We start from the raw sequence: 72,089 nt of genomic DNA, 5'->3' as shown, positions 1-72,089 counted from the left end.
TTTTCAAATGACTATGTATATTACACTAGTAGTCATCCCCGTCATATATTTAAGAATATAGTGAAAGGGCAGTGTATTAGGGGAGCTAGAATGTCTTCAATAAAATCTGAGATGGAAAAGGAAAAGCAGTTCATATTTAATTTATTTATTGATAGAGGCTACCCCAAAAAGTTGCTGGATGACACAATTAAATATGTTATTTCACAATGGGATCTTAAATATATCCCCTTACTTGGTAGGCAAACTATTATCAACAATAATAAAGCCTCAAATGGGTTTAGAGCGGGAAGAGTTTGTGTATTAACTTATACTCCACATGTGAATTGTATTAAAGACATAATAACTAGACATTGGGATATAGTGACAGTTTCAGATGTATGCAGAAACAAATTGGGACAGTTCCCGAGGGTGGTTTACAAGACAGCACCCAATTTAAAGAGATTATTAGAGAAAGTGGGGACTGTAGAATGTAAAAGTAAAAGGAAAGACGAGTGGGTATCTACTAAGAGATGTGGGAGATGCAGACAATGTAAGTACATTAATGATCAATCTTACACAGTATTAGGAGATGTAAATCATACAAGAATAAGAAGTAGGGGTGGCAATTGTAACACAAAACAGGTGGTATACCTTGCTACATGCAAAGTATGTACAGCATTCTATATAGGCAAAACAGAGAGACAATTGAGGAAGCGTATATATGAACATTATTACAAGATACAAACGAAAGACCTCAAAAATGCACTATATAGACATATAAGTGAAGTAGGTGAGCAGCATACATTCTTGTTTTCCATTATTGATCAGGAACATTATCTACCCTTTGGTGGTGATTGGAAAACAAGATTGGCATGTAGGGAAAGTAAATGGCAAATATTAGTAGATGCTACCAGAAGTCCCGGAATTAATGATTTTATAAGCATAAAACCTTTTCTTAGCATGTAATAGATAATACAATAATTTTAGTTATGACTATTTATATATTAGAATTTTTTAGTAATATAGTATTTATGGATTTTAGGACAATTTTATAACATATATTGTACATATTATATTTATTCTTATTAATTTTTAAGGTTTTTTAGAATTGTTTATGAATTATGATCACACAATCTCTCACTAGTTTGTTTTATTATTATTCAGTGGTATATAGCATGTAATAGTGTTTTATCTGGAGAAGTTAAATTAAATATATTAGAAAGAGCGCTACACCTTTAACAATATTTGTATGTTTTAAAGTTTTGGCGCCAAAATTTGTTTAAATTAAATTGTTTGTGCTGGTTTTAAGTGTTCTGATGAAGTCTGTAATCGACAGATGAAAGCGCTTAACACTTGGGATTTGTATTCAGTGGATGTCAGTGTTTCGTGGTGTTCGTTGTACATTGTGGAATAAAAGGATTTGCTGTTACTAGCTGCATTTACCTTCATTGCCATTTCTCTGCCTATTGTTGGGAATTTGTGTGAGTTGTGCTTCTACTTTGTTGAACTACTTTAAAGCAGATGTAAGCAGATTTGCACAGGTTTGCGCAGAGCTAAGCACTGCCAACTGCCAGTTACAGTTTCTTACACTCAGTTAGCTTCTAAATTGCTTAACCTGTGTAGGCATAGCTTACATCTGTGCAAACAGGCTGAAACCCACTTACTGCTGCTTAAAAGTGCCTACTTCCACTTACCCCTGTGCTAATTTCTTTAAAAGAATAGAAAAAGGGGTGAGGGAAAGTGGTGAAAAAGGGGCACAAAGAGAGAAAGACAGTAGGCAAGATAGCTAGGTATGTGCAGGAAGGGTGTAGGGAAGGTCCATAGCTGCCCATTTCTTCTACAGCAACAGCTGTGCATATGTAATGAATTTGGAGGTACATTTGAACACTCCAACCCATGGGAGAGGGGCGAGGACAACAATAATATGTTGTGATGCCAATTAGACCAAGATTATATGTGTGCAGTGGACGTGTGCAAAATGGACAGCTATGTATGGGGTGTGGTTTTTTTTGGGGGGGAACAGATTGCCCTTTTTTTTTTTTAAGGTGAGAGTGGGATGTTGGGGAAGGAGAGTAGGTATGCTCGGGGAGGATAATTTGGGTAGGATGACAGACAAGACAGACAAGACAGCATACAGGGGCAGTATATGACACATGTGGGGGGGACACCTTGGATGGGGAGAGGTGTTTGGAAGTCACAAGCCCATAAGCCCCCAAATGGAAACAGTGGGACTGAGGTCCACACCTATGGGCAGTCACCACTGCACCTTCACGGTCCCAAAGCTGGCTGTGCTGGGGGCTGTGTAGGAGGGGCAGGCTCACCCTCTAATTGCACCACTCAGACCTCAAGCTGGTGTAGCCAGTCTCGAAACTCCATATCAAGCTCCCTATGCACCATGGCCCGAACCTGACAGCGGGTGACATGTTCCTCTCCACGCCCGCTCCAAGGGGGGGCGAGTCCCATCCCCTGCGGCAGTTCCACCCGAAGGTGGAGCAGGGCCATAGGAGGAGGAGGTCCCAGGCTGGACCCCAGATGTGCTGGTGCCTGGTGCCATGGCCAGCTGAGGTGGGACAGGTGGGTCCATTGGGACCGGCCTTCCCATATGAGCTATGTTATAGCAGGTTTATGACAGATATGGATTAGTAACAGTCAACAGCATTTGGGATTAGTTATAACAGCATGCATAGGTATACCCATTAACCCAAAACACCAGATTTAAAACAGTTGCAGAACACATGCATATATGGAACAACAGTGACCATTACAACAGCATGCAGGTTTCATTGATGGAAGCAGGCCACCAATATGGGTGCATTTTAACATGGCACATGCATAGAAACAAATGTGAATATTTATAAACCATTAGGACATATGTCCCAACATAAGTTTGGAGTGTACACATACTGACTGAGGTGTGTCATTGGGTTATTTTTTGCACATATGGTAGGGGTGAGAGAGTTCAATTAACAACTAAAATATCCTTGTAGTTTTCACAACATTCTTAGTCACTGCTGTGATCTGTCCCTTACATGTATTATTACACTACCCAATGGCCTTATATTGTACACTTGCATGTTTATAGATTATTATATACATGACCTGTGTCTTACATACAGGTGTGACAAGATGCAGGTGTTAATGCCACATATGTTGAGAATTGCTCTTATACACTTTGGGTGAGGTGCCAGAATGACAGGTTTGTTTACATATACATTCTCTGAGTATGTACACGTCTTTCCATCAGTTATTTGTCATTAATGGCTGCCTACATTTCTTGGATCATCACACTGATTTTTTAGGGGAACAGTTACCAGGCTGGTGATGTGGGCCATTTATCTGGACATGCTGGACAGATTGGAACAGTTGTAGGGTATGAATATGCATACAACTTTCTATTTGAACATTCTAGCAAATTCTGTACAGCTGTTGGGTGTAATTATGCATACAGCTTTCTTTCTGAACATTGTAACAAAATCTTTACAGTTGTGGTGTATGATTATGCATACAACTTAAAAGCACTCCTGGGATTCAAACCCCTGCTGTGTGAGACAAAAAAATTACAGTTAACATCACAGTACACTGTGCTATCAGGGAATTGATGTGAAGCTTTCTACTGTTTTCTGTTAGTCTCCCTCACTTGTACAATATGACTGACCTCTTGGCACTTCCAACATTGTTATACAGAACTTCATACACATTTTATCTGCATACCACAGTGTGGATAACACTGCTTAATACAACAGTACTATTTATAGTATGCAGCAGTTCAACAACATATGAAAGAAGAGTAAACAGATGCATTCCAGGGGTTATAACTTTATTCACAGAATATTACACATTTATTTCTACTGGTATGACACTTTCTAAGGCTCTTCTATTTATTTGTTATGACAGTACATGCAGAATAATTACTAACCTGCCTCGTGTTGCAACCTTTGCAACCTAGCATCATGGGCTTGCTGGTTCGCAGCCCGCTCATCTGCAGCTGTCAGAGAAATACAGTGATAGTTAGCCATACCTATCCATAGTATACACAAGCTAGGCAATTATTAACTACTTAGTAGAATGAGTACTTAGTACTGGGGCATTAGTCATCTGCTGAGACTCCTGGTTCCACTGTTCCAGTACATCCCCCCTCTGCCGCTTCAGGTCAGCATGACCTGTTCACCAGTCCGGGGGATAGCTGTGGCACTGGTGAGGTCACGGGCAAGACTGTCCCAGGCCTCCATTTTATACTGTGAGCCCTAGTACTGGCCCTGCAGTAGTCTCTGCTCATGGTGTTTTACCAGGAGCCATACCATGATTTTTGACTCCTGGATGCCCCAGCGCTGTGCTCTAAATTGAGTGCCTTCACCCACACCAGCCATTCTGCCTGCAATAGGAAGCTACAACCAGTTATGGGAAGTATTCCCACCTGTGGGGTTTAAATATGGCCAAATTCCCACTCTTTCTGTGATTGGCCAGTTTTGAAAATGCTAAGCTATGGGCACACCTGCTTACCTAAGGTTGGCAGTGTTTAAGGAGTTATACCAATAGACAGATTGAATCGGCTGCCCTACACATTACTTACACTTAACAAGCAAAGCTGTGCAGCAGTTAGCATTGCTTAACAGTTACTTAGCATTATATTTGCTTTTTGGCAGTGATTTATTATTCATTACAGGTTATATATGTGTGTGGTAGCCAAGATTCATGTGTGCATACACTGTATGGGGTCCTGGGGACTTCTACACTTTATTACAATAACATCTCACATCTGTGCTTACTGCAGTACTCCAGTTCACATATTTATGTGATGTAGCTAGGTATACAACATAAGACTGTATCGAAAGTCCTTTCGCATGTTCAGCTTGTTTTCTTATGGAGAGGTTTGTTTCTTAAAACCTCACTCTTATGTACTGTTGTGTTGACTTAGTGGTTAAGTACTGTGACTGCAGAGTGCAGGGTCCATGGTTCACAGCCTGCAAAGGTTGGTTATTTTTTCCTGCCCAAAATGTCGGCTGATGCATATTGACTGGTCAAGGCAGTTTTGAGCACTTGTAAGCAGGTTTGCATGGCTTTGCGCAAGGGTAAGCAATGCTAACTTATGATTATATATGCTTACAGAGAGTTAGCTTCAATCTTGCTTCACCTTTGTGTGCATTGCTTACACCCACGCAAATGGCTTTAAACCCATTTACTAGTGTTTAGGTGTGCTTACTACTGCTTACTAGTGCTTAAGAGTGCTTACTACAGCTTACTAGTGCTTACTAGTCCTACATTTTTAATGGTTCTTAGGGAGTTGGGAAATTTGAAGACATGTATAGACTTGTCATTCATTACGCAGTTTACCTTCCATTTGTATCTGTCATACTGTATGGGTCACGTGATTATCTGTGGTCTTTGCAACATTATGACACTGACTCCTCACATCTGCATTAAATGCAGTATTGCAGTTCAGAGATACATGTTATTTATTAGGTTATGCAATAAAAATATTTATCATAGACAGTGATTTGGAAGGGTAAATGGAATGTACTGCAGGGGGACTTGAACTGGGAATGACTGCTTGTAAGGCGAATGCTCTGCCCACTACACTATTGCTGTACTGCTTCGTTTGCATATATCTTACTTTTTATCCTCTTTCTGCTATTTCACCTGTATTAACCGTAGCTAAGCAATGGGCAAACCACACACCTATGGTTAAACCTCATCTGTTTTATTAAAAAAAAATTACTTTTTATTTTTCATCTTCAGTATTGCTTTTATACATGTGGGGGGATATTACTGGGGATATACATATATCTATGAGCAATCTCGCTCATTGTTTATGATTCTGCAGTCCTTCATTGCAGGGGCATGTATATTGTGAGAGCTCTGCTCTCAGACACACCCCCTGCACTCGTCCATGCTCTGTGTAGGATTTGGAGCTCAGGAAGCGTGCCTTCATTAGTAGTCGTGGTGTGCTGCCGTCCTCCTCCTAAGCAGCCGTTACATGCAGGACTAGACTAGTCCTGCACGGAAGATTAGTGAATCCGGGGGTATGTTTACATTGTCAAGAAGAATAATAAACTACGGAACATGTATATAAAAATGGTTAAAATAAACTTGGATATAATTAAATATGGATATCATAAGAACAGAAGTAAAGAATATGTTAAAAATAGATAAAAAGCTATTTATGTTATATGGGTTACTTGAAGTGAAAGAATAAATTAAATTATGGTAATGGTAAGTGGATGTTAGTAACAATATAAAGTAAAATGAGATGGTGGTTTTGGAAAAAGGAGTGCTGGTCTAATAGGTTGAAATTTTTGTATGACTGTAAAGGAAATTGTGAATATGTGTAAATAGATTTGTATAGCTGCATATTTGTAAATATTTGTAAATATGTTGTAAATAAGAGTTCTTTTTGTATATAAATGAAGGATCCCTAGTCTTTTCTATTGGTGCCATATGATCTTTTACAGCCACTTGAGCAACCACCAGCTCAGGCAGATGGGGCCTTGGTTTATTGTCACATCCTAAGAATGATGAACGCGGGAGTGCAGCACCTCCTTATGCTACACTGCAGTGTCAGCAATCGATCTACTTGGTGTGGGAGTAGAACTTACAGGCTTGTGCACCAAATGTGAGTGTACTTGTTGTTCCTCTGACATTGCAGTATTAAATGAACTTTAGAGGCCTGTATTGTTCATATGATTAGGATATCCAAAATGTGAACAATATTTTAATTTTTTTTAAGTTCAAGGCACCATTAAGGCATTTTGCCTGAAAATTAGTACTGAATGTATTCATTATTAATATATTTGTTTCATTATATTAATGTGACATTGTAAAAAATCGAGTTCTGGAAGGGAATTACTTCACAAGTAACTAAGAATGGTCTCCCCACACCCCAAACTTATAATAGAAAACAATTAATCAAAGTAAATGAATAAGAAATTAAGGCTGTAAACAAATATTCAAGTTATGTGAGTCCATGAGATGTGAAGTATGTCTGCATTCCATTCCCATTTGGAAAGATCACCTGACAAGGCCGTAAAAATAAGGATGAAGCTGAAGGCCTTTTGGCAGCTAGAGATAAGAGAAGGATGGATGCAGACAGAAATGTGATGCTTTAGACCAATGAAGATGCAGAAGAGCTTGATGGGATTACAAGCACAGCACTGAATGAAATGAGAGCATTTCAGACTACCACCATCTTAAAAGTAGAGCACCAATCAATGGCTTCATTATGTTAAAAAGTCACCATACTACCTTAATTTGCTGCTGTTTCTGAAATCAGCATGAGATCCACTAAAAATATATGCCACTTTGTAGGGAGTGATCTGAGAACCTTGATTTGGGTAAGAGACATGTTCAAAATCTTACAATAAGAAGATGGAGATCTAAGGAATCAAACCTAGTTCTACAGGATGAAGATTATCAGCAATTTTAGCTCTGCTCGCTATGCTATACAACCAAACAGTTCATTTCTTATTTAGACACTTCTTCATATGCACAGTGGACCACTATGTATGTACAAAATGTTTTCCAGACTCAGAAAAGTACAAGAATTAGGCTCACTTAGTACGGAAAGTGCTGAGGTTGCAACCTCCTTCCTTACGTTTGTCTGGCAAAGTCATTAGAATCACTCCTGGCTGGACTGCCAGAAAGATGGTGTCACCAAATCTTTGAAGGACATTGTACCCATGTGATCCTGCTGCTAGTCCAGCAAGCAAGGCATGGCACTGTACAGAGTAATTACTGCTGTTAACAAACACTCTGGGAATAATGGCACTGTATAGGCATTACTTAGTGGGGGGTCCAGGAATTTGCAGAAGGGGGGGGGTGCAGTCTGGTTAGTTGACTACCGGGGTGGAAGCAAGAAAGTGGGGCACTTGGTTTGGTGGTTGTGCTAAAATCACCTTAAGAAGCTCTGAAATCACGTCTGGAAAGACATCACTTTACATTCAGTTACACATGATTTTACTGTAGATGTGGTAGCAGAAAAAAGTAATTCCTGCACAGCACATCTACTTTCAATGCATGCCTGGAAAAAATTTGACCATACCATCTCACATTCTCCTTCCATGGCATAGTGGGCATATGGACTGTTATAAACTTGTAAAGAATCCCACTGAAGGTGGAAATAACCACAGTGAAATCTACTTTGTTGTTATGAAACATAAAATATATACCACAGACATGTTTGGATAAATTAGTAAAAGCTTCATTTAATTGATGTACCAAATAACAAACTAAACTCATAAAACTTTCCTTAGCTGACCATTATGTTTTTGGATTGTTTATTGTTCTTTCTCTGGGTTTAAGCACAACTAATTTTCTTTAACAAAAGTCCTACTATACCTTTTCTCCCCTTTCAACAAATTCTGGAGTGAGTGAAGGAGAGGGAGGCAATGCTGGTCTCCAGGAGTTCAAAAATGCCGGTTGTCTTCTTTCTCAAGTCAAAGTTCAATGAAACTTGAATTGTTTTTAGTTCAATGTTTTCCAAGTTCATGGCCATCTGAATTTGACAGTGACTTCTGTCTTGTTGAACTTTCACTGAGCATGGATTGCAGTCACTACAACTTCAGCACTGGGGAAATCGTTCTAATTTGGAGAATTAAGTACTTTCTACAACTGTGTTTTATAATTGGAATAGTCTCTGGAGCAATTACTATTTTTGGGACTTGAATATAAGCTGACAATTTCCGATACAATTGCTGCTACCTTGTTTTCCACAGCTGCTGGCAACTTAAATGCAGCAGTGTTACATTATCATTTTGTCAGATTTTAAACAATTCAACTGATGGTTCTGCCTTATTAAGACAGCTTTATGTGTCCATTTAGCTTCACTGTTCAGGAGGTTTGGCTGCAGTTAGAGAACACATCATTGTACATGTTAGTGATGTTGGTGTCCTGGTTAACTTAATATATTGTCTTTGGAGCAACTGAGTTCTGCAGTGGTACTACTCTGACTGAATTCTGTGATCTTTTCTATTCTGTTTGTCAGGTTTTCTCCATTTTTTCTTCAGTCATGTCCATTTCTATCTGGAAGTTTCCCTTAATACAACTCATGTTCCTAAACATCTGTTCATCTTTTGTTGTCTTCCATTTCTTTGCATTGCTCATTTATACATCCCTCCTGAACTTCTCTTGCTATCATCTATCAAACCCTGCATTAAAGATTTACATAATGTACCCTGCTTTCATTATCTGTAGAGATCCATCTTTCCTCAGTCACTTCTAAAGCCTTCACAGACGATCACAGACAGTCATTTTGCCTTCTCAGACAGTCATTTTGCCTTCTTAATCTTCTTTCTATTTAGAATTAATTTTTGCAACTTCCTGGATAATATTTCAAACTTCTGTCCATAGTTCATGTACTCTGTCCAGCATGCCTAATCCCTGACTACTGGTACTTCTCTTACTTTCTATGCTGCCTGTGGAGTACTCTGACTTCTCTGATGATACATCCATGAATTTCTGTGTTGCCTGTGGAGTGGATGACTTCTATGACGGTAGAGCTCTGACTGACTACTGGTACTTCTCTTACTTTCTATGCTGCCTGTGGAGTACAGGACTTCTGTGATGGCAGTACTCTGACTTCTCTGATGGTACTTCTATGAATTGCTATGTTGCCTGTGGAGTGGATGACTTATGATGGTAAGAACTCCTATGTTGACTGTGAAGTAGATTACTGGTATTTATCTTACTTTCTATGTTGCCGGGCGAGTAGATGACTTCTCTGATAGTAGTACTCCGACTTAATTAGTAGTCTGACTTAGTCAATATGTTATACCACCTAAAGATATGTAGAAAACTATACATGACAGGAGAGCAAGTCTAACAAATTTTTTGTGAGTATAACACTAAGCATTTCATGATGGCCTCTATGTTCCCATACCGTACTATAGTATATGTCACAAGCTTCATCATACTACTGTTCGATTCTTAATTAAGCGGATTAATAAGTAGCATTCTTCTCGGATGTCTTTCTGCAAATAAATTGTTTACTGAGGAATAGTCTATCAGGATGTCCCTATGCATGAACAGCAACACTAAACTGTTAAGGCGTTCTTGTCCCATGGTACTCCAGAGTTCAGACTTTATCAGTTTTAAGGGTGAATTAGCCCTCTCTACTCCAGCAGTTGTGACTGGAGTGAGCAAGAGTGTATTTAATACAAAGGAAATGTTTGGGAACATTTTGTTATTTGTTTGCGACTAGGTCTGCTTCAAATCATTTGGCAGTGCAGAATTGTGTGATAAAGCCTCCCATGTCCTTTTCCGCAGTCTGAGCTCTTGGTGGAATGTTGTCGGTGAAGGCAAGTCAAAAAAAGTTTTAAGTGAACTCTCTCTATCTAATGTTAAGCTGTTCAAGTTTTATGGAATTAGCGAGAGTCCTTGAATAGCTGTTGATGCCATTGTAGTGAATCGTCTGGACAGTTCATGAATGAAGTGATCCAGCAAGGGAATAAAAATTGCTAATCACCAGTACTCTTCTGAAGTCTCTCCAGCCACATTGTTCAGTATGGGAACATAGAGGCCATCATGTTTGCTACAGACACGTGAAAGGGGTAATTCAGTATTACTGCAGAAGCTCCCCATTTCTGACATATCTCTGAAGATATTCTTAAACTCATTCTCAATGTTTGCACGAACAGCCTGCAGCTCATTAAGCACACAGCTGACTTACTCATATGCATACAGTACGTCTTGTGATGATCCTTACAAAAGTTTGCTAAGGGGCTTAGTAAAGCCAAACAAGAACCTTGCTGACTGGAAGGAAACAATAAAGCAAGACTTAGTAATTGAACTGTAAAGTCCACCGGCATCTGTCAAAGTTTTTCCATCCCAATGTGGCCGTCTGTTATTCATAATATTATCTAAACAGTGAATGAGTGCTTCATACATATGATAGAAGTCATCAAAGGCTATATGTCTCTCCACCCATCTGGTCTTTTACAGCAACTTAAGCTTTTGTTTTTCTATAGGTTTTTTGCCACTTGCCTTTTGCTGTAAATGTATGTATTGCACTGATTCCTCTAGACATCTTTGCCTTTTTGGGGAGTATTTGAAAAACAAACCAACTTCCTTCACTATATTTAACATTATTCGTACTTCTGGAACTTGGCAAGCCTTTGAAAGTACAAGGTTCAACTGGTGGCTAGCACAATGGAAAAAAATAGCATGTGGTACTTTTTCTTGTAACAAAGCTGCACAGCCTTTCTGTGCTCCAGCCATGTTTCCAGCACCATTGTACTCTTGAGCTTTGCAGTGCTCAAGATTCAACATTAACTTTTTTAGGCATGTGACCAACGTATTGCAGATCTCCTCTCCAGTCACAGATTCACAGGCAATAAACTCTATGAATCTCTCCACAGGATAGCCATTCTTCACATATCGTAGTACTACTCCAAGTTGTTCCCAGTTGCTTATATCTGCAATTTCATCTGCTTGGATGGAATAAAAGGGTCCAAGAGGCTGTTGTTTAATATCCTTTATTATCTGCTGTTGAATGTATTCTTTAATGTTGTGTCTTTCGGCTTTTCCCAGTTAGGGGGTCACTACAGAGGAACTCCGGTCCGCTAATGATTGGCAGTGGATTTTTACATGCTGAGTTGCCAGCCCTGATGCACAACCTTCAACGAAGGTATGCCCATTCACGCATATCTCCTCACAGAAGACGCTCTAGCTGAGAATCGAATGGGACGTCTTGCTGTGAGGCGACAATGCTACTACAGCACCACCACCGCAGTTGAATGTATTCTTTAATACAGTCTAGCAATTCATTCTGTACTATTTTTGAAATATATGTTGCATTCTTTTGGCATGTCTGCAAGTGGGCTTCTAACTCACTGTCACCAGCATCAATTCGGAAATCAACTAGAGATCTGAAGTTTCCTTTGTTGGTTGTACAGTCAGATGTGCAGTCATCTCTATGTCCATGAAGTGCTATCCCTTGCCTTCCACAGTACTCCAGACACTTTATAATAGAGGTTAGTAGAGCTCTGATTTTGGCCACCTGCAGCTGTGATGCATTTGAAATTGCAAAGTCCACTCTTTGACTTGGATTGTCACTTGTGATTTGGAAAGCATGTAATTTTGCCTCAGATTTCTTGTGGTAATCTAATTCTGAATGTCACTGAATATCAGCATTGGCATGCTTCCAATTACAGTATGGCTGCTCAATAAATAACTTTGCATGTTCTGTCTGTGCTGGTGTTGGAAATAACACACAGGTTAAACAGTACAGCCCATCTTGTTTCACTGAATATGCCAGAAAATTAAACTGGTCTCGCCATGACAGCTGACATTGGCGAAGGGAACTTCCTGATTTTCTTCTTTTGTCTGTGAAGGCTTTCAGTGGGAAACAAAAACCGTCATGTGGTTTGCGATGATTTATGACAATGCCTTTCCATCTGCAGCATTAGTACATGTGATGTACTCACTAATATCTGTCAGTGAACACTTTGTGGCACTGACTTCATCTGAATGCTTCTTACTGACTTCACTAACCGTACTTCTCTCACTTTCTATGTTATCTGTTAAGCTGCTGACTTCTGTGACAGTACTATTTTCACTGACTTCTCCAATGGCACTACATTCATTTACCATGTCTTCTGTGTCAAACACACATGACTCTCTGACTGCTGGTTAAAAAACAAAAACAAAAACAAATATCAAAAGGAAGATAACTTCTTTAACAGTACAACAAATACTTCTTTAACAGTACAACAAATACAACTACATTTGCCTCCGCTGAATAACGTACTGTTACACACAAAAACAAGTTTCACTAACTAAAAAAAAAATAGGGAAAGACTCTGTACACTGGATGCCTGCAAACCTACAAAAGAAATGCAAAGTATACAACATGGATTATTAAGATGTTCTATCTCACTGATGAGCTCCTGCCTTCATATAAGACTTTTAGAGTACAGTACCTTTCAGTTCATTTTCCATTCCATATCTGACTTTCCTTTCAAGACTAAAATCAGTAAAACTTATGAATACCCTCATTCATAAAATCCTAGAGAAATACTTTAGCACAGGAAATAGTGTCACACACATCTGAACTATCTAACGATCATCCTGAGACTAGGACATAATTCTGTACTTTGGCACTACTCTCACCCACAAATGACTTACCCTCAGAGACTTAACCTTCTCCGTGTTTTATGACCTTTCTGAAAAATTTGAAATAAAAGACTGTCGATGTAGTTCTCGCTTGGCTCCTGAAGACATAGCAGCACTTTCTCCTGACATACTGCTTCTGTTATCTAATGTACAAAATAAAACTGTGTCAAGTACTAATGACTTAGCCAATGACCACAACAACATGTGTTCATTATGCTGAAGAAAGAACGCATATAAAACGCTTCACAAATGAGATTTCTGGACTTTAATGCAAGCATCCTGGACCAGATGGTCTGTATGCCATTAGGGGTGCTAATGTTCTCCACCTGGTTTTCACAAATATGCGGTAATGTTACCCCCTCCCAGTGTAATGTCCTCACTAGTCAGGTCAGACCATAAAGCTAAAATAAAAATTAGCCCCAGATATCTATAGACCTTCTAAGAATTGTTCTAAGGCTAACTTCCTACTATTAAGCAACACCCTAACAAAATTCCAAGTCCCCAAACCCTGAGAACAGTGCTTCCTAATCAGAACAGTTCATAGACACCCTGTGCGATCATGTAAATAGCTGCATAGAGACAGCTTAACTTCCCCAAAATAAGCATAGGTATCCTCAAACAGTAGGCCACCCTGGCTGAACCCCAACATGAGTAGGGTGTATAACAAAGTAGAAAAACATGGTCAAAAGCAGGAAGGGCTACACTCAACAAGGTAATAGTTCCCCCGTCAAACCAAACATGTGAATCAAAGTTCTAATCATGTCTACCAAAGCCAAAGTTGAGATAAAAATAACCTCCCAGGTAAAGGATAACCACAAGGCTCTCTTTACCTATGTCCACTACCTCATAGGCAACACACAGTTTTAAGTAGTGGAAACTTCAGAATACTTCCCCAGTATAGCTCTTGGCAAAGTTGATGCTCCGAACTTCTTTAATTTATTAATGGCAATCATCTGATACCTTTTGTAGTTAAACTTGTTGTTGACGTTGTTAATAGAAGAGCTGTGGTCACTTTTTTTGGTAATTTTAAGAAACACTTTTTGGTTCTGAACACCGTAGGGAGAGTCTATTTTCAGAGCTAAACAAATAGGAAACTCCAGAGGTAGCTTTGTTTGTAGGAGTGTGCTAAAGTGTTTTTTTTTCTCTTATTTTAAAAGCATTAGAAAGTTTCCCATTTTCATCAGTTATCCTTTGGCTGCTGTAGTGGCAGTTGGTTGTTCTTTGTTATTTGAGAACTGCATGTTAAATGGGGTTAAATGCACCCCAGTGAACACTACTACATATATTTTTTAACATTATCACGAAAAGGTAATACTCAACTGTACACAAAAACCAAAGTTCCGTGCAGACAGACAAAATACTTTCTTTAATCACAAAAAAGTTAACAGTTCCAACTGCATGAGCGCTTTCGTCTGCCCAAAGCAGACTTCATCAGAATACTAAATCAATGGTGCCTCTGATTTTTATACAGTTTTTTGTCAAACTAATTATTCAATAATTAATTAATTAGACCAATAAAGTTCAGCAATTAAAAAATTCAAGTAAATTAAAACACTTTTAAGGCATGAATTAACCCTTTATACCATATAAACTCTTCTTTAAAACAACCATGTTAAAGTGCAACTGTGCTGTGTAATTGTACATAAAAGTCATGTAATAAATATATTGTTTTTAACAAGAATTAATAGGAATGAATATGGTGGGTAGGGGAGTAATTATAAAAATTATAAAATGTATATATATAAAAAATTGATAAAATATTTAATGTTCGATGAAACAACAACAGTGTAAACAGTGTCCTATCCATAGTGCTGTTTGTAATAAACAGTCACAAGTAACCTGCACATACTGTAATATTTTGAATATATGTTTAATCACTAGTGAAGATCATAAATAATGGTAGTCATGGAACAATGCTAATCTAAATAAGATGAATCAAGAAATCCTATAAAGGTCTGCAGGATGTGGCCAATTACAACTCCGGGTGTAAAAAAGACTTGCAATATTAAAACAATTAAACTGAAGTGGCTTTGTCAATTAATATTGCTTTGATGTTAATGTATTCATTAAGACCCGGAAAAAAGTTTGACCTTAGTCTCAACTGCCACTTAATCTCCCTCTGTAGTAAAAGATTTTTAATGTCACCTCCCCTGGGGTCTAATTTAATCAAGTCTAAAATACCAAACTTGAAATCCGTAAAACCATCACAATCTACAGAGTGTTTATAGAGTGCACTAGTCTCTTTTTTCACTTTGATGTCATTCACGTGTTCATAAATTCTCTCTCTAAGTGCCCTCTCGGTTTTACCCACATAGAAGGAGGGGCATTTGGTACATGTGGCTAAATAGACCAACATCCTGCTACGACAATTACCTTTACAAAATAAAACTTTGCTGTTCAATCCATTTTCAAGTTTTATTTCTTCCATTTGATTAATATATGTACATTGTCTACAACTACCACACTTAGTAGATCCTTTCTTTTTATCAATTGTTGTGTTCCCTTTTACAAATAGTCTTTTAAAATTTGTGGCAGTATTGTATGAAAATAAGGGTTTATTTCCAACTGTCTCATACATTTCCTTGTTGGTCTTAAAAATAGACCAATTACTTTCCAAAATGTTGGTGAAACAGTCTGAAAATCCATTGTATTCTACAATACAAGCACCCATAAAATCTTTAAAATTATTCAACCTGTTGTCTTTGGGTGTAAAACTCTGACCTAACAGGGGTATATACTTAGTCCCCCACCCCTTGTAGACTTCTTCCAAAATCTCACCAATCAGATGCTTGGGATATCCCCTTTCCAAAAATTTTTCCATCAAAAATGAAAATTCAAACAGTAAATCCTTGTGTTCTGAGGTCATCCTCGCAATTCTAACCGTCTGTCCCTTAATGATGCTTCTCTTTTGATAAAAGGGATGCTGGCTGTTGAATTGCAGGTAACTGTTACACCATGTGTTTTTTCGAAAAATGTTGGACTTGAAGCCCTTAACCTTTTTACTAAGGGTAATGTCCAAATAACTTATACTTTTATTGTGTGTTTCATGTGTGAAAGACAAAAAAGAGGTTGTTTCATTTATATATCTCATAAATTCCTCCAGGTCACCCTGCTGGTCTTCCTCCCAAACTAGAAAAATATCGTCCAGAAATCTGAGATAAATTTTTATATTTTCCATATAGTGACTAGAAAAAATATATTGCTCTTCCCAACCCAGAAGGACAAGATTTGCATATATGGGAGCGCAAGCCGCTCCCATAGCCACCCCAGTCACCTGTTTATAGTATTCTCCTTGGAATATAATAAAGTTGTTGTCGAGGACAACTTCAGTTAGTTCTAATATTAATTTTTTACTATCCAAGGATAACTCAAGATGTTTATAGACACTGTTCTCAAAGTATTCAAAACCTGCTTCTCTGGGTACACAGGTAAAAAGGTCCTTGACATCTATGGTGACAAGTTTACAAGTTTCTGACCACAAATTATCATTTATTTTACCCAGAAAGTCCCAAGAGTCCTGAACCAGGTGTTTTTGCATCCTGACAATTTCTTTCAATTTCTGATCAATAAACACTGCTAATGGGTGAGTCTTAGACTTCTTGGCAGAAACTATGGGGCGAAAGGGAGGCTCCAATATGTTTTTGTGTATCTTAGGTATTCCAAAGAATTGGGGTACACTAGGATACATTTGTTTCAAAAAATTGTACGTATCATTCCCAATTCTATTTTCTATAAAATATTCCTCCAGCAAACAGTCTATTCTTCTGTAAGCTATTTGAACTTCATTGTATGAAACAGTGGTGTAAGTTTTTTCATCCATCAGTAAAGTGGTTAAAACGTCATTGTAAGCTTCCTGATAGTAAATAACCACTCCACCTCCTTTATCAGGTTGCATAAATCTTAAATTTGCCTCTTTCCTTAATTTTTCTAGTAGTGTTGACTCTCCTTCCTTTAAGTTGTTAGCTTTATTCAGCCCCTTTAACCTACCAAATGTTTCGTATATATCATTAGTAACTATAGCTTCAAAAGTGTTAATGACTGGATGTAATGGAGGATTAAAAATGCTCCTCCTGGTGAGAATTTGGGATTTGTCAAATACTTCTCCTTCAGCAATATCACCTAGTGTGTTGTTGTTAAGTTTTTTATGTTTGTACATTATTCTCAAATTTAATTTTCGGAGATATAACTTTAACTCTAATAATATGATGGCTAAATCACCATAAGTTGATCTAACAAATTTAAAGCCCCTAGAAAACAATTCAAAATGTTGTTTTTCTAGTTTCAAACTTGTGTAATTATGTATTTTGAAGCCAAAGAGTTGTGGTCACTTTTTTGGTAATTTTAAGAAACACTTTTGGTTCTGAACACCGTAGGGAGAGTCTATTTTCAGAGCTAAACAAATTTTTTTTTTCTCATATTTTAAAAGCATTAGAAAGTTTCCCATTTTCATCAGTTATCCTTTGGCTGCTGTAGTGGCAGTTGGTTGTTCTTTGTTATTTGAGAACTGCATGTCAAATGGGGTTAAATGCACCCCAGTGAACACTACTACATATATTTTTTAACATTATTTGAGGTTGGGGTAGGACAGGAAAACATCTGACAATGCACTATTGATGGGAGCACAGTGCTAGGGTAGGTGCCTAAAGAAAGAGCAGTGTAATGGTAGAATATTTGAAAGATGACTCTACCCTGGAATCATTAAAACACATGTAATTAATATGGTAGATCGGAGTTTCTCCGAAAAAATATATATTTTATTTTCAATATGAGCTCCTTTTTAACAGGAGGCTAAATCATATTTTATTAGGAGGTAGAATTCATAAACTGTAGTGTGTGCATGAAAAAGGGTCCCAGAGAGTGTGGCAGTACACCACATAGAACATGGGACATGCAGGTACTGGAAGCAAGAAACTGAACCAGTAAAGGTGAAGAGGAAATACTAAGTAATATTTATGTCTATTTTTACATATTTGTTTGTACCTAGGGAAGTTGTAGTTGGAATTTACCTCAGTCATAGCCCATGTCAGCAGCAAGTATTTGCTTTTATGTGGTTTAAAGGATCCATTTATAAAGTGACTTGAACGAACAGGGAGTGACTAGTGTGTGCTGGTTGCAGCAATGTATCCCTCCAGCAGCTGAGCATTTTTGTGGACAGGGCAAGTACCTGGAGTCCTCTTTTAATGCTGCAGATAATACAGAAGGGGATCAGGGCATTGTTTTTGCACTAGGATCATTGGCATTGGCTAGTTGATTAGATTAATATGCTCAGGAAGTCTTCTGACTTTGTGGGTTTAGTATTTGTAATTATGTTTGGTTTGTTATACCACTAGTCCCCTGGAAAATATAAACTGTTTTACATTCTTTAGACCAGAAACACAAGGTGGGGATGTGTGGAAGCTGCACTGTTAATGAATGAGAAAATGGCTAACATGACAAATACTTTGGTAACATCCTCCAGTGGTTTCAGAAGAGGCATTTTGTCTCTGTCTTTATATGATGGCTTACCATGATTGTTATAGCTTCCCTGCCTTTGTTTTGCATAAAAATCTGATTTTGTGTGTCTTGGGGAAGGGTCTCTATACTGTAGAAAACCATGGCAATATAGAAGCTATTTTAATGTGTTGTGAAGTAATAGAACAAACTGCAGTTTTGTAATAGTTACTGCTGCTAAATGTATAGTAACTAATATGCACTGATAATTTATTTTAATAATGGGTGTCCAGCTGAGTCAAGTCCATGTGTTATAAAAGCCATAGAGAAACACTCTAAAGCAAGATATAATGCCAATATCAGGCATAAATTTGTCTGGATTGAAAGAAAAAAGTAAAACACTGCAAAGGTAGAAGACTTAGAGGTGAACGCCATTTCTGGCATCATTGTTGAGTAAAACAATGCACAGATGCATTGTCAAAACATATAAGCCAGTCATTCAAAGAAGTGCATGTAAGGAAACATTTATTTTTCTTCTCCCTCTTTGCTGTTTTCTGTGTTGTGGGGTGCAAGAGCCTACAGCATGCTGTAAGAAGAACACATGACAAATAATGATAAACAGTTTAAAACTGTGAGAAGGGTAGCTGATCCTCAACAGATAATAAAAACAGTTGTAGTTAAGGTTAGATCCCCATGATAAATATGACTGAAAATGCACTAAATATAGCTATTTAATAATGACAACTCCCATAGTTATTCTTGATCCATTTTTAAATGTTAGTAGTACAGTTTTTAGGAGGCCTGAGCCTGATATAAAATTTCTTGCAAATTTTTATGCTTCAGTCCTGGATGCACTACATAGAGAAATGGATCCCTGGAAACCCAGCTTACCTGAGTCTGGTAGATGAGTTGAACACTGTTAGAGTTGGTCAGGGAGAGAGAGCAGCAAGTGGCTGATATTTGCTTTCTTATCATGGATGATTGAGCTGCCAAAGTACCAGTGCACAAATGTCACCTATCAGACAAGCACATTGGCTCATTTGCAGATCGTCCTGAGCAGGACATGGCCTGTCAGGCAGTGCAATATATTTATCTGGACCATATTGCATTTCTCACAGGCTGACAGAAATTGGTCAGTATTAATTAGTGCACTACCCTGGTAAACAAATATAAATAAATAGATAAATACTTGGGGACATTCAGTCACATCCATGTTTTGCAGACCATACTGTAGCAGTGCCTTGTTGGCACCAGGGGATGTGGCATGCATAAATCCTCAGGAAGTCACCAAGGATAAAGCAGCACAAGAGACCGTCCTCAATATCCTACTCTAGAGGCATTTAGGTCTTTGCTTCTGGGTAGTTCTCTCACCTGACCCCTCACGGGGCACCCCTTAGTCTGTGAGATAGGAGAGACTTTTAGGTCATGGGCTGAGGAGGTTAGCCAAGGCAGACTATCTTAATGGCACTGAGACACCAAAAATGTATAATAAATTCATATTTCACAGCGAAATAGTCCCCTCCTTCATAATGTCAGCGCAATACCAAAAATAAATAGCAAATTTATATTGTACTAAGAAATACATGGAAGGGAGTCTGAAAGAATGGTAAGCTGACACTGGTCCTAGTTCCATTCGGTTCGGTGAGAATAAATGTTGCTTCCCATGATGGTTTATATATATTTTTTAAACTGATAATCATTGAATTATTTACATTTGTAAGGCAGCTACATTTATTTCCATTTGATAACTGGGCAAGTATCTGGTCTGAGCACCTTTTATAGTGGATTCTTTTTGCACATTGCATCACCCCACAAACACACACACACAAATTATGCAGCACTTCCCTTTCAAAGGAATACCAAACAAGCATACATTTTGTAAAGTAAATTTCCAGTGGCAATCAGATAGTAAGCACACAGTGTAAGATTTTTGTGTCCAGAAGGATGCTAAACATTTTGGGCAAACTGGACTGTATTTTGAAATGCAGGGTTGGTTGAATGTGGAGAGAGAGCGAGTGCAGAGCTGAGCTGGAGGTTGATGGATTTATGCTCGGGATCAGACAGATCCTGTGAGATATTGCAGCCACTTCAGTATGGCTTACTAGCTGCCTGAGTTTAGTGCAGTTTACAATGATTGATGTTAATAGAAATGGAAGTTGGGGGGGGGGGGGCATAACACCTCGACTTCCTGGGAGATTTAGCTCCTAACGCACTCTGTTAAGTTTATTCACATGCACGAAATCAGGTGTGGCTGAACTAATAAAGCCAGGAAAAAGAGATTTTATTGAGCAGATAGTGAGATTAACGGTTATTAGGCAGTGTTTGAGCTAGGATCGAGTAGGGTCTCTTATCGTGGCGTAGATAACAGCTTGGAGCATGCTAGAAATTGATGATTGGTAGTTTGTGCATTTCATTTTTTGATTGTACAGACCACAGCAAGCAGAGCTCTCTTTCACGTTTTTTAAATCTCTATTTAAATTGTACTTAACCTCAACAACATTTAAAATTGCATTGTAAGCGGCAGAGAAAAGCAGTTGTCATCATAACTCCCAACAGTCTCCGTTCATTGTTTTATACAGCTGTAGAATATTTTCCTGCAGTGTGTGTGTTTGTATGTGTGTTGGGGGGGGGTCTAGTCTGTTGTGGCCCTCCATGCACAACCCCTTTTTCTCAGGTTTGCACGTGGGGTTAGCAAGACTCACACCACCACCCTGGCACGGTAGTTCTTCCACACCATGCACTCACATGCACACTCACATCCATAGCCACTTTAGAGTGTCCAGTCCACCTACTGCATGTCTTCAGCTCAGTTGTTTGACACCTTTCATCAGTTCTGCAACTCTGTGATTTCTCACTTAAATGGGGTTTTTACTTCACCACCGAACTCACTGCAGAATGAAATATTTGAGCAAGCTCTTGGCAACTTTGGGTGAGTAACATTATACAGTTTGTATAAATAAATAACCGGACTGTAGGAATGCCCTTACTGCCAGTAATGTACTAGGAATGCTAGCTTTGGTCATTTTATGTGGTAGTTAGTTTTGTCTGTGTGACAGGCAATGCGTTTACTGTGTTACCACTATTACTTTGATAAAGTAGTCTGTTAAATGGCAAGCAGGCAGAGTCCATGAGTTAATGTGACTAAAATAACCTTATACTAGTGAATTTGCCTTATAAGTGTGTAGTTTATGCTGAATCGGGCTGCTTCCAATTAAATGACTGTACATAAATTATGTATTGAGTAACTGCAAGGTAATGCAATGCAAAAATAATATTTACAAGAAAAAAGTATAAGAAAAATAAAACAGAGTAGATGAAGTGAGAAACCTTATTAAAAGTCATAAATGTGTGTCACATGGTTGATTTTTTTATGCAGGCTTCAGATATTTAAAACAAAAATAATGAAGGGTAATTCCTAATTTTAAATACCGCATTACAAGTATAATAGTTCACAGTTTTATTCAGTCTAATCTGGGTGATCATAAACCGTAGACTGGCAACTTTAGGAACACATTAACATTTATAAACCTACAAGGGGTGTAAAGTTGGTAGAAGTATGCCTGGTCACACAGTACCTAATACAAATTATGTAATAGTGACAAAGCAATTTCAAAGCACTGATGTAATTCCATGGAAGAGTTCAGAACTCTGCACAATGAATCACTGCTGACTATTATTCCCGCAAGTTTTTCCCTACACGATGTTCTATGAAGTTTCTACCAAAACGCGCCTAACTCAACTACAATAGAGAATTATTTGGAGGAGCAATTCAGGAGATTATAAAATGCGTTCGCATTGTTTTTATTTATTTAAGCACAGAGTCTTAATAGAACTACATTAAGGTTTATGACTGTTCCTTAGTTTAATTTATTATATATATATAGATTTGTATTTTTAATTTGCAAACTGCAATATGAATTATGCGCAAAAAATTCATTGTATTCAACATTAAAGCATCGCTTATAACAGTTTGTTATTTGATTTTGGAAGCTATGCATTGTTACTTTAAATGGTTAATGAGACACCCAATTATATAGGGCTTGGTTTCCATCTAACCAATTTATGTTGTATATAAGCACTGTAATACAGAACTTTTATTTGTCTGATGAAGCGTGGCTGTGACCACGCGAAAGCGCTTACCCTTCAACTATATCTATTATAATAAAGAAGAGTTTTACTTTTGCTACGGCTGCCGAGAACTTTTTTGAATTGTGGATTTGTAAAGCCTGTTTAACAGCAACCGCTCAGCATTTTAACCTCATTGCGTTGAGATCAGGTTTCTGCTTTTCGCAGATTATAAAATCACCTGACTCTGCAACCTCCAATAGCTTCTCCGATGTATTTGAGTTAGGCGTGATTTTTCACAGCATATTGATGATTGGTTGAACCCGAACTGAAAAAAATGTACAGTGCCATACTAGTGTCCACGTTTTATTTATTTATTTTTTTTGAATTGTCAAGGAGACATTAATCATAATATCCTTGACAGTGACTCCATATGATTTTGTCTCCATGACAGTTCAGGAGAAAAAAAAAAAACGTAACTTGAAAATGGAACAAAGATTCTAATGGACAAAAGGGAACGGCGCGTGCCCCTGCGCCCATGCCTAAATCCACCATGGGTACTGTTAAAGTTAAATCTAGTAAAATAAAACATGGACCAGAATGGAGGTAAGGGAGTCACACAATCAGCCAGAAGGGGGTAGCATGTTTCCAGATAAGCAGCAGTTGTTTTTCCTTTTGAGGACCTGCAGTGTTTTTCCCTCTCAGGACCGGGCTAGATCCTCAGATAACTGTATGGTGGGGCAAATACTTTACCAACATATAGATGTTTAAGTGTTGAACATAAGAGACTCATAAGCTAAATCATTTAGGATTACACACAGCCTACTAAAAAGAACAGCAGCAATGCCAGCTTCAAGGGCATAGGAGTGTAGGGGGGATAACGCCATGATTATGGCCCATGAGACTGGAATTTGTTTATTGGCTCAGGAGCTTGGTGAAGCAGGCAGGGAGAATACACATGCCTATTCTGGTGGGGGCGAGGGGGGGGGGCTAGAACTGAATGCAACAATAGTCTTGCTGAAGAAGTGGCATATGCAGTCTAAGGGGCATGCAGGGCACCAAGCTGCTGTCTGTTGACAGCCTTTGTTGACCAAGTACATGCCCTTGCTTAAGGAAAGGACCAGAGGCCTAGTGGTGGCACAGTCTGCATGCACACCCTGCCATCCAGGAGGCGAGGGTAGGACATTCAGAAACACCCTTATAGCAGGGATGGCAACAAAGGAACAAGGAATCTTGTTGTCTAAATGATTGCCTGTCCAGACAGCTTTCATCTTTGTGGATTTGGTGAATGACAATATCATAAGGGAAGAAATGTGGTCAAATCCAGTGTAGGGAGTCTTGATGGTTGTCAAGTGCAAGGACAAAAAAATATCCAGAAAAAAATGACAATCAATTAGCAGAGCAGGTCAACATTACCAATGGCTGACAGGCTGACAGGCTGACAGGCAAGTATGAATCAGAACAGAAGAGAAAAGAGACAAGAACAGGGGAGGCATGAAGGACCCAAAATACATTTGTGAAAAGCAGCACTATAAATGTGAAACCTTGCATTCTGACTTACAGTACTGTGTAACTGTCTGACTTACAGTACTGTGTAATTGTCTGACTTACAGTACTGTGTAACTGTCTGACTTACAGTACTGTGTAACTGATGGTTTCTGTTTGTAGCAGATAGAGAGGGAACTCATAATTTGGTAGGACAGAAGGAGAAGGTCACCGCAGGGCTGTAGTCTGATGGCTGTTAAAGGACTTTTGTTTTGGGAGTAAGGAGATGTAAGTTGCTGAAAAGGCTAAACCAGTGCTAAGAATAGCCAGACCTGTGACTCATGACATCATTGACATAAGATGGACCATAACTCTGGAATCAAACTTAGCTAAGGCATTCTGTGCAAATGGTTAGATTACGTACTCAAATAAGTGTTAGACTTACATCAGTGTATACCTAGAAATGGATTCGACTCAAGCTCTTTATAGCTAAAAAAAAATATAAACTTCCTTTCCTTTCTATTCTTCTTTCAGTTGTAAAAGTTCAAGAGTCAACATTCGATTATATACATATATTTACATGGGTGTAATGATTTTTATTAATGCTCAGAAAGGCTTCACTGACAATTTATTTGTTTTTTTTTAAACAGTTTGGAACAGAGATCTTTTATTCACACACACACACACACACACACACACACACACACACACACACACACACACACACACACACACACACACACTGCTAGTAGCTATGCTGCTTGGCCTCTCCCTCTCCTACTTAGTATGTCTATGAATAACACATTTATTTTTTATTTATTTATTTATTTATATTTGTTGACAGGGAGTGTCCGACTGGACATAGGTCCATTTTCAGCGGAGGCCCGGGGAGAAAAGCTCCACAGTTAAAATAAACAGACAGTAGTTACATTGGATTACATAGTGATTAACAATTTACATAGCAATTACTTACAACATATTTACAGATGAAGAACATAGTACATCAGTAGACAACTAGAATCTTTATCTGTGAAGTACATAACAGACATTAACAAATGTCAAAATAAGAAGTTCCTGCTGTATAAGTACTAGGCTTATCAGCATCTGAGCTTGCTATAATCACATACCATGCTGGTGGTGACTCATTAAACTGTGTATTAAGTAACGTGACTGATTTTTTTGTAGTTGTGCCTAGGGTGAAAGCTTGCATTTCATTTGTTCATTTATGTATTTATTTGTTTATGCAGCTAGTTGCCTTTACTTATTTATCTTATGAAGACAATTCTTTTAACATTTTTTATGACAATGTACGCTAACTGTGATAGTCCTCCTGTTAAGTAATGAGGAATGACTTTTGGAAAATGAAGTATAGTGCTGTCAGGACAGGAATGTAGCAGTAAAATTTGTTACTATGAATGTTACATGTTTAAGACTCAGGTTTGATTTGCATATTGTGCAGGTCTGAACAAGTAATTTCAGGATCTGATACCAACAGCAGGTAATGACCTACCTGACAACCTAGTATGCTTATTTTCCTATATGCAATGTTTAGGAAATTGCTGAAGAATGGGATCAGGCCAGGCATGGCTTAAAGTAATGGAATGAAACATGGTAGCTTGAATTTCACTCTTAAATAAATGCAAAATAATTGCTGGGGTAACAAAAGCCAGGGCAGGTGTACATTTCTGGAGAAGAAACAGCATTATTTATTTATTTGTTTATTGACATTTGTCTACCAGGAAGGTCCAGTGGGCTGAACAGAGCCCATTTTCAGTGGAGGCCTGGGGAGAAAAGCTCCAATGCACAATACAACAGAGTAATTACAAAACAAAACAAAATATCAACAAAATGGTTGAAATATTTATAGGAGTCCCTTCAATAAACAAAGTGACAGTGAGGTGATTTAAAAGGCAAAAGTGAGCAAATTCAGACTAAGGCAAAATATGCAAGTGGAAACGATATTACATGTAGCTGGAAAATCCAGTTAGCTCAAGCAAGGTACAACGATTTAGTATCTGAAATGAGCATCAGCAGCATATGAGGAAGAGGATATCATATGAGTTAATTGCATCAGATAGCCTAAGGTAAGCAGGCACTGCAGTTGGAAAACACAAAGAAGAATGACAGAATACTGGGACGTATAGGAAGATGTAACACCAGTATCAAACAGGAAATTATTATTTCTCTAGACAGCTGGCAAGTGCTTGAGACAGCATACAAATGCATGATCACACACTTGTAAGTTGCAGAACAGTGAATAAATTGACCAAATTCATGAAAGTGGACAGCAGGAAGAAGAGCATAGCAGATCAGCATTAAAAAGGGTTGGTAGGCAGGAATGAGATACATTTTTGAAGCAATTTAGAATTGTATACATTTGTTACATTGGGTTACATTGCAAATTATTCAGCTGATCAGTTAATGAATAACACATCATTGTAACACATTTGCAGACACACTTGGCTAGTACTAGTAGTTTTAGAGTGATATGATTCCTATGAGTTTTGAGGGTATTAATTGGCTGTATGTCTATATTGTAAATATACATGTACCAGGCCAGTACTGAAAAAAATCACTAAAGCTAATATGACGTATGAGTGAAGTGAGGGGGCAATCAAACTCTATAATTTCCTAAATTGCTCTTAAGGCATTTTGCATCCTGTATTAATGAAAACAGCCAAAGAATCAATTAGATTATCCAAATAAATTCCTGTATGACAGGTGTTAGCTCTAAAAGCATTTAGTGCCCTTTTCACAGAGGTAGGATGACACCAGTAGTAGGGAATCACAGGAAACTTTATTGAAGGGAATGGACAAATGATCTTGAATTGTGAGGATCACAGCAGTTACACTCACTCAAATACTGTAGCTCTTAGTGTTTGAAATGCTTTTTTTCTTTGATGAACTATTTCAAACTGACAACAAACATGTTATAGATGATGGCTTTGTACCACAAAAGAGGGACTAGTTTTCCAAATTACAATGACTAAGAATGTGATATAAATATGGTTGAATTATACTCCACACTGACCATGGGAGGTACATATGAGCCCCATAAATATGTACACTGGTAGTCATACATAAGGAAGAGCTCAGTACTAAAATCTGTAATCTAAGGCTAATTCATCATTTCATATGAACCTCATAAAGCGGGGCACGGTTGTTTTTAAACGCTGACCTGTAAATAATTTCTTGATGCTGCCTTTTCCACGGGTTTGGTGTTTTATGAGCCCCATAAAAGTGAGCATGTTCAAAAGCTCTAAGCAGAATGAAAAAGCAGGCTCTGAGTGTGTATATACTAGTATAGTGGAAGCAATATGTCAAAATGGACCTGATGACACTCACAGGGCGAAAACGATTATTTAATGCATTAAGACTTATAATATATTGCAATATGGTGGTAAGTATGCAATTCTGATTTGTTGGTGTTACATTTTAGCTTTTGGCAGATGTGAAGATTAACCACTGTACTAAGCACTCAACAGATTAGCTGTACAGGGAAGCCCATACTACCTTACCTACACGTGCCACTAACTAGCCTGAAAGTAGGCATGCAAGTTAACACTAAGCTGTCATTCTTCTCAGTGGTGAACCTTAGGTTCCCATGCAAATTAACCTCAGACTAGGTATGCAAATTACTTCTAAGCCCTCCTCTTTCTGATTGGCGAAACGTAAGGTTGCTGTGCCAATGGGGGACAAAAAAAAATACCCATTCAACATTTTACTGTGGCCCAGTCAAGGTAGCGATTCAACCCTCTGCCAAGAACTATGGTATGTAAGTGACTGTAACTGCTCTGATCCTCACAATGCAAGATCCCTTGTCCGTTTGCTTCAATAAAGTTTACTTGGATTCTCTACTGCTGGCATCATCCTTCCTCTGAGAAGAGGGCACTAACTGCTTTTAGAGCTCATACTTTCCATAGAGTAATTTCTTTGGGTAATATAAGTGATCCTTTGGCTGTTTTCATTGTGTCCTATAGTCCCTAAGGACTGTGGGTAGGATTCACTGGACTGTCTTTGCCTGACCTATAAGTGGATTTTTGATGTTCTGCTTCTTGTAGTAATGGTAATAGTTGTACAGGGATAGGTTTGGCTATAATTGATGCATAACAGCAGCATAGATGCACATGGTATATTAATTTCGGATTCAGGTCAACTCATCAAAGGTAGTTTTGACAAATGTAAAATATTCAAGAAATTTTCACAGAAACTGCCTTCAGCAAATAGAGGAAACTTTTTTTTTTTTTACAGGGAGGCAAGTCCTCCTGTATCCCTAAACTTATACTGTATGTACCAACTCAAGCTATACTATTGATGAAAGCAGTTTCTCTGAACATAGTTTCACATGTACACACCTGCCATCAATTAAAGAGACTCTGATTAACCCCAAATAAAGTTCAGCTGTCCTAGTAAGATTTTTTCTGATATTTACTCAGTTGCCTGCTACAGCAAAAGTCATGGTTCACAGAGAGCTTACAAAGCATCAAAGGGATCTCATTGTTGAAAGGTATCAGTCAGGAGAAGGGTACAAAAAAATGTCCACAGCATTGGATATACCGTGGAACACAGTGAAGACAGTTATCTAAAAGTGGAGAAAATATGGGACAACAGTGACGTTGCAAGGAACTGGAAGTCCCTCCAAAATTGATGAAAAGACAAGACGAAAACTGGTCAGGGAGGTTGCCAAGAGACCTACAGCAACACTGAAGGAACAGCAGGAATTTCTGGCAAGTACTGGTTGTGTACTACATGTGACAACAATCTCCCGTATTCTCCATATGTCTGGACTATTGGGTAGGGTTGCAAGACAGAAGCCTTTTCTTACACAGAGAAACATCCAGGCCCGGCTAAAATTTGCAAAACAATACATCAAGACAACCAAAAGCATGTGGTAAAGTGTGTTATGGTCTGATGGGACCAAGGTTGAACATTTTAGGCACAATTCCAAAAGGTACATTTGGCACAAAAACAACATCACCAAAAGAACACCATCCCCACGGTGAAGCATGGTGGTGGCAGTATCATGGTTTGGTGTTGCTTTTCTTCAGCTGGAACTGGGGCATTCGTCAAGGTGGAGGGAATTATGAACAGTTTCAAATACCAGTCACTTTTGGCCCAAAAGCTTCAGGCATCTGCTAGAAAGCTGAAGATGAAGAGGAATTTCACCTTTCAACATGACAATGACCCAAGCATACATCCAAATCAACAAAAGAATGGCTTCACCAGAAGAAAATTAAAGTATTGGAATGTCCCAGCCAGAGCCCAGACCTAAATCCAGTAGAAAATCTGTGGGGTGACCTGAAGAGGGCTGTTCACAAGAAATGCCCTCACAATCTGACAGATTTGGAGCACTTTTGCAAGGAAGAGTGGGAAAATGCTGTTATTAAATCAAAAGGTGCTTCAGCAAAGTATTAGTTTAAGGTTGTGCACACTTATGCAACCAGTTTATTGTACATTTTTTATTTTTTATATTTTTTCACCTAACAGATTTGTTTGTTTTTCAATTGAATTGTACATCACAGTAAAGGTGAGAAAAGTTTTGAAATGATTTATTGTGGTCTCATTTTTTTATATCACAAAACCTGGCATTTTAACAAGGATGTGTAAATGTTTTATATCCATTATATGTGAGACTGAGTACTCTGATTTGCACTGCCAGTAACTGAAGCCTCCTGGCTTGTACAGATAAAGGGAAATTCAGTTTGGTAGGAAAAAAGTAGGAGGTCGCCAAAGGGCTGTACTTTGCTGGTTGTAAAAGATGTTTTGGTTTGAGACTAAGGGAAACATAAGGTATTGAAAAGACTAAATCGTACAAAAATCCAAAACTGTGACATGTGAAATCTCTAAAGTAGGTGGGATCTTAAGTCGGCTATCAAACTTACCAAAGCCATTCTATTCAAATTGTTAGATTGGGTTCTTCATTAGGAGTCAGTTACATGTTAATATATGCATATAACCTGTACTTCACTGAGACTCATTAATGTTTAAAAAAACATAAAAGCTTCCTTTCTCTTCTATTCTCTTGGCTTTCAGATGTTAAAACAGCAATAAGAACCTAAATTAAATTATATACACAAATTTAATTGGGTCTTATGGTTTTTATTAATGCTTAGAAAGGCTTCACTGAGAATGCCTTAAATTATTTTATTTTCAGTAATAGACACACACACAAGCTGTGGGTTAAGTAACATGATTATTTATTTTTATTTATTTACATTTTACATTTCTGCCTACTGTTGCAAGGCGGCAAATTCATTTGTTTATGCATACATTTCTGTGTCTAGCTAGTTAGTTTTACTTACAAACTTGGCCAGTATTTTAATATTTGTCATGATAATGTACAGAAGCTAATGAGGAATGAGGTTTAGAAGATGAAGTGTAGAGTTGTGAGGACAAGAATGTGACAGTAAAGATTGTGACCTGTGAATGAGTTACATCTTTCAGACTCAAATTTGACTTGCATATTGTGCAGCTCAATCCGTGGTGGTGCAGCGGTAGTGTTATTGCCTCACAGCAAGAGGTTCTCCCGTTCTATTCTCAGCTGGAGTGTGGGGAGTGCCTTCTGTGTGGAGTCTGCATGTCCCGTGGTTGGGTGGGCCTTCAAAAGGCATGTGTAAATGGTCGTGCCTTCGTTGAAGGTTGAACGTCAAGCTGGCACCTCGGCGTTCATAAAAATCTACTGCCAGTCATTAACGGACCGGAGTTCTGCTGTGGTGACCCCTAACCAGGAAAAAGCCAAAAGACAAACAACAACAACATTGTGCAGCTTTGAGCAAGCATTTTCAAGTTCTGATATTGGTAGTAGATTTAGACCTGCTTGTCAACATATTTGGCTTATTTTCCTATCTGTAGCACTTAGGAAAGCACTGAAGAATGAGAACAGTCCAAGCAAGATTTGGAGTGACGGGATGATGGCAGCTTGAAATTCACTGTTAAAAAATGCAAAAATATCTCTGGATAACAAAAATGGCAGAACATTTGGGAGGGGAAATAGCAATGAAAGATGTGTCACCAGCAGAAAACAAGAAATTATTTCTCTGTAGACAGTTGGCAAGTGCTTGAATCAGTGTATACATGATCAAAAATTTGTGAAATACAGAACATGGAAGAAATTTATTAAATTCATGAATGCAGATTGTAGAAGGCTTACATTTATGTAAAATGGCAGGAAATTTTAAATTTTGTACAGTCTTTATAAATTGTCTGTCTTGAAAGGTGCCAGAAAAAATGTCTGTTGGTAAATGTCTTAAAAGAATTGTCACTATTTTTTTAATCTCTGGCAACCTACAGTTTGCTGGATGTGGAGTGCCGAAGTTATTTACTGCCTAGTTGCAGACTCAGACACCATATTAATGGTTGTTTTGTTGAACAGATAGGATAGTTTGCCAGTTTAGCTTGTAGTCAGTGTTAACCTTGGTTTAATGTGACAGTAGCTGTTACATGCTCATCTACTTTCTGTTTTGATGCAGCTAACATTTTGAATTTAAACTAACATGCTTAGAGTGGTGGGCAACTGAAACCGATTGCCGACCTTGGCATTTGGCTTTCTTTGGAGTGACACTGACACATGGTGGATCAGGAATTAAATTGAAACGGGTTACATTAAATTTAATATTTCAGTCAGGTAAGACAATTTGTAGTGATTTACTATAGTTTTCCAGCAACACTGGTAAATATGAATTAAAATTAGAAGTGGCAGAAGATGATCAAAGTTTAGAAAGCTGTAAAATGGAAAGAGATATGGATATTATGTCAATAGTAGATGAGAATACAGTATATGTACTTTTATACCATGGTGAGGCTTTACATGAAAGGAGTGTTGGTATGTGAGATGTGAGGTAAAGAGTGTAGAATTGGTGATGTTTTTAGGATGTCATTTAGAAAGGGGACTATGGAAGAAGGTGAGGAATGAATAATTTAGGATATTCATGAGTTAGTGGGGTGGCATGGTTGTTGTATATGTCTCACACAAGAGAAAGGAATAGTGCAGAATATTCAGGAGGAGTTATAGGATGACCTGGCTGATGTATGCATTTCAGACAGCAGGAAGAAACAGTGTGGATTGACATGGCGGATTTATGTTTCAGACAGCAGGAAGAAACAGTGTGGATTGACATGGCGGATTTATGTTTCAGACAGCAGGAAGAATAGTGTGGGATATTCAGAAGGAGGTGGGGGATGGCATGGCTGCTTTATACATTTTGGATGGGAAGGAGGAACAGAAGTATTAGTGATGTCAGTGTGAAGGCTAAATGTACTGATTGGCTGGCTACACTAAACTGTCCATGGATTATTGCATTTAACCTTGCCCTTCTAGTCTTGGTCATGGCTGAAAAAGGTCCATGATGGGCAGATTACTTATTGACTTAAATAAATTCAGTTACAAAAAAAGTAAAAAGTTCCATAGTAAAGAATGAGGGGAACTAAGGGAGAGAGGGATATTTTTATTAAGACGGAAAAGTAATAATATTTAGAGGCAGGATAGAGAAGAGAATAAATATGGAAAATGTCAGAAAACAGCAAAGAGATGGGAAAAGGTGCAGGGGTATTATAGAGTATACTAGAAAAGTCTGTGAGACAAAGGTAAGTAGTGAAAGATAATGACAAAGGAGCAGGCTTCATTATAGAACATGGCACAACGAAAATAAATTACTGACTCAAGAGGTAGTGTGTGTGTATGTGTGTGTGTGTGTGTGTTCACTTACACACATGCTTTGGAATAGTATCCCATCCAGGACTGGTTCTCCACTTATTCTCCTTGCCTGTCAGAAAAAGTTTCAACTCTCCCCTCTGACCCTGTACAGGATAAAGTCAATATGCATTAATAAACATAAAATGGTATAAAGTTAAATAATCAAACAAAGACCTGGTATGGCCATAGCCCTATGGAACAGTGTCTTGAGTATAACAGTTATTGTATCATAAAAAATGAGGGAGTAAAGTTTACTTAGTTTATGCCAAATCTTCATGCAAGACATTGGCAAACATAAGGCTACTTCATTTCAGAGAGGACCAAAAGTGGAATAAAAGTCTTCCATCTTGTAAACCATTCAAGGGGGGGGGGGGTGCAATTACTGGTGATATGGCTGATGTCTGTGGTTGTGAAATGTTGATTATATGAAGAACATCACTTGAATAATAAGGTCTATAAGTTGAAGTCATTTTAGAAGCATTTGTTGAACCAATATCTTCCATCTTGCATTTGAGGGGGTGATGCAGTTACTGGTGATACGGGTGCTGCCTATTGTGAAATGTTGATTACATACAGGTCATTACTTGAATATGAGGTCCATAAGAGTGTAGTCACTTTACATGTATCCCTCATGTCCTCATTTTTACAGGGATATTCTACAGCTTCAAACAGGTTGCTCATAACAAGTTCAGAGTTGCACTTTGACTGAGAAATCTATCATAGCGCAAGTTGTTTGCCATAAACTTTTTGTTGTTAAGCAAGGATGTAGGCATAAATTGGAACAGACCTTTCTTTTTGCTCCTGGAGTGTATAATTATAGATTGACAGATGTGAAACTCACCGTGGCTGTGATGTAGACCTGAGCTGTTTCTGCTACTGAAGATGGAAAGGGGTCGTAGCCTCTTAAGCTTCAAGCAAGTCAAATGTTTACCAATAAAAATAAGACTGCTGTCTGAAAAATGGAAATATAGAGTTCTGACAAATCTTGGCTTGGGTAGAATAATTTGGCTTCTTAGCAGAATTATTGGCACAAATGATAAAACAATACATTTTTGGGAAGTGTAACTATGTCTCATTCTTCAAGTATTTTGGAGAAGGTGTCATAGAGGATGACTTGTTTTATAGTTATTAAGGGAGCTTAAGGCTTCAGCTTTCACAATGAGGAGATTGCTGCTTCCTTCTGCATATGAAGTACATTTTTTCCTTTTAGCCACTGATTTATTGGGCTTGACAATGGAGTTGGCTACATACTTCATAAATATGGCAATAGCCAAAGAAAGAAGGGAAGGTAATTTAAAACAGATGATAGCTGACTTCCTTCTTTTAATGCAGAAGTAATGGAATGGATTTGGGTGAGAGGGTGTAATGCTTGCATTTGTTAGAAGTCACAGGCAGTTTGGAAGGTGACAACTCATTAGTGCTAGTCTTTTTTTAGGTGAAGGGGCAGGTAGTATTAGGGATTAGAAAGGACTAGAATCCTGCAAGAAGTCCATGGAGCAATGCTGCAAGGATACTTGAGAAGTTGTGAAACAGGCCTAGTCTAATTATCATCATCATCATCAACCACCGCCTTTTTCCCATCCCTTCATGGCATCAGGGTAATGTAGCAACTGTTGCTACCTCTCAATTCAAAACAAGTCTCCTACCTTCTTTGACAGTCATGCAAATTGTTGGAAACATTATCAAATATAGACATCTATCGCCTGGCTGGACATTTTGTCTCTTTTTGTCTTCTTCCTGTCTTCCAAAATTTTTACTAAATTGTCTCCTTTCCTATACATGTAACCAAACTGCTGTAATCCGTTCTCCTTGGCCTTCTCTGCCTTCTGTCTTGATGTCCCACTTTTTTTGTCTGTCCAGTGGTGTGCATCCTACAAAACATTGGCGGCACATCATTTACATCACATCAAGGTTTCTCAGCTGCTCTGCCTTCATTACCTAGGTTTTTATTCCATACAGAAGCATGCCTATCAACCTCTAAGAGCAAGAAATCATCCATAAATAATAGGAGACAATGGTCCAAAAATAGGGACACGATTTAGATATTGTTCTTACAAACTTAGAAAGTTGATAGAATAATGCCTCTTGCATTAGCATGGATTTTATGAAGGGTTTGAAGTGTATAACTCAAATGTCTGGCATTATTTTCTGACTTCAGTCCTCAATGATTTGTCAATGAATTGCCAGAAAACCAAAATTTTATGAGAAATGGACCAAAATATGAGGTGAAAATCTGGAGAGATGAAAGATATATACAGAAGCACTGTCTGCACCACTATTTTGTACACTTTATTTTTAGATTCTTTGCGTTAAATTGCCACACACTACCCCTGTCACTTTTTGCCAATTGGCTGCAGCACCTCAGATTCTAGCTTTGATGTCCTCTTTCAGACTTCCCTTCTCCTTAACATGTCTTCTACATACTTAAAGCTGTTAATCTGTTCTATTATTTTCCCATTCTATCTCAGTTTTCAGCTTTTGCTGATTCCCCTCCATTTACTGCCATGACCACTACGTTGTCTGTACTCAATTTCATCACTATGCCTTCAGTTTTGCAAAACAGTCTATTATCATTTGTTGAAACTCCTGTTCAGAGTCTGGTTGTAGTGCCACATTGTTTGTATAAAGCAACTTTATTGATCTGTCACCTGCAACTTGTTTGCTAATGTAGCCCATCACTCCTGTGAGCATGAATGGGTTCATGGCTGAACCTTGATGCAGATCCAATCACACCTGGAAACTCTCTGTGAGTCCGAACACTTTGTAATTGTGTCACTAGGTCCTTGTATATAGCCTATAGTAATTTTACCAGTGTTTCCGAGACTACAGACCACGAAAAGACTGCCCATATCAGTTTGCTTGGGACTTTATCATATTCTTTTTCTGGGTCTAGGAATGACCATTTGGACTCTTTCCACATCTCAACTTCTTTTCTACTATCTGTCTCACTGCAAAGATTGGGTTGGATGCATTGTTTCCTGATCTGAATTGAAATGGCTATCTCCCATATTTCTTCTACTACTTTACGTATTTATCAGTCAGACTCTCCAGCACTTTCATGCAGTTTAACAGGTGTTTGATATCTCTGTACTGCTCACAACTGTTAATATCCCCTTTCTTCTTGAACACTGGCACTAGAATACTTAGTTTTCAGTCATCTGGGATACACCTTTCTCTTCATACTGCAATGAGTACTGTTAAGGAGCCACTTCTCCCCTAATCTTAAAATACATTTTTTTGTATTCATCCTTTGCTGACCAGGTTAGTCCCACCAGGCTAATGGCCTCTTCAGGGGAGAACTGAGGTGGTATTTATATTAATAGGGGAAATTTGGCCAGAGCATCATGGAACTTCCTTTATTTGTCATTGTTGTAAGTTGGACCCATTTTGCAGGAGCAGTTCCTGTTTCCATTTCAGGTGCAGAGGTGGCCTGTAGAAACAAGGAGGCAGATGGAGAAAGGAGGAGATGATAGAGACATGAGAAATGGAAGAGAAAGCAAATATCAAGACTGGAGAATGTGCGCAGGATTCTGAGGAGATGTTTCAAAGAAATCTGTTTGGTGGAGATGAGTCAGCAATTGAGTGATGTCTAATTACAACCCTCCATTTTTGAGGGTTGAGGGATGATTCACATAAAGAAATAGAGAAATAGAGTGAGCCAGAAAATGAAGGAAATGTTTCCTGAGGGAACATTATGGATAAAATATAAAAGGATGATGGAGAGACAATCCTGAAGAATTGTGAAATGGAAAAGAAAACATGCAGAGAAAGTAAAAGAAGGCAAAAGGGGAGTAACAGAAAATAAGGCCGAAGAAAATGAAAAATGTTTGTGGTAAGTATTCAAATTAAAGAAGACAGAAAAGGACAGGTATGAAGTGTGAGACAATTTAATGGCTCCTCTGGATGTAAAAGCACATGAGATAAGAGCATTTATTCTTACTACCAGAGACATTTTGTGACATTATATTTCAGATTGTTTTTTCAATGGAAACTTTTCTTGAAGAATATGAAAAAAAGAAAGAATGTAACCCATGGAATCTTTGTGTGATGAAAGTATTTAACAAGGAAACAAAAAAGAAAATTCATGTAAGATTTTGAACAGAGGTACAAAGAGATACTTTTGAAAGGACATCTGAAAAAATGATGTAAAGGAGTACTGGACATTGCAAAGGTTTATGACAAAAGGGGTCTATTGACTGGTTGCTGGGATTGTATTATTGTGTTAAAAATAGAAAGAGAAAGAAATTATACATACATAGACCAAGCATGATATATGTGGAGGGGAAGAGAGGTGCTGTAAACATTGGGGACAACCTAAAACATGTTTTTTGTGTGTGTGGAAAAGATGGACATCTGATAAGTAAATGTGACAAAAGAAAATTTTATATTTGTGGGAAAATGGGGCATAATGCAAAAAAATATGAATTGAAATGTTATAAATGTAACAAAATTGGATGAATTACAAAAATGAAAATAAGATTAAGGAAAAAGAAAAAGAAAGAAAATGAATAAGGAGAAGACATTTTACAAGTAGCTGAAATAAAAGAAAAATTAGAATAAAAAAATAATAAAGAGAACCTAGAAGAAGGTTCTGAAATAAGTGATAAAGAAGACATAAAAAAGAAAGAAAATTAAAAGGATAAGTACAAAAAAAAATTCTAATGATTGGGGGTTGGCATAATGGTTAACATGTTTCTCACACTGGCAGAAGGTAATTCAATTCTCACCTTTGGCAGGGAAATTGTCTAGGCCCAGAATAGCTGTTAAGAAAGCTAGCCTAGGAATTAGCTATGAACGTATGAAACCATGAATCTAAGGAAAATGGAAAATGAAAATTTTAGGGTGCTCTCTGTAAATGTGAAGATTTTAAGAATATAAGAAGAACAGGGATTTTGGAGTGGTGTCATACATGTGATGTAGATGTAACTATATTAGAAGACAATATTTTAACAAATGAAGATTACAAACAGAGAAACTATGGGGAGGAAAGATAATCTATAATTTGGGAAATGAGAGATGATCTGGAATATCTGTATTCTGTAGAAATGCAGTAAAGATATTAGATGCAACTTTAGCAACAATTGGAAGATTAACCATTGTAGATTTAAAATGGAAAGAACAAGTATATAGAATTATAACATTATATGCCTATCCTAACTGTAAAGAAATGGAAAGCTTATTTTGTCCGATTTTAGACTATGTAGTAATAAATATGAATATTATAATAAGAGCAGACTTTAACTGTGATTTAAGAGGCAAGTTTAAAAAGAAAGGAGATTATATAAGAAAAATGTTAGAAGTAATAAGATGTGGGCAAGTTAAAACTTTGGGACAAAAATTAATGGACTTACAAAAGGGATATGTATAGAACTGAAATAAATTATTCTATAGCATCAGAAGTTTTAGTTATAGGAGAAGGGGAGGTAGCTAAAACAGGATTTACTGATCATCCTGCAATATGTCTAGAGATAAAGGAAAACAAGGCATATATAAAAATAGGCAAAGGAATAAACAATAAAAGGAGAAAGCACGGAATGAATGAGGAAAGAGATTAGTAATATAGTTATGGAAAGATTATATTATTATGAGAACATTTTATAAACATATATCTGAATGGTGGACAATGTTTAAGGAAAAATATAAACATTTTTTACAGTGTCACTATGATGTAAGAAAAAGTAGGGAAAGAAAAATATAAAAGAGCACATACAGATGCATCGGAAGATTTGAAACATAATGACAGAAAGTACTTTAACAAAGAAAAAGAATTATATGAAAGAAATCAAGAAATGTTATATAAGCAAAAATATTTTTACAAGGAAAAAGTTAACAAGTATTGAGTTACTTAAGCGGATTAGTAAAGGAAGATGGTAGTGTGAGTAAAATCAAAAGAGTCCCAGAGAGTAGGCTGTGGCACACTTTTTAATAAAAGACCAAACACAAACAATAATGTAAGCATTTTTCCACCAAAGTGCTTTTTCAGAAAAATACCATCTCAATAAACATTTATATAATAAAATCAACAATCAATTATTAAAATAAGCAATTATCACTTAACTAGATCCTTGGATTTCAAAATGAGCTTTAAAGAAACCTTGTCATTAAGCCCAGGTTTTCTTTCAGCACTAAACCTCAAAATCCAATGGAGCTCTCTCTGCTCAGTGTAGTTCCTTAAATCACCACCTCGTGGATTTTCAAACACTACCTCAACTATTTTAAAAACAAAACTATGTGTTAAACCAGAATCTTAACACATGTTTAGCCAAAGCATTAGTAACCTCACACTTTTTTATGGCATAAGCATGCTCACGAATCCTCTCAAAGAACATCCTATTTGTTTTTCCTATATAATAACAATTACAGTCCCTGCAGGTAGCTAAATAAACTAAATCCTCGGTCTTAACTTTAAAGGAAAAAATCTGTCCAGAAACTGGATGTGTAAATTCATTAGAACCATCGATATATGAACAATATCTACAGCTGCCACAAGGGTGAGTCCTTAGAAAAGGCTGTGGTTGTGGGGACTCCTTGTAAGTGTCTCTATAGCAGAGGTGTCGCTTCAATGACTTGTTATTTTTATAGCTAAGTAGGGGTTTCTTACCTGCTAAATCCTTAATACAATGGCCAGTGGTTAAAATACCCCAATTAGAAAAAAAAATCACCTCATTAACTTGTTTAATGTCACTGGCATATGACAAGATCAAGGGAATCCATACACCACTTTGTGGGTCAGATCTCATATCATGACTATCTCCCTTATCTGAGAAACAGGGCTTAGCCCTATCCGCCCTAAGACTCTTGACTTCTCTTGTCACTGTTTCAACTTCAGCTATAGCCTCTAGCTAGGAACTCTTCTGAGAGTGTCCCCAAATCAATTAAAAATCCTTCTTCTGTGTTATTCAATTTTGACATTCTCATGCCTGGTCCCTTCAAGACATTATTATAGACATGTGATGGGTGCATACTGTTGTGCTGTAAAACAGTATTCTGTCTACAAGGTTTCCTATACAACCTAGTAGTAAAGCTGCCTGAAGCATCCCTATTAATCCTAACATTCAAGAATATCACTTCATCAGAAGATACAGTAGATGTGAGCCTTAAAAAAGGGGTGGTTGTGTTAAGATAATCTAAAAAACCATTTCGCTGTAAGATGTCCCCCTTCGAAAACAGTATGACATCATCAATAAACCTTCTATAAAATGAAATAAGGGTACTATAATGACTGTCAAAAATAAAATGTTCTTCCCAGTAAGCCAGCACCATATTGGAGTAGCTACTGGCACAGGATGTGCCCATAGCTATGCCCTTTTTCTGTAAAATTCTCTAAAATAACTTCTAAAAACAAACACAAAAGATCAATATGTTTCAGATCATAACCACTGTGCTTTGATAAATACTGTTTAACCATGGCGATGCCATCTGTATTAGGAATGCAAGTGAACAGGGATTCAACATCCAAGGTCACAAGCAGACATTGTGATGCAACTTCACTGTTTCATTCACAAAGGCATACAATTCTTTTAACTGTCCAGTGTCATTCAATACAGTTTTAGCTTTCAATAACACTGGTTGTAACTGTTGATTGACATAGATTGAAAAAGGTTTGGTAAACCACTTCCTGCCAGAAACTATAGGTCTGAAAGGAGGTGTAACCATGTCTATGTGTATTTTGGGAAGTCACTGACAGATGGGAACAACTGGATGTTGAACATTTAAATATTGTGACAAACTATCTGTAATAAAGAAATTATGTACACAATCATGTACAGTAAAATAAACTGTACATTGCAAATCCCAAATAAAATCCTGTTCAACCTTTTCATAAACATTAATAACATGTAACATCTGCATCATAGAATGTACATAGAAGGCACGGTCCAAAATAATCGCTCCCCCCTTATCTGCCATTTTAATAATAATACTGGCATCATTCTGTAAGGCTTTCAAAGCTACTCGCTCTACTTTACTCAGATTGTGAAACATATGTCCACTATTATTAGCCAATGCAACTTCAGGCGTTTTACTTAAGAACTTAGATAAATCCTGCTCACATTTATTAATAAAAACTTCTAAGATGGTAGTGTAATGAGAGAAATAAAAAAGGTAAAAGGAGAAACAGAATTCAGGAAAAGATTGTGAATAGTGTAGTATAATATGTACAAGAAATGTTTAAAGAGAAAAGAAGGTAGTGAAAAACATTTAAATTAAAAGTTAACAGTAAAAGAGATTAAAGAGCTGGAAAAAGAGATTTCTTTAAATGAGGTAAAGTATTAGGAGAGGTAAGTATATACTCATCTGCAGGACCAAATAGAATAGGGTATGAAATGTGTAAAAATTTAAGGGATTGGCAAAAAATATTTTAAATATTTTGAATCAATGGTTAAATTAAGGTTTTATGTATAAAGAATTATGTAGTGAATACTTAAATTCATCTGGAAGATGTAAGATAGAAAAAAATTAAAAAAATGTAGACCGATAGTAGTGAATCATAATTATAAGATGTTTAAGAAAATAATACAGAAGAAATTTGAAACTAAAATGGAAAATATTGTGGATGATTTTATATATATATATATATATATATATATATATATATATATATATTCACTTCATAATAATAATAATAAATTTCCGAAATATCAAATTTCATATGGCCGAGACCATATGATCGAAGTTTTGGAACCTCAACATTGTAAAATAAGTCCACAAACACAACAAAAAAAAAGCCTCTCACCATTATTGCAGGGGGACTTCCCCCCCTGCACGGCCGGCCTTAGGCATAGGCGAACTAGGCAACTGCCTAGGGCACCATGCAGGCCAGCCTTGTAAAGGGCGCAATTTTTATTTAGGTATTTATTTATTTTTCTCAGGCCATAAAGTTTGCACACTTCTTGGCGCCCTGTATCTAAGTCAAGGGCACTGGAACCATAGGGCAAGGGAGATGAGTGCCTGCCCACTTCTACAGATGCAGCAGTAGGCTTCAACAATTTAAACAAAAAAAAAGTTCTTTGCTACTCAGTACAAGTCTTCTCCTTTAAGGAGGAACATACATGCATCACAACGTCAGCATGGATCTAAATGGATTCTGCAGTACGGAGTGAAATTTAAGCGTGCGGTTCCCTTAGCTAAGTTTTGGTTTAATCCTGTCCTAAGTCTGTGTCTGCATGTGGCCATTTCATTTACAAAGTGTGTGTGTGTGTGTGTGTGTGTGTGTGTGTGTTTTTAAACAGTTAATTTCTGTATACACATCCCCTTTTTATGTCATCTTGTATTTTGCCTTTCGATCTAAATGAGGCACTAAAGTTACTAATTATATTTATATTTGTAAGTGAACAAATATCAGGAGCAAAATATGAAGCAGTGGTATTTACCTTACACCACAGACTGAATATAGATTGCCATTTCCTTAACGTTTGAAGTGTCAGTTCTCCTTTCCTTCTTAAGCAGTTGTTTCATATATTTAATTTCTATTTGTTTCTGTAGTGATATATATCTGTACACGAATACATGCGCGCACGAGTGTGTGTTTGTCTGTGTGTGTCGGTATCCTAGAGACTGCTAAGAGGTGACCTGTGTCTGGCATACAAGGCATCTTCCAACCAATGATGGATTTTCTGTACATCAGCAAGTCCAATGGCATCATGGAACAGACTCCCCATCCACATAAAACAAAGTTCAGCCCTGTGACTGTCCATAGTCAAACACAACTTAGATTTACCGATGGGAAGCAGAAAATGTACTCTAAGAGTGCTACCTGAGTGGGTCCCCTCAAATTATTTATGGTATGAGCCCAGTTATTTTCATGAAGGGTAATATATAATTATGAGCCACAGTCTCTCTCTCTGTATATATCTGCATACATATGTGAGTGTGTATTAAAGGGGGTATCTGTTGCTGTGCTGTGTTTTCTGGTAACTTGGGTTGATGGGTGCTGGTAAAGGAATCTAGCCTCTCTAGAGATCTCTTGTTGCTCTGCATTGCCTGTTCCCTAATATTAAATTTTAATTGAGTGTGATTGTGTTATTTGCAAAAGTGATGCAGTTGATATGTCTTAACTTCCCAAACGCAGAAATAGTTGGAAGAGTGCACATAAACTTGACAGACTCTACTGACATTTTTCCAGTTAGAATGAATATTTATATTGAGCTTATTTCTACATCTCCAGACCAACTCCCTTTGTATTAAACAAGCCTAACTTCAGTCTGACCTGCACTTACTTCAGCGATGGCTAATCCAGCACAGCTTACTTCTGAATGCTTCTAAAACCAAAAGTACATTTTTGGAACACCCTATAGTTTCTCTCTCTCTGTAACTGTTCAGCCATTCCATTTCCGGTCTTATCACGTCCATTATCAAAACCACACCTCCTTCAACTAACTGGGTTCCTGTTCGGATAAATCTCTTAACGTTTATTCCCACATAGAAAAATTCAAAAATAAATGTCCTGCTTTTTCTGGTAAAAATCTGTCCTTTTCTTTCTCCCTCTACCAGGCCAGCTGGTGATAAAGGTGTCCTATCCTAGCTTAAGTTTAGTCTTCCCATTACTGCTTTTGCCTCTAAACAAAACACCAAACCATTTTCTAATTCCTTTTGTCAATTCATTACCAGTTCTCTTCCTCAAGAGCACCACTGCCTTGCACTCGACAAAACAAAATGGTTCCCCATTAAACAGAGAGCTGACCTTCTACTAGGTACTCAGCTCTTCAGGTTACCACTTTGTTCTTGCAGTTTATGTCCATAGTCTCAGACTGTGCCCTCCCTATAATCCACCAGACCTGCATTCTACATACTTGGGTGCCCTTTCATTCTGTCTGTCCCTTTTTTGTGTCTCTGGCAGTTCCTCCTTCTCCTCCTGAAAGAAAACTCCAACTTACCCAACTTAAGCTGGCGAAAGATCCTGTCTCTGAAAAGGGTACATCACCTAACTCTCTTGATCCTGATGCAAGCACGCATAAACACATGCATGTGCTCACAATCACACATGCATACACAGAAACAGACACACACACACACACACTCTTTTATACCTGATCACCCAGACCAAACTATGGTTTTGTTTATCAAATGCACACTGTGTTGTAGAATTTGAAAGCAGTGTTAGTAGCATAATTGTCTTTGGTGCAGGAGGCTATGGATTCTATTCCCACACCATGTAGATGGAGTATTGATATTGTAGTACCCATTTGATTGCTGATTATTTGGGGCTTTTTAAGGGGGAATAGGGGTTCTACACTCCTGAGTATGTCCTCCTTTGTATGAGATTCCTAGTAACTATAAACGTGTTGTCAGTTTTAGCCATTTCCTATTGCAATATTAATGGTAATATAGGCATTTAATTCCTCAAGAACAACAGGCACTGAATTTGTAGATGAAACATTGAGATGTAAAGTTGTTTGCTGGAGGCAACTTCTTCATTAGTTATACATTATTTATTTATTTATTTCAGTTTGATGACCGGGGAGGTCCACTGGGCTTGGGGGGCCCATTTTCAGTGGAGGCCCAGGGAGAAAAGCTCCACAACACAAAGTTTACTTACATGAATAGTTTCAAAGACAGTTTGCATTACAAACAAGTTGCATTCAAAAAAGAAAAAACAAACAATTACAGTTTTGTTCAGGAGAAAAAGACAGGCATATAGCATAATAGCTAAATTTTACTGTTTAGTTACATATGCAATCTACATTTGAGAGCGAGGTTAGGAAGGTAAGAAGGTTAGCCAGGTGTAAAGGGGGAGGAGAGCTTGAGAGGTATGGGCTGAAGAGTACAGTTGCATTTCCTGTTTAGATAGAGGTAGGAATGAAGTTGAGTTTTAAAGTTATTAAGGTTGTCACAGGTCCTCAGTGTGGAGGGCAGAGCATTCCATTTTTAGCTAGGGAAAAAGAAAGCAGAAGCTGACCAGCTGGGCACTTGGGTTTTTGAACGGTAATCAGGTTTTGGTGGGTAGAACTAAGGGATCTGAGGGGGGTATATGGTTGTAGTATATTGGATAGTGCAGGGCAGTTAGTGGGTTGGAACAATAATTTGTGGGCTGTGGTGATTTGGAGAAAGTCAAGTTGATTGGGGAGTTCAAGCCAGTTTAATGAGTGAAGGGAGGTGCAGTGATGAGAGGAGGATTTGGCATTGGTGACGAATCTGGAGATTTTGTTGTAACATACTTCCAGTTTGGAAGTAAGTGTGGAAGATAAATTAGTGAGCAGAGGAGCGCCATATAGTAGAGAGGGAAGGAGATAGGTTGTGGCGAGAGTTAGTCTGGTGGTAGGAGAGAGGAAGTGGTTGTTTCTGTAAAGTAGGCCAAGTTTTATATGTGTTTTCTTGATGTTTAGCTGGATATGAGTGTTAAATTTTAGGTGATCATCAATGGTGACACCAAGAAGTTTGGCAGAGGGTACGATCTCGATAGTGGAGTTGTTATGGCTGGTAATTTAAAGTGAGTTTTTATCAAGAGGGGAGGATTTTGAGGGAGGGAATAGAAGGATCTTAGTTTTGTTGGCATTTAGTGAGAGGTGATTTTGGAGCATCCAGTTTTCGGTGGTTGAGAAGGCAGTTTGTGTCAGAAATTGGAGCTCTGTTAGGTTAGTGGTGCAGCAGATCAAAGTGGAATCGTCAGTGTATTGCACAATTTTGGTATTAGGTATGGCTTTGTGGAAGTCATTAATAAAGATATTGAATAGCAATGGGCCAATTATGGAACCTTGGGGTACTCCAGTGGGGATAGGAAGGAAATTGGAGGTGGCCTGGCCCCATTTCATGGCTTGGGACCTGTCAGAAAGATAGCTGGAGAACCATGAAAGAGTTTTTTGGGAGAGATTGAGATTAAAGAGATGGTATCAAATGCTTTAGATAAGTCCAGCAGAATAGAGGATACCATATTACCAGAGTCACAGGCTAAATTGACAGTATGTAAGAAGGAGAGAAGGGCAGAGTTGGTACTGTGTCCTGGGTGGAAGCCGTGTTGGGTAGGAGAGAGTAGCTGGTGTTTGGTAAGGAATGGCAAGAGCTGCAGGTAGATGCATTTTTCAAGAAGTTTGGAGATTGGGGAGAGGATGGCTATGAGGTGAAAATTGGAGACATTACAGTTTTTGCCACCCTTGTGGAGTGGAAAAATAAATGCAGTACACCATAGTTTGGGTACATAGGATTCAAGTAGTGATCTATTGATCAGGATGCTGATAGGCAGAGCAATAACATCTGAAGCTATTTTTAGGAAGGAGGAAGGAATGCTATCAGAGGCATTGGAGCAAGGCTTTAGTTTAGAGAGAAGTTTCTTTAATAGGTTGGTGGAGACGGGTTTGAATTCGAAAGAAGGGGGGAGAGAAGGGAGGGGAAGATTGAGCAGGGTGGGGTGGAGGGTTATTGTTAGTAAAGGTCTTGGTTAGCTCAGCAATAGAAGAGGTGAAGAAGGTATTGAATAGTGAGGCAATTTCAAGGTCAAATTTGCTGGTGTCAGGACTGGGTTTGTTTTTTGTACCTGGCCTAAGGAGGGAATTAATAGAGTTCCAGAACTGTTTGGGGGTTTCTTGCATGATTTGCTTGTAGTTTGATGTAGTAAGACTTTTTATCTCTAATGACTTGTTTTTTGGATAGGTTTCTCAGCTGTTTATACTTAAGCAAGATTTCTGGCTGTTTGTATTGGAGGTAGGCTTTCCAGGTTTTATCCCTTTGTAGCATAATCTTTTTGGTATCTTTGGTGAGCCATGGGGCGGTCTTAGTTTTAACTCTTTTTGTTCTTATTGGAGCTAGGGAGTTTAGGGCAGTTACAAATGTTGAATTGAAATAGTCAATGGCTGCGTCTAATGGTAGAGTTTTTAGGGGGTTCCAGTTAATTAGTTTAAGGGAGTCAGAGAAAGTAGTAGGGTTAAAGTTAAATATGTTACGAGTATGAATGTACTGGTGAGAGTGTGGGGAAGTGGGTGTAGCTCGAAGGATGAAAGCAGGGAGGTGGTCTCCTAATGGGTCAGGAATAACACCAGATTTTATGATTTTGTTAGGATGAGATACTAGGATCCAGTCAAGTATGGAGCCTGGGGGGTTGGTTTTGTTAGATCTAGTAATGAAGTTAGTAAGTTGAGTGAAGTTAAATAGTTTGATTGTTATGGTGGGATTAGGGTTAATGATTTTTTCCCAGTCAATATTTACATCTCCCATAATGTAGGTTTCTAGCTTAATATTAGAGGAGGTCCAGGAGAGGATGTCTTCCAGGGTATTGATGTTGTTACCAGGAGAAATATAGAGGGAAATGCTGCAGATGCTTTTATGGTTGCTTATTTTTAGTAGGCCAGTTACAAGTTCAACATTATTGAAAGAAGGGATGGGATTAGGGTAAGGAGTGATGGACAAGTGGTTGGAGTAGATTAAAGCTACACCACCACCTCTTCTACTTAGGTGGTTAGATCGGAGAGAATGAAATCCAGGGGGAAGGAATTCGGAGTCACTTATGTGAGGTTTTAGCCAGGTTTCAGAGATGGCTATAACGTCAGATAAAGTTGTGATTGAGCCAGGCATGAAAGAGGGTTAATTTATTTTTAAGCTTTGGGCTTTGATGGTGAGGAATTTGAGGTATTTACTGGTGGTTTTGTTATTGGTGCTGGGGTGGTTTGTTGGAGAGAAGTTTGGTCCTGGATTGGGGTGAATGTCGCCGGCTAAGCAAAGGTAAGTGAGATGGGGAATACGTTTATTAAGTTTGTATAGAAGTGGCTGGTAGTGAATGGGTTTAGGTTTGTAGTATTTAGTAGTGCTTGGGAAAAGTTTTACTTTTAAGAGAAGGATAGGGTGGGAGGGAACTATAGAGGGAGAGATGTTGTGGAAGTGGGCTGTAAGGAGGGGCTGGGGAGGAAGAGGTGGAGGGTGTAAATGGAAATCAGTATAGGAGCTGGCATGGTAAAGAGGTAGTAGAAGAAGGATGAGGATGGATGTAGAGATAAGGATTTTAGGAGCAAGGGAGAGCATGGTAGTTGGAGTTAGAAGTGATAGAGAGGAGGGTAATGGGATATTAGATGGGAGGGTGCTGTGGTTGTGAGAGTCAGGTAGGTTGGAGGAAGGGGTGGGGGAAAGGTGTGTGAGGATTGGTTGGAGGAGAGGGAGGGATATAATATATATAATAAATATGTCTAAAGAAAAAATGTTACTGGTATAAATCCGTCAACAGCTTCTTGTATAGTGTACAATGACAGAGACTTTTGCAAGGCTTTTTTTTTCAAAAAACAAAAAAATGTGCATAATATAAATGATCAAAAACTGTTCATCAATTTCTGCAAAAATTATAAAAGTAATATTTCACAGCACGTCCTAATCATATACACATGTACATGAATGTTTTTTATACAAAATCTGATATTTAAGTATGTAAATAACCTGTCGCCCCTGGGATTCAGGTTACTGGCTAAGGTTCTTGCCACCCCTATAGTGCCTTTTTTAGGCAAAGGACAAATCCACCACCATAACAGGTACAAGCATGCAAAATCTGAAGGTAATGCTTCTCAATGCTAGAAATCTAAACCTCAAAATGCACTCTCTCGAGGCACTCCTAAAAATGGAGAACATCGATATCTGTGCAGTAACTGAGACCTGGTTCAAGGCTCCAGAGAGCACCCCTGCAATACCAGGCTACAACTCTTACCACACTATTCGGCCACCAAACCAGGACCGAAACACTAAAGGTGGAGGAGTGTCAATATTCACCTAGGATAGTCACACCAGCAGGCTAGTTGCCCAACACAATGCGTCTGAAATTCTCCAGGTGCAACTAACACTAGGTAAGACTACAATCCAAATTGTAGCTTGCTACAGATCCCCCACCATGCCCCAAGATTCTCACTACACATTTTTAAACATACTGAAAAATATTAAGATAAAACCAAACACCCTAATACTGGGTGATTTTAACTACCCTGCCATTAACTGGGAAAACTACTCATGCACCAACACCTTTGACCAACGGTTCTTGGAATTCATAAACTCCAATGCCCTGGATCAACTAATCCATAGTCCCACCAGGGGGCTCCAATATCCTGGACCTGGTCATTACCAACATGGGAAATCAATGCTCCACACCTATGGTCACCCCCTCATTAGTCAGGTCTGACCATAAACTAATCATCCTTAACATCCACATCCCCCCCACCCCCCACCCCCCCAATAAGGAAACCTCCATAAAAAACTTCTCCAAAGCCAACTTCATGCTACTCAAGTCAGAAGTGACAAACTTCATGACACCCATGCAGACGGGAACTGAAAGTTTAACTGCTGAATCCTACACTAAGGCACTGTATGAGCACATCCACTCATGCATTTATTTTTTATTATTTATTTTACATTTTTTATTTTACATTTGTTGACCGGGCTAGTCCAACTGGATACATGTCCATTTTCAGTAGAGGCCTGAGGAGTTAAGCTCCAAAGCTAGGACAATGCAATTAACACAACATCTTAGGATACATGAGATAGATAAAAGCTATTTACAGTATGTATAATAGGTTGCCACCATAAAATTTACAGCGCAGAATACAGGCATAATAAAGGATGCAAGTACAATCTATAGTTTACAATGCAGAAATACAGGCATAATAAATGAATGTAAATACAATCAAGGTATTCAAGAGATAATTAGTAACATAGTTTAATAAGGAAGGAGTTGCTTTTAATGCGTTAATGGGTTCGGAAGATCAGAGTATATAAAGACAGTTAGACTAGTCAGGTTTCGAGCATGGGCATAACCAATGAGTTTTGAGGAATACTTTCAATTTGTTTTTGAAACAGGGTAGTGAGGGAAGTGTGGAGAGTTCATTTGGAAGGAGGTTCCAGGCTTTTCCAACAATATTAGAAAAATGCATGAATTGTGCCATCCCAAATAGAACCAAGATGCCCTCATCCAAAAAAAGAAGCCAATCTGGTGGTCCCCTGCCATAAACAAACTTTACAACAAAAGGAAGAAACTGTTGCAGAAAAGAGGAAAATCCCAGGATGCAAAAAACTCCCTTACCAGCCTCAGTAAGAAATTGAGATCCCTCATAAAACCCTCCAAAGCTAGTTACAAAAAAAAATTGCCAAAGATTCCAAAGACAACCACAAGGCATTCTATAACTATGTCAAGAATCTAAACGTCAATGCTCAGATCTGCTCTGAGCTAAAACAGAATAGCATTAAATATACTGATCCCAAGGATATTGCCAATATCCTGGCAGATCAATTCAGTGCCAACTTCACCCCCCTCTCATCCCCAAAATGGCCCATCTCAATACCGGAAGATTGCCAAATTCCAGTAATAACGGCCACACAGGTAAATAATGCACTCTCCAAAGCTAAGAATACAGCATCCATGGGACCAGATGACATCTACATGTACTACATGAACTACAATATGAACTGACACCTCACTTAAGTGTCATGTTTAATCATAGCCTCACCTCAGGTTTCATGCCTACTGAGTGGCGCAGAGCTACAGTTATCCCACTTCACAAGGGGGGAACCACCTTGGATCCCAGAAACTACCGTCCCATCAGTCTGACGAGCCTTATCTGAAAGGCCATGGAGCGTATTATCATGGAACTTATAAACAAAGACATTGGCAGCATTCAAACACTGGACCCCACCCAGTTTGGGTTCATGAAAGGCTGATCTTGTCTCCTGAACCTGATTGACTTCTTCGAATCAGTCTCCAGAGCCATGGACAAGGGTAAGGTGGTTCACACAGCCTATCTAGACCTTGTCAAGGCCTTTGACACCATCCCCCACTCTAGAATCATAGATAAACTTACTAAGCTGGGCATTAATCCCTACGTCACCCAATGGGTTGCTAACTAGCTTACTGATAGATCCCACACTGTAAAAGTAGCCAACTCCAAATCCAGCTCCAGACAAGTGACAAGTGGAGTACCTCAGGGTTCAGTCCTGGGACCGCTCATGTTTGGCATCTACTTCTCTGAAGTACAGGCCAACACTAAGGGACTCTGGCTAACAAAGTTCACAGATGACTGCAAACTGGGAGCCATTACTGAATCCCCAAATGATGTGGATACTCTACAAAAGGGCCTTACAGAAACAGATGCTTGGTGCCAGAGCCATGGGCTCAAGCTCAATGCCAAGAAATGTATAGTTATCACCTTTGGGAAAAACATGTACCCGTGAATTACTATATAGGTGGCAGTACACTAAACACCGAAAGTGTGAGAAGAGACTTAGGGACACAGGTGGACAGTGGTCTCTCCTTCGATAACCACATCGCCACAACAGTCAGAAAATCCTTCTATGTGGCACACCTCATCACTAAGGGCTTTTCATCCAGAAAAAAGGAGGTCATTGTCCCACTGTACTCATCCCTCATTAGACCCATTATAGAATACAACACCCCATTTGGTATGTACCTCACAAGAAATCTGCAACAACTGGAAAGGCCGCAGAAATACTTCACTAAAAGAATCACAGGCCTAAAGGAGATGCCCTACGCTGACCGCCTTAAAAAACATATCGTCTACTCAGAGGTGATCTCTGCTTAACATACAAGGCCATGTCAAACCCAGAGCTGTTGGACATGCTACACTTAAAGAAATCCCAATCCCTCAGAGCCACATGCTCCAGGGATCTACACCTTGTCATCACAATAAACAAAACCTGCTGGAGGGATAGGTTCCTGACCCAGAGACTCCCCAGACTCTGGAACAGATTGCCCATACATGTCAAGCAGAGTGCCTCTTTGGCCCTCTTCAAAAGGAACCTTGACGATTGGATGGGAGAAAGGAAATTCACCCCGGGGATCACGTCAGTCACCCTGCTAGACAGGGGTCCAGGGAAGTAAATAGTGTGGGAAGAAATAGCCAGGGAATTGTTATGGCTAGGCTTGTATAGGCCCTAGGGCTGATAGCCTAGTACCAACCTATGAACCTATAACACAACCAAAAAAAAGCCTTCTTCTTATAAGCCAAACCACTTTTCCGAATTGTCCAAAAAGACAGTAACAGGCCAAAAGCACTAGAGTGAATAAAAAGTTCAGAAAGAAAATGGCTTCTTCATCTGCCCATAGCTCACAACAGGCTAATTTAGGTTCCCAAAAATTGAACAATGTCTTCAATAATTGTAAAGGAAAATGTTCCATGAAGTCATATAAGTATATGTACAAAATAGATTTTATAAAAAAATCAACCTTCGGAATTGTAAAAAGCACGAACACAAAGGAACCCTCTTCTTATAGGCCAACCGCCAAATAATAGAAAGAAACAGCTCCTTAGAAAGGTCCAAAAACAGACCCAAACCGATTAACAACTCTCTAAATCAGATGCAGCACTCACAAATATGAAGAAACACCTTCCTGTAAGCTGAACACCAAATTAGAAGTGGAAAACTGCTCATTCATCCTGCCAGGGCTCACAGCAAAATGCAGTGATGATGAGAAGCGATATAGATCCCAAAATTACAGTTACCCTTGTGTCCGTGGTTGAAGCAGCCCACCACAGGCATTTACAAACACCAAATACACCACAAAAAAAACTTTTCTGCTTCTTCAGATTCCGTGTATCGGAAACCAGATGTAGTCATCAACTGTAGCAGCCCACTGCAGACATCCGCAGACACCAAATCTACCACAAAAAACCTTATCTGTTTTTTTCAATTACCGTATTTCAGGAACTAGTCTTATAAATGAGATAGTCCCAAAAATTAAATATCTTCCAGTGCAGACCCTAATTAAAAAAAAGGACTCTCTCCAGTAGAGAGCAGAAAAAAGCGAGCCCTTCTCCTTCAAATGCCACCGGCAGAATGAAAGTCCAAAACAGCAACACCCACAGTCTGAGCAGATGCTGTTACTACTAAGGGTCAGTGGTGACAGGAACGAGCTGCTCCTCTCGAAGGCTTTGTCGTCTTCCTCAGAAACAGGTGACTCGGAGACAGGCGACGATCTCTTTAATGTGGAATGACGATTTCTCTTCTGCAGAGATTGTGTGTAGTGAGTGATATTAGTGGATTGTAATGACAGAAGTCTGAGTGGCCATTTATGGTTGAAATTTTCTGAAATGTGTAGTTTTGTCATTATTGGTTTATTCATTTTGTTTCATTGCTTATTAAAAGAATGTTTAAAACTACAAATTTAAAACACATTCTGCAAAGTGGTGCTATATTATATAAGGAATGTAATTTAATGCAATCAGGAAGGTGAATCAAAGAACAAATAAATGTATTTATGGCCCTAAAATGTGTGCAAGGAGTCTGTTTTAAAAACATTCCAAAAGTAAACTTAATCCTCCACTGGCCAGATGCATTTTCTATAAATGTGGGTTTTCATGCCATTTCAGTGGCAGAAAAGTTTACTGTTCATGCTAAGTCTGTTTTAACTGTGAGACTGTACTGTTTGTTTAGAAAATGGCTTTCTGTGTGTGATAGTCTAGCTTAAACTACTGTACGTAGGGAGGAGAGAGGTTACAATTCTACTTTTACTGAGCTGTAAGGCTCGCTCGCCTATGTTTAGTTTAAATTAAGCAACCCTTTGGAACAAGGCACATAGGCTTCTATTTTCTGTGGACATTACTTTTATAGCAAAGTGTGTGTGAAGGAGCAGCAGATAAAGCAGCTTTATTAAAGGAAATTTCCATCTTCACTTGCAGTTTAAAATACATTACAAAATATCTTTTCTTCTGTACATTTAAATAATTGAAGGAAATGACTGGAGTGAATTTCTTGGGTAGTGGCCTACCTGTGGGTGTGGCTCATAGGGGTGTTTCATGAGTATGGTGTGGGTGGGGCTTAAGGGGTGCCGGAGCACTACTTCGCCTAGGGCGCCATATCAGCTAAGGGTGGCTCTGCACCCCTGACATCCCTGCTACTTAAATATACCAACTCCAAAATCACACTACAGTGAGGAAAAGGGAAATCTCCCATTCCGCGCTGTATATGATCTCCGTTCACAATGTCGAGATTCAAAAACTTTGATCATATGGTCTCGGCCATATGAAATTTGATCTTTCCGAAATTCAACATTGTGAAGTGTACACACACACACATATATATATATAGGTTCACTTTATAATCCTGAAATACCAAATTTCTGAATCTCGAGATCATAAAGCCGAAACCTTAAAATCCTAAAACCCCAGAAGCGCGAATTTCAAAATCATGAATCCTACACTAACCATACACCACACACATACACACACCTTCTCCCATAAACGGACACATAAACCTACACTACATACAAGCAGGGGGCTAAGCCCCCCTGCACCCCCCAACTTAAATATACTAACTCCAAGGTCACACTACACAGACAAACACATGAAAACACCACCATACAAGCTACATTCCCCTCACACACACACATCACAGTAACAAAAACCACTGACACACACTAAAGCCCCTAACCAAAACCCTTACACATAAATACTTACCTGAACTTCCAGCTATCCATTCAGAAACCGCAACACTAGAAGCACTATTTTAATATCTCTGGACTTCGGGATTTTGAAATTCATGCTTCTGAGGTTTCATAATTTTGAGCATTCCGCTTTATAGTCTCGGGAATCTGAAATTCGATATTTCAGAATTTCTGGATTATAAAGTGTTCCCATATATATATATTTATATATATATATATATATATATATAGAGAGAGAGAGAGATATATATAGATATATATACACATATATATATTATATAGGGGAAGGGTTGTCAAGAATTATTAATGATAGAGAAATTGTGGATGATATTATGAATAGAAAAGAAGTGAAAATCATGATAGGAGACCTTAATAAGCATCTAATACAACTGGATATTAAATCTTATGAGTAATAATGAAACAATATCATATAAGTGAGAAGGTTAGGAAATTATGTATGCCAGCATATAGTAATAATACAGTAAAAATACTTGTAAATGGCTGAAGTGTGGTGTAAGACAGGGATGTCCAATGAGTTGTATACTATCTGCATTAATTCCAGTTCTGTTAACATATGTAGATGACATAATAATGGCAAAAAAAAAATTGGATAAAAGTAATAATTTGCACAAATGAGTGTCTAGAGGTGATAGAATGGCTTTAAACAAAGAAAAAAGTAAAGGTTTTGGTGATGTAGTAATGATAGGGGGTATATAGTTTGCAATGAATGAAATTTCTGTGTTAGGTATACAATTTGGGAATAAAGATGCAAGTAGAATTCAATAGGAAAAAAAAAACAAAAGAAGTACAATAAACCTGTCCTTTATTGAGACCATATAAATTATCATTCAGAAAAAAAGGCTTATTTGATAAATTCAGCACTGATGGGAAAAGTAGCAAACTTAGCATGCATTTTTATGTTGCCAGCAGAATTTGAAAAGGAATTAGAGCAGATATTTTTTCATTTATATGGGGTTCTAGATTAAGCCCAGTAAAAAGAGCGTTTTTGTATGTAAATAAAGAAGAAGTAGGTTTAGGGTTAATTAATCTAGTAGTATATGGTTCTTCATTAAATTTTCTACAAAGTGTTAAAGTGGATAAATGAAAAAGTTGACAGATTAGTATTAAAATTATATAGATATAAGTATGATAAATTTTGGTGTATGGTAAAAAAAGAGTAAAGGAGAAAAGGTGTGTATAAATGAAGGAAAAATATTTTTGTGGAAAATAAAAAATTATGATATAGAAAAAGATACATATAGTATAACAATGTAATGATAAAAGATTACTATGTAAAACCATGGGGACATCTAACAGATGAAAAAATTAAAGCTATAAAAATAATATGCAAATTGTGTAATCAGAAAGTAGAAAGTCAAGATTTTTTGTGGAGACTGGTAACAGATAAATTGCCAGTAAAAGGAATTATGTCATATAAAAAGACAAGTGATATGATATGTTTATATTGTCAAGAAAAAGAAACTATGGAACATGCTTTTTATATTGTCAAGAAGAAGAAACTATGGAATATGTTTTTTTGAAATGTAAAATAAGTAAAACAGTTATGTAAATATTTTTTTTTCAAAAATATAAAAGAAGTGGATAAAATAAACAGATAAATATGGATATTATAAGAACAGAAGTACAGAATATGTTAAAAGAATAGATGAAAAGTTATTTTGTATTATATAGATTATATGGACTGAAAGAATAAATTATATTATGTTTAATAGTAAATGGGGGCAACACAAAGACATGGCAAGAGTTGGAACAAAGGGGGAAGGAGGGAGGGAGTGCAGGCATTTTCCTTGCTGAAGAGTCAAAAGAACAGTCTTCCAAGTACAATGTTGCAATGAAGCTGAAGAAGAGACTCAAAAGGAATTGGTCAAATTTTTAGTACATAGAAGGCAGAATAGGCTTTCTGGGAAGCCTCACATGAAGAACACATTCAAGAAATTGTTTGACCTTAAACTGAGAGACCAGAGGAAGATTCAAGGGCAGACAAGCAAAAATTGCTGATAGTTGAGCTTTAACAGAAGAATATGACAACCCAGCATGGAACAGATTACACAAATAAGAGAGAAGGTCCACCGGAATCTCAATGACAGGGGATCCTGATGGTGAGAGAAATGCTAGAGAGAAAAGCTTTTCCATTTGTACATATATAACTTTCTGGTAGTGGGTTTCTGGGCCTCCTGCTAAACTTGGAACATGTCCTCAGAAAAGAGGTGCCAAAAAGGAATCAAAACCCTTTCACCCACAGTGTTAATTCAAGAGTGGAAAAGGTGAGGATGAATAAGAGATTCCTTGTCTTGTTTGAGAAGATCCACTCAGTGAGGTAACCTGTGGTGATTGCCCCTGGCCAAGCAAGAAAGAAGTGGGTCCAGTGCTATCACCAGCAATATTTTGGGAAAGTCCTGATTGATCTTGTGTGGAACTTAGGGCAAGAGAAGACGGGAGAAGCTTACAGGAACATTCCATTCCAAGGAAAAGACAGGGCTTCCACTTTCCAAATCAGAGGACTTGGGACTCTGGAACAGAATTTGAGGAAGTTATCTGTTCAGAGGGGAGGAAAAAAGATCTACCTGAGGAATACTCCACTGATGGACTATGTCCAGGACCACATTTCTGTGACTCATCCATTCGTGAGCCTGTGTTCTGGACTTGCTCCAAGAGTCTACAACAGGATTGTGCTCTGAGGGAATGTAAACTACCTGAAGAGTCACTTGATACTGGATAGCTAGATCCCAGACCTGAAGGGCTAGTTTGCAAAGGAGATAGGACCACATGCTCCCCTGAATACACAGTGGTATTGTCTGTGAAGACTTTGTGTGGCCTGGGGTGAAAGAGGGAATAAAAAGCTTGCACAGACAGAAGCAGAGCTCTCATCACTTTTATGTTGATGTGGTCTGACCTCTGATGAGAATGCCAGAGGCCCTGGACCTTTAGAGAACCACAAGAAGCCCCCAACCCCAAGTCTAAGGCATTTGTGAACAGCTATTGAGAGGGAATATAAGCCTGGAAGGGAAGCCCTGGATTGAGAGAGAAAGAGATGATGAATCCACCAGTGAATCTTGAGTTTGAGACAAGGAGGAAAAGGAACAGGGAACTCCAGGGGTGGCAATGCTCTAGCCAAACTAATTTGAGGTACGATTGAAATTTTCTCATATGTAGCCTTGTGAAAGGAATCATGGGAATAGTTGAGGCCATAAATCCCAGAACCTTGAAAAATTTCCCAGACATGAGAGAGAACAGAGGAAGAGAAGAGGAGACTGGAAAAAGGTTGTCTGAGACAGAACCTGGTGTCAGCATGGGCACAATCTGAAGCCTGCACCTGAGGAAAACATGATCCTGGGAAAGCATCAGACTGATTTCTGAATGTTTATGGTGAACCCCAGACTGTGTAAAAGACAAATGGTAAACTGGAGATCCTGCAATAGACTGCTGGGGGAAGGAGCTTGAATAAGCAGGTCATCTGCTTATTCAAGAAACGGATAACTGGTGCCAGAGCCACGGCCTAAAGTTAAATGCCAAAAAATGCATAGTCATACCCTTCGGGAAAAACAAGGTTACCCCTAGCTACCAAATAGGTGGCAATCCACTGAGCACAGAAGAAGTTATCAGGGACCTGGGGACCCAGGTTGATAGTAGTCTGTCATTCGACACCCATGTAGCTAAAGTAGTTAGGAAGACCTTCTACATTGCCCACCTTATCATGAAGGGATTCTCATCTAGATCAAGGGAGGTCATAGTCTCCCTTTACTCATCAGACCAATGATTGAGTACAATGCCCCATTCGGAATGTATCTGACCCGACACTTGCAGCAGCTGGAGAGGCCACAAAAGTTCCTCACCAAAAGGATAAAAGGTCTCAAAAATCTGTCCTATGCTGCCCGACTGAAAGAACTCCAGCTCTATTCAGTCGCTTACCGCTTGCTCAGAGGTGACCTTTGCCTAACATACAAGGCCATGTCAAACCCAGATTTGATGAATATGCTTCACCTCAAAAAATCTAGATCCATCAGAGCCACAAGGGCGGGAGACTTAAACCTCGACAAGACTATTAATAGGACGTGCTGGAGGGATAGATTCATCACCCAGAGACTCCCTATGCTGTGGAACAAATTCCCAGTACATGTGAGGCAGAGCACCTCGCTGGCCTTGTTCAAGAGAAATCTTGACCAATGGATGGGAGATCGCAGATTTACCCCAGGGATTACCTCAGTGTCACTGCTCGACAGAGGCACAGCAAAATAATGGGTATAGTTCCCCATACTAAAGGGGTGGCGTAAGCCACAAAACTATGGGCTAGGCTTATAAATGCCCTCGGGCAGATAGCCTAGTATGAACCTATGAATCTAGATAGGGAAAAGCCTGTAATCCCTGAAGCTTGAAAAAGGAATGACAGAAGAGAGGGATTTGATGAATACCCTTGGGGCAGCAGAAAGACCAAAGGGCAAAGCAGAGAACTGAAAATACAAGGAAGAAACAGACAAATGTAAACATTAGGGATATGAAGGTACGAATCTTTGAGGTCTCTACAAACTAAAAAGGCCTGGGGAGGAAGAAGAGGAAACAAGGTCTGAAGAGGCAACATCCAGAAAGAAGGAGCCTTGATAAAGGTGTTGAACAGAGAAAGATCCAGAACTGGTCTCCTTGTACCCTCCTTCTGATGAAACAGAAACATTCTGGAGTAACACTCCTTCCCCACCTGGGAGAGTGGAATGAGCTGAATGGTACCCTGATCCAAAAGGGATTGCAGAATCTCTGGAAATGAGGAAACTTTTCTCAAGGAGGTTGCCAATGTCTGAAATGGGGGGAAGGGGGATCTCCAAACTATGAAATATCCCTGACTGATAATAGATAATAGACAGCACCCAATAGTCTGAGTGATCTGATGCCAATTTGGAAAAGATAAAGAAAGCTGGAGAGACAAGGGTACCTGGCCAAGGGGAAGGGATGGCCAGATAAACAGAAACAGGCTTGTTCTGAAAGGAAGGCTTCTGGGCTGAAGAAGTCTGAGTGGACATAGCAGGAGGAACACGCCTAGGACCCTTCTTACCTTTAAGTATAGGGTGAGTCTGTCTACAAAGGCAGGCTTAGAAGGACAATTCCTTTGGAATTTTGGGATTGGGGAGACAAAAATATAATTGAGTTCCTGCAAAGTCTCACCATTATCCTGGAAGGACTTAAGCTGTCCCAAAAAGAACTTTATTATCCAGAGGGGCAACAAAAAGCTTGGCCTTAAAATCATCAGGTAAAGCCTGAAGACATAGCCAAGAATAATGCCTCAGCACTGAACCAAAGACAGCAGCCCTTAAAGAGGCATCAGCTGCATAACTGCATTTTATCAAATGATGGCCAATATGAAAATTGGACCCCAGCAGGGAAAGAGCAGAAGCCTTCTCATCAGAATCAGAAAGGTCAGACACTACCTTAGATACCTAGGAAAAAGGCCAACACATACTGGGTCATATGGATCTGATAATTAATGGCCCTAAAAGACAAGGTGGTAGCAGTATAAACTTTCTTTCCCAACTATTCCATGGCTTTGCTATCCTTATCAGAATGGAGTTTAGTAGACGGCAACAGCTTAGAAGGTTTATTAGAAGAAACAGAGACCATTGATGGATCAGCAGAAGGGCACTTATACAAAAACTTGCTGACCTCAGGCACCTTGTAGAACCTGACAGGTTTTTTGGGTGCTGGAGGCTGAGAGTCAGGAGCTACAGAGGCAGCAGAAAAGGTATCCAAAAGGGCAGCCAAAACAGGAGGGACAGCTGGTTTGGGATACTCCATTTGTAGAAGCTCATAATACCTCTTTTGAATGTCAGAGATCTGGGAACAGTCCCACTTAAAATACTCCATCATGCACACAATAGTATTCCCAAAGGATAACTCTTCCATTGGAGAGTCTGGAGTCAAAAAATCCTCTTCTTCAAAGCCATAGTCCAGAGGGGAAGAAATCTGGGAAGAGTAAGCCAGGGATTCTTCTTCAGAATCTAAGTCCTCATCCAAGGAATCTAATTCCATAGGCTTCTTAACAGGGGGTGAAAGACCAGGAAGGCAGGAACAGACACCCCTTGAGGAGGCTTCAAGGCCATTAAGCATTACACAGACCCTGAGGAAAATCCTGCCATCCATGCTAGGGATCTTTAATAACAGGCAAAATATCTTTAGTTTTCTGCTTCTTTTTCTACAGGACATCCACCATAAAAACCCTTGGAGGTTCAGACCCTTGATGAGATTCAATAATAGTAGTAGGTATTCCTCAATATCAGGTGCAGATGTTGGAAAACCTTCAGAGGACTGCAGGAATTTGGATCCATGTTCACCTCTGGTGGAATCATAGCAGTGGACTCTGTGGAAGCACCAGATGGTCTTCAGGGCTTTCACTAGCTTCTAGAGAGATGTCTGAGGGAGGCTGGACAACAACAACAAGATCAGGCCTAATCTTTTTGGCCTTCTTCATTGCAGATGGCTGGCCCTTGAGATGGGAGGATTCTGCCATAGCAAACTCAGCCTACAGCTTGTCATTGGTTCTCTAGATCATAGGAGGTTACTAGGCTATCGGACCAGAGGTAATTTCAAGCCTAGCCGTTTCATCCCAATGTAATACCTTAGATTCTCTAGTCAATACCCAGGATTGTATTTAGTAATAACTGCGCACGCCCAGGAGGGTTGTGGATGTTATACCCAGTAAGAATTTATAGTGCCCCATCCACTTGTCCAGGTTCTTTTTGAATGGTATTCCACTAAGGAACAGGGTCCAGGCAGGAACAGAGATAAACCACACTGGAGATAATATTCAAAATATTTAATGTCCACAATGTCAAAGATTAAGCGATTTCATACAGGTACTTCATCAGAATCAATGAAAAATAACATCCAGCATTCTTACATACCCCACCCTTAATCCCCTATCCAATGAAATTGACACATACATTAAGCATTAAAATTAGAAACGTTAAAAATTGACATCAACTACACTAAAACACTCTAAGCTTTCTACCTAAAACATTTGATTGTATATACATTATATCAAAATAAATTTAAAAACAAGGATGATAGCCTAGTTGTAATACCAAATATGATTGGCATCAAGCCTTAATTGCCATCTGAGCTCCTTAGCTTACAGTAAGTCTTTCCAGGGTCCTCCCCTATAATCCCTTTGCACACGTTCCAAATCAAAAAAACAAAGCTATGGTCTTTACATTCACTAATGTGTTTGGCCAATGCATTTTTTAATTCCCCCTTCCTAATATCCAGCCCATGCTCATACATACACTCCTTAAATTTTCTCTTGGTTTTTCCCACATAAAAATATTCACACTTTGAGCACCTGGCCACATAAATAACCCCCACTGAATTACAATTACTGTGAACCTTCGCAAAAATGATAGAATGATTCACCTTCACACGGTCTCCTTCCATAACCATTTTACATTGGGCACAATTGCCACATTTGTATATTCCCCATTTTTTGCTTGTGTAATCCAAACCGTAATCAAAAGTGCCCTGCTCTAAATGGTTCTTCAAGGTTTTTCCTTTCCTAAAACCTATGTGGGGGTTTTCACTTGCCACCATGTTCATTTCCTTGAAATGGGAAAAAATATGCCAATGTTTATAAATAGTATTTCTAATATGAGCGGCCTCATTACAATACTGAGTGATAAAAGCTCCTTGTAAATCCAACCCATTATTTTTATTTCTCCCTCTAAGTAGATTACTACCTGGGAGTTCATGGGAACATAAGGGGGATAATCTCGCCCGTTTCCCTTTTTGTGTTTATATCCATACACACCTGGGAAACCATCGCAACAGGATACCCTCTACTTGAAAACATGTGACCCATTGTTTCACATTCTTTAACAAATATTTCCCAGTTTGATACCATAAGGGCAAGGCAGATGTACTGCCCCTTGATAATGCCAAATTTTTGATGTGGGGGATGGTTGCTCTCAAAATATAATATACTGTTACTGTAGGTTGGTTTTCGGTAAATAGTACTGACCCACCTCTTGTTCCACAAATCCTTAGATATAGTAACATCCAAATAATTTATGTTGAAGGGGGTTGTATTGATAGGTGAATCTCAAAAAAAGGGGTAGATGCATTTAAGAACTCAAAAAAACACTCAATTTCACTAACTTTCCTATCCCACACAATAAAATTATCATCCAAAAATCGGAGATACAAACTCCAGGGTGTTTTTTCAAAATGTGGGAATAGGATTATGTCTCTCCCATTGTAGCAATATGATATTTACAATAATGAGAGGCACAAGCCATTGCTACCCATTTCCTTTGTCTATAGTACTGGCCTTCCAAATAAACAAAATTATACTTTAAGACCAATTTCATACACAGAACAAGAATGTTGACAGTGTTGTTATCTAAAACAGTGCATTCACACAAAAAATCATGAAACCATTCTAATCCCACATCATGTGGGATTGTATTAAACAATTCAACCCCATCTACCGCCACAAAAATGCTTTGTTCATTAAATTCGACATTTTTCATTTTCATCAAAAAATCCCAGGAATTTTTACAGATGTGATCAAAGGACCCCAAGCAGTTCTTTAAGATGAAATCCACATATTTACCCAGGGGGGTGGGTTTTTGACTTCCTTATACTGACTATAGGCCTCATTGGAGGATCAGTGGTACTTTTGTGTATCTTGGGGATACCAAAGATACACGTTACCACTGGATACTTAACATGGAAGTAATCATAAACACTAGGTGAAATTTCCTCCTCATCCAACATATCTTTTAAGTAAAAGTTAATGCGTTTATATGCCAAATTGATAATATTCATTGATGTCCCTTCATACATGTCACTATTGTTAACATGGCAAGACATTTTTGATATATATTCTACCTTGCTAATGATAACCACCCCACCCCTCCTTATCGGGTTTCATAACCCTAAGCTGCTTGTTCCTGGAAAGTTGCCTCAATAAGCACAACTCTGAAGCATTTAAATTACCATTGTCATTACAATAGGAGCCCTTCCCCACAAGGCCCCTAAACTCAAATTCCACCAATTATTCAAAAATAATCAAGGGAAGGGACAGAGGGGGATTAAAAATACTGCTTCTCTTAATAACATCCCCTATGCCCTCTCCCCCTGCTTGAAACAAAATCTTGAAATTAACCTTTCTGAGGAAAAGTTTTAAATCAATTAAAAGGCTATCAATCCTACAATTGGCTGAGGGGACAAAAAGCCCCCCCTACTCAATAATTCATCATGTTCAACGTTACAACAAAAATCACTGTAATTATACAACACAAAGTCACCTGTTTTGTTGCTAACAATCCTTGGAACACTCTTTTCAGTTCTCTCCAAGTCCAGCCCCCCTTCCACCATCACAGGTTCATCCTCTGAAGTCCAGCATGGTGAAATGTTGACTGAATTGTCAAACAATTCTGAAAATTATGTCCCACTAAATAACGGAGTTCTACAAATCTCCACCTCACCCATACCGGCTCTCTCCAAGTCCATGCAAACATCTGTCGGGTCCTCAACCTCATCCGGTATTAATTCCAGTTGTATGGCCACTTCACATATTTGTCATTCCCTTGTTGGTACCCCCAAGCTTGTTGATACACTCCCTGGTTGTAGCTCCCTTGATTCCAGATCTGTTCAGACCTTCTTAACTCGCCAAACTGGTTTCCCTCTAAAAGGGCCTAGGTATCCTGGTGTGCCGGTTATCAAATATCCTGATATTCTCCTCTTGGAATACATCGTTCACCCCATTCTGATTGGTCATTGGTGGTTTTGGGTAAGCCTTCCCTTTGCATAGGAAATGCGGTCACGGTTAAAGTCTTCGCTTTGTTGTTTTTTTATTTTAATTCACTCTAAACTTTATTCAACAGAGTCACATAATCATTTTTAAAATGGGGAACAATAAATCATTGTGGATAACATGATCTAACCTTTCCAATTCAAGTATCAGGGCCTCGATTTCCTTCTGGTTATGTTTAACCACACACTCAAGCAGTTCGCAACCATGTCTATCAAATAGCTGGAGGAGTTCCTAATGGAATGGAGTACCAAATTTTACCCCATTGGGGAACTTCCAAGACCTAAGTCCTTTTGGAATTCATCTGACTTTTATACATTCGCGTAGATAGGAATTTTCTACTTGCAACTTCTTGCACTTGAAAATGCTCTTCTCAAAAGAAAACAGGGCATTTTTGAAGGTTAAAGGCTTGGCATGGCAAAGTTGGTAGCCTTTTAATTGATTTAAAACTTTTCCTCAAAAAGGTTAATTTCAAGATTTTGTTTCAAGCAGAGGGAGAGGGCATAGGGGATGTTATTAAGAGAAGCAGTATTTTTAATCCCCCTCTGCCCCTTCCCTTGATTATTTTCGAAAAATTGGTGGAATTTGACTTTAGGGGCTTTGTGGGGAAGTGCTCCTATTGTAATGACAATGGTAATTTGAATGCTTCAGAGTTGTGCTTATTGAGACAACTTTCCAGGAACAAGCAGCTTAGGGTTATGAAACCCGATAAGGGGGGGGGGTGGTTATCATGAGCAAGGTGGAATATATATCAAAACTGTCTTGCCATGTTAACAATAGTGACATGTATGAAGAGACATCAATGAATATTATCAATTTGGCATATAAATGCATTGACTTTTACCTACAAGATATGTTGGATGAGGAGGAAATTTCACCTAGCTTTTATGATTATTTCCAGGTTAAGTATCCAGTGGTACTGTGTATCTTTTGTATCCCCAAGATACACAAAAGTACCACTGATCCACCAATGAGGCCTACACTTACCCCCTGGGTAAATATGTGGATATCACCTTAAAGAACTGCTTGGGTTCCTTTGATCACATCTGTAAAGATTCCTGGGATTCTTTGATGAAAATGAAAAATGTCAAATTTAATGAACAAAGCATTTTTGTGATGGTAGATATGGTTGAATTGTTTAAAACAATCCCACATGATGTGGGATTAGAATGGTTTTATGATTTTTTGTGTGAATGCACTGTTTTAGATAGCACTGTCAACATTCTTGTTCTGTGTATGGAATTGGTCTTAAAGTATAATTTTGTTTATTTGAAAGGCCGGTACTATAGACAAAGGAAAGGGGTAGCAATGGGGGTGTCTTGTGCCCCCATTTTTGCAAATATTGTATTGCTACAATGGGAGAGATATATCCTATTCCCACATTTTATGAAAACACCTTGGAGTTTGTATCTCTAAATTTTGGGTGATATTTTTATTGTGTGGGATAGGAAAGTTAGTGAAATTGAGGGGTTTATTGAGTTCTTAAACGCATCTACCCCTTTTTTGAGATTCACCTATCAATACAACCACTTCAACATGAATTATTTGGATGTTACTATATCGAAGGATTTGTGGAGCAAGAGGTGGGCCAGTACTATTTACCGAAAACCAACCTACAGTAACAGTATATTACATTTTGAGAGCAACCATCCACCCACATCAAAAATTTGGCATTATCAAGGGGCAATAAATCTGCCTTGCCCGTATGGTATCAAACTGGGAAATATTTGTCAAAGAATGTGAAAAAATGGGTCACATGTTTTCAAGTAGAGGGTATCCTGTTGCGAAGGTTTCCCAGGTGTGAATAGATATAAAAACAAAAAGTGAAACGGGTGAGATTATCCCCCTTATTTGTTCCCATGAACTCCCAGGTAGTAATCTACTTAGGGGGGAAAATAAAAATAATGGTTTGGATTTACAAGGAGCTTTTATCACTCAATATTGTAATGAGGCCACTCATATTAGAAATATTATTTATAAACAGTGGCATATTTTTTCCCATTTCAAGGAAATGAACATGGTGACAAGTGAAAAACCTCAGATAGTTTTTAGGAGAGGAAAAACGAAGAATCGTTTAGAGCAGGTCACTTTTGATTACGGGTTGGATTACACAAGTAAAAAATGGGGAACATACAAATGTGGCAATTGTGCCCAATGTAAAATGGTTATGGGAGGAGACCGTGTGAAGGTGAATCATTCTATTATTTTTTCAATGGTTCACAGTAATTGTAATTTGGTGGGGGTTATTTATGTAGCCAGGTGCTTAAAGTGTGAATGTTTTCATGTGGGAAAAGCCAAGAGAAAATTTAAGGAGTGTATGTATGAGCATGGGCTGCATATTAGGAAGGGGGAATTAAAAAAATGCATTGGCCAAACACATTACTGAATGTAAAGACCATAGCTTTGGCTTTTTTGTTTTGGAACATGTGCAAAGGGATTATAGAGGAGGACCCTGGGAAGACTTATTGGAAGCTAAGGAGCTCAGATGGCAATTAAGGCTTGATGCCACCACTTTACCTGGCCTTAATGAGAGTTCATCTATTGCCAGTGTTTTAAAATTGAAATCATATTTGGTATAACAACTAGGCTATCATCCTTGTTTTTAAATTTATTTTGATATAATATATATACAATCAAATGCTTTTAGGTAGAATGCTCAGAGTGTTTTAGTGTAGTTGATGTCAATTTGTAACATTTTTAATTTTAATTCTTAATGTATGTGTCAATTTCATTTGATAGGGGATTAAGGGTGGAGTATTTAAGAATGCTGGATGTTATTTTTCATTGATTCTGATGAAGTACCTGTACGAAAGCGCTTAATCTTTGACACTGTGGACATTAAATATTTTGGATATTATCTTCAGTGTCGCGTATCTCAGTTCCTGCCTGAACCCTGCTCCTGAGTGGAATATTCATGTCTAGTGTCTTTTTTAGTGTGGTTCTACAGCTCCTTTTGAACAGTGTCATAGAGGTGCTCTGGTTCACATGAATTGGCAGCCTATTCCAAAGAAGTGGGAGTTGCTGGAAGACAAATCTTTTCCTCCAGCTTGTCCTATTCAAGTTGAAGGACATATTTAGGACCCTGGAACGGGTAGCTCTAGTCCTGTTTCATTTACAGATGTGCAGCAAATTTATTAGATTGAATCGGAGATTGCTCTGTAAACCAGGCATAAATTTCCCCTAAGAAGTCTATATGAAACTGAGCATAGTGACAGGGACCTTATGTGGTCAGTGTAAGGCACGTTCTGGAGTCCATTGATGATCTTAGTTAGAAACCTCTGAGGTCTCTCCAATTGCTGAAGGTGCTTTGTACACTACATGCCGAAAGAAGAGTTATACTCAATTATGGGCCAAATTAGTGACGAGTATAGAGGGTTTATAACCTCCTTTGCTCTAGAGGGCAATGCCTTTGCTAATCAAATGTGCTATGTAAAAAGCCTTCCTTACCACAGTAGACACATGGTGGTCAAAGTTAAGGTCGCAGTCTACTTGTGATCCCAAATCTCTTACCACTTTGTAGGTACCTAGGGTATCATTGTTAATTTGATAGTGGGAAGGGACATTGTTTTTACCAAAGGGAATGATGATGCATTTCTTTGCGTTCAGTTTGAGACCATGACTGACACCAATCGTTGGTCTGAGTAAGACCCTCCTGAAGTATACTGACATCAATTGGGGATTCAATAACTGCACTCAGTTTGCAGTCATCCATAAACTTTGTCAGCCATATCCCTTTAGTTTTGGCCCGAACTTCTGCAAACAGGGGACCCAACACTGACCCTTGTGGCATGTCACTGGTGACAGGTCTGCTAGTTGATATGGAGTCCCTGGCTTTGATAGTGTGTGACCAGTTTGTGAGCCAGTTGGCAACCCATCTTAAAACAAAGGGGTTTACATTAAGTTTTCTAAGTTTATCAGTAATTTCTTGAGTGTGGGATTGTGTCAAAGGGGTTTGCCAAGTTGAGGTATGCTGTGTGCAGAGATTTGCCCTCCCCAATGGCCCTGGTGACATTTTCAAAGAAATCCACCTGATTTAACAGGCAGGAAAGCCGAATTGGGTTGGATCCAGGGTTTGGATGTCACCTATGTGTTTATTTATGAGGTCCAAGATAATATGTTCCATGGCTTTACAGATGAGGCTGGTCAGACTTATGGGTCTGCAGTTCCATGGGTCTGTTGCTAAGCCATCTTTGTGGAGGGGAATAACTGTTGCTGTTCTTCATTCCACTGGAACAAAGCTTGTGGTTAGGCTGTGATTGAATAGGGAACTTAATGGTAATGCTAGTTCATGTTTTAGTTTGTTTAGAAGACAGCCTGGGATGCTGTCTGGTCCCACAGAGGCCATGTTTTTTTTCCTTAGACAAGGCTTTATTGACCTGCTCTTTGGATATGAAGGGTGGGGACAAGATTTGGAGGGATAAGGGAGTGAAATTTTCACTAAATCTGTCCAACAGGTTTGCTATTTTTGCGGGATCAGTGTGTGTGTGTGTGTGTGTGTGAGAGAGACATACATTTAGTCACTAGTTCAGCACATGCTTGGGTCCTACTTTTAGGCTACATAGGTACTGTAAAATGTTTATCCTAGGCTGTGATTGCTAAATTTTTCTCAAAGTTACCCTTAGAGGATTTGACATGTCGGCTTACTTGCCTGTTGAGGTTGATGAGGGTGCTTTTCCAGTGTTGGGACCTTGCTTTAGTTTTCTTAGACAGCGGCATTTTGAAATATACAGACAAGGAGGATAAAAAAACTACATAGAGTCTAAGGCACAAATGCTTGGCAAATAGAACACTGCATATGGTTGTGGGAAGCACCCAAACAAAGACACCAGTTGTGATGGTCTGTGTAGGGAATCTGCCTCCCACACTGATATTTTCCCTTCCTGGATGACATGAACACAAGTACCAGACAAAAAAAATAAAAAATAGGAAAAAGAGAGAGAAGAAACTCTAATTGGGAACTTATCTGAAAGTGGCTTGGTAACCAGCACAGCAAAAGGGTGTTCAGAACATTTGATAATGACGTTTGAACTGGTGGCAAAGAAGTTATTGCATCTGTATGTCTTCATTATGCCCTATGCCTTACGTGGGTAGCATATGTGTGATGTATGGTACCTATAAGACCTAAAGGCTTTGGTACACTGGCTGGACACTGGGCTATTCTTGACAGGCTATCCCTTATGTAAAGAAGACTGCAACAGTAATATGAAAGGACATTTACTATGATGCCATGTGGCATGGTTCAAATACAAAAGAATGTTTATGGACTCTGTAGCACTGACCCTAACAGATCCCTCTTCCCATCAGCTCATTGTAGCGGTATCTAGTTCTTACCTTGGATCAAAACCTGTCCATTCTTGCTTGTACTGAACTGCAAGTTAAAGTACTAAATCCACTAGCAGTATATTATAAAATATCATTCTACCTAGTACAGGCAGAACATTTGGGAAGGCCAACACCCTTAAGTTTTTTAACCTTGAATTATCTTCTGTTCCTTCTTTCTCCCTTTCAACATAAAAAAAAACTTTATTCGGCTGCTTTTATAGTATTTGTGTTTTCCTCATCCTACTCTATTACTTCATCTTGCTTTTTCTGTTACTTGTTCTCTAAAGTGTTCAATTGCATCTTTCAAGCATTTATTACTGCTTGTTTTTTTAGCCTGCTTAAATTTTAAGTGTTATTCTAAGCCTCTTAGTTTTGGTTTAATCACTTGGGCTTTAGACCTACCCCTTAGCTCTCCCTGGCATCTCTCCCTCAGATTCTGACAAATATGGATGGACAATTTCCTACGGTTTCTCCTGCCAGCCTAGTTGATACTGGCATCCTGAGACAGTGTAGCAAATGCCTCATGTACATGGACAAGCATCTACTACTACCACCTAGGAACACAATTTGTGAGAGATGCAATTATATAAAGAACCTAGGGTCTGTGCTGTCTCCCTCACAAGCACTGAGAAGGATGTCAACACAATCACTTCAAACACCACCCACAACTACGCAACACACACCCACATATGCGGAGGTTCTCAACAAAAAAAAAAAATCCCAAAGGAGATCTCAGAGGCAAAAATACATGTGAACTCCACACCACACACCATGCATTGTCCACACACGTTTGTCTCGCAACCACTAAGGCCTAACCATAAACACAACATATAAGTCACAGGAGACTCCATTGTGAGACACACACGTGTCTCTCACCAGGCTGGATAAGGAGAAAGTCACGGTTTGTTGTTTGTCAGGTATCAGAATCTGCCATACCACGCACACAGTCAAGTCTCTCAACTACAGGTACTGTTATGACTCAGTCATAGTCCATGTTGGCATGAACGACTTGAGACGTACCTCCCTGGAGTATATGAAGAGAGACATGATTGAGTTGGCTGAATATGTGTCCCAGGCAGGTATGTCCCTAGCCCTAAGCAGTATTCTACTGTCACCCAGAATGACGCCTCAATACAAACAGAAAATGATTGACTTCAACAATTGGCTTAGTTTCTGGTGTCATTCCAGGTGGAATCCAGTACCTGACAGTTTGGGAAGATATGATCAACAGACCACAATGCTTTGCTAGAGATGGCCTGCATCTGTCTCACTTGGGTTTCAGGCAAAGACCTTTGCCACCCCCATAGTGCCTTTGTTTTAGGAAAAGTCATGAGGTCGATACTACAAACATAAACATTTCAACAAAATGCAAATTAAAGGTCTTGCTGCTAAATGCTAGGAGTCTAAACATGAAACTGCACTCATTGCAAGCATTCTTAACCCTGAAAGATGCTGACATTTGTGCAGTCACAGAAACCTGGTTCAAAGCTGCAGAGAGCAACCCAGCCTTACCTGGTTACTCATCCTGTCATACATTCAGACCCCAAACTGTGGGCAGCAAAGCCAATGGAGGCGGAGTATCAAAATATATTAAAGACACACACACTTACCTCCAGGATGGTCAAACAGTATGATGCACAGGAGACACTCCAGGTGCAGTTAACCATTGACAAGACTGCTATTGAAATCACAGCTAGCTACAGGCCCCCAAATTTGACTCAAGATGCCAACTCCACCTATCTGGAACTCTTCGAATCTATCAAGATTCAAACCTTTACCCTGATCTTGGGTGACTTTAACTACCCAGCCATAGATTGGAAAAACTACTCATGCCAGAACACAAATGCCCAGAGCTTCCTCGATTTTATCAATGCAAATGCCTTGGAACAGCTAGTCAATACCCCCATAACAGGTGATAATATCTGTAGTAACCACTGCAGCACCCATAGAGTATAATCCTCTCTTGTAAGATCTGAGCACAAAGCGGTCACTTTTGAAGTCACCATCTCCCTGAGCCCCCCCCCCGCCCCTAGCTAGGGTGAAACAAAAAAACTTCTCCAACGTTGATTACAACCTCCTGAGGGATGGTATAAACAGCTTCACAGCCCCCTCCCCTGTAGGAACTGGCACCAATGTCCATATCTACACCAAAGTACTACATGAGCATTTATATAGATGCATGGAATCAGGAATACCTGACAGGACAAAATCATCCTCCGCAAGGAAGAGTAAACCTGTCTGGTGGGCATCTGCAATAAATAAATTATATAACAAAAGGAAAAAAATGCTGTCCAGGACCAAGAAGGAGCAGTTGCCCAATTGGAAGCACTCTTTCCTTAGCCTGAACAAACAAATAAGAGCACTAGTGAAATTCTCTAAAGCCATCTTCGAGTCTAAATTGGCCACATCTACTAGAGACAATCATAAGGCCTTCTTAACATATTTCTGCAGCCTCAAAGGAAGCACCCAGATCTGTTCAGAACTGGTGGCTAAGAACACCACATACACAAATGCTGTAGATATAGTCAATCTACTGGCTGACAGATTCAGTGAAAACTTCACCCCTCTGTTCCCTCATCAGTAAATCAGGACATCCCCAGTACCTGCCCCCCACACCATTATCTCTATGGAACAGGTCATGCCTGCCCTCTCAAAGTCAGAAAATACAGCCTCCATGGGACCTGATAACATCCCAGATTGCATCCTACATGAAATTGCAGCTATTCAGCCAAAGCCTGAGTAGCAGCTTTGTCCCAGCCGAGTGGAGGACAGCCACCATCATCCCTTTACACAAAGGTGCAGTGTCCAGTGATCCGGGAAATTATAGACCCATCACCCTAACTAGCCTG

Source organism: Protopterus annectens, chromosome 2.part0 (assembly GCF_019279795.1).
Source record: "Protopterus annectens isolate FY-2018-M chromosome 2.part0, PAN1.0, whole genome shotgun sequence".
Taxonomy (NCBI): Eukaryota; Metazoa; Chordata; order Ceratodontiformes; family Protopteridae; genus Protopterus; species Protopterus annectens.
This window is presented reverse-complemented; position numbering follows the sequence as displayed.